A 72,089-nucleotide genomic window follows, 5' to 3' on the forward strand; every position below is an offset into this window, starting at 1 on the left:
GCAGTACACACCTTTAGTCCCTGCACACAGGAGGCAGAGGCAGTCAGATCTCCAAATTCGAGACCACAGAGCGAGTTCCTGGGCTACACAGAGAAACCCTGTCTCAACAAAAAAGGGGAAAAAAAGGTAAAGAAAGGAAGTCATTTGCCGAAATGTCAAAAAGGAAATAAAGTCACATGCTTTCCTAAGAATTAAGCTTTTTGTTTGTAATTAAAAATTACTTTTCAGTGCTGGGGATCTAACAGGGCTCTGCGCAAGCTAGGAAAGCACCTTGTCCCTGAGCTCCACCCTCCTCCAACACCCCACCCCTCCATCCGGGCCCTCAACCAGGTTTAAACAGGACAGTTACAAAGAGAGCTGGGCAGAAGTCGGCACCCAAATCAAACCAACCTGCAAATGCTAGTCCAACGACGATGCCAACTTTGCATCAAATGCAAGTTACCTGGCTGCCTGGACTTACTGCTGGGCACCGAAACTATACATCCCTTACCACTGGTGACACCTATCTCTGGAGCAGGTTCTCTGTAACCCTGGGTCCTTGGTATCAGCGGCTCATTGTCCATAACCCAAGGTAAAATGTACCCATTACCAGAGTCCGAGTATAACGAATGCTTGCTCGCTTGCAACAAGTACTTCTGTTCCCCAGTCAGCTCTAGTGCTGTGGGTTCGATGACTGAGTACTTCCGTTTAGATCGTCCTTGAAGGCAGCTTCACCATGTACTTTGCTTCTTGGGAGGGTCATTATTCACAGTTTTTGCGGCTCTGGAGTCACTCTTCTCATTGATGCCTTGTCACTGAGCTAATGCCACCAAAGTTCATGTGTGCAGCACTGTTTTACTTCCTGTGTAAAATGGCTGATGGTTCAATGTATGATAGCCCCATGAGAAAGGAGAAAGGCTTCCTCTGTTTGGCTTGGCGGCAGCCACTGGGTGGATCAAGATGGTTCCGTACAAGTATATCGAGGAGGAAGAACTAGTCCAAAATGGTAGCTTTCTTCTGAGATCCACCACTGGCGGTGTCCCAAGGTCTCTATACCATATAGGGATGTACCCAGCTCTGAAGGGTGCAGCTTATCTAAGTCTGTCCATCATGGTGGTGACATCTTAAAAATTTACCCAAAGCCTTCATTCTGTTGCTGAGGAGAAAGTTGGATTCCCCTCTGTGGCTCTGAGAATGACTTGGTTCTTCCTAGGTCTGTATTCACACGTAAAGTCTTTGGGATTATCCTCACTGATCCAGTCCATGAGGCTACCAGAAGAAACCAGTGCTTTGCTCAACCATTCCACAAATACAGGGAGAAGCCGCGAGTCATCTGCACACTGAGCAGACAGTGGAAGCCCCATCCTCTCCAGCTTTGCTGTTCCCATAATGGAAGTAATGCCTGTATAATTCATACCCAGTAAACAACTCTTATGTTCCTGATCAGATAAACTTTACGTCATTTTATTTCAAGGTTATGGCTGCAGCATTTGAAACAGTCTGTATAAGATAAATTCTCTAAAAGAGGATTGCAGAAGCCAGTCCCGTGAATATGACTGGTACATGTGATGGGACCTATAGATTTTTGGGATGACAGAACATTGGGACTCACTTAATGTGACTATTTGCTTGGAAATTTGATGAGTACAAACTCAGAACTAGAATGTGCTTAGTAAAGTGTAGAAAGAGGGACTTGGCTAACCTCTGACATGGTCTGATGTAGGAAGTGAGATAGATCCCTTACAACTCACATTTTAAAAATCAAACCCAGGGCTCAGAGGTTTGCACAGACCCTGAGTTCGGTTCCCAGCCCCTATTTTGGAGACCTCTCAACATTCTGTAACTGATGTTCAGGGCTCTCTAATGCCTCCAGCTTTCCCAGGCACCCAAATACATGTGCTCAATATCCCCCCCCATGTAACTAAAAACAAAAATGATAAAGATGAGTCCAGTGTTCCATTTGTCCCATTGTGGCTCTTCATGGAAAATAGCTTCCTACAGTCCACCATTTTCAGAACGGAGTGAACTTGCTGGAAGAGGTTTCTCTCTTACAAAACAAATTTAAATACAATTAACCAAGTCATCAGAGTACTACTGAAGTTCACAAGGCTATGTGCTCCAGGTTCTTTGGAATGTAAACTCTGGGTGGCGAGTAAACTTTGTACCAAATCTGGTGCACTCAGGGCAATAGGCTGCAAACAAGATTGAACATTGGGCAAATTATTTTCCTTGAGATTTGTAACCTAGGGATGAGCACCAGAGTGAGATTCAATGAGTACCAAGCAAGTGAGCTTACAAAAAGTTTTGTTTAAGGAATTGACTTGTGGCTGGTTAAGGTGGCTCATTCCTTTAATCTCAGCACTTGGGAAACAGACAGGTAGGTCTTAGTGAATTCTGGTCTACATCATGAGTGCTAAGACCACCAGGGCTACACACCCACACCCACACACACACACACACACACACACACACACACACACACACACACAATTAATTTGTGACTATTAAGAAGCCTGTATGGTTGACTCAAGCTGGTCAGTTCATCTTCTGTCAGCTTGTGAGGCTCTCACAAGGTTGGCAGGAAAAAGCCAGTTGGTAGCACTCGGGTTTCAGATTGGACTGTTTCAAATCCCACCTTACGTGCGGGTCTGCAGTTACTTTTCTCATCTCTGGCCAAGTTACCTTGAATGTTCTTTCCATTTTGCAAAGGCTGCCAGTAACTATGCCACCACACAGTTTTCTTTCTGTTTGGGTCATGCCCTGGTAGCGTACACTATTTCCTAGAATGACTGTGAGTGTGTGTGTGGGGGGGAATGCAAAAGAAATTGCCTTTATTAAAGATCTGGGTTTGCCGCATTATAAAAACATGGCTTGATTTAAAAATCTAATTGAATTTTTCCTTAAACTGATTTTTCTCTTTGGATTAAAAAAAAAGTGACTACTAATACCTAGAAATGACTCGTAGCCAACCTAAAATCTGGATACTTAAATTTCTTTTCATTCTTTAAAGTCTTTGAGATGTGTTTATTTGGTTTTATGTGTATGAGTGTTTTGCTTGAATAAGTCTGAGTACCACATGTGTGACTGATACCTGGAGAGGTCTGAAGAGGGCATCAGAGCTCTTGGAATTAGAATTATGGATGGTTATGAAATGCCACATGGGTGCCAGGAATCAAACCTGTGTCCTCTGCAAGGATAAGCTCTCTTTACTATTGAGCTACTTCAGCCCTAACCCTTTTTCTCTGTTGAGCAAAACAAATCAAATTGTATGTTGCTTGTTTAACTAAACATGTGTGGGGTGGGAAGATACATTATTGGTATTTTTGCCCAACTGGTGATTGTTTCCCTTAAAAAATGTTTCAGAATCAAGACTCGTTCCAGCTTCTCGCTCAGCTTCACCCAAGGTTTTCAAAGTCACGAAGCTCTGAGCCAGGTTGGCAGATAGAGAAAAGGCATAAAAGCACAACTCTGAGAAACTTGAATGGGCCAGGTCTGGCAGGGAAGAACATTCTATTAGCTAAACATATCATATTAGATGAAACTCAGTCACATAATTGCATCAAATTGCCAAGGAGGACAGGATGTGTGGTCTGACTCTGTGTCTGGGTGAGAAGAGAAGAGAAAGGAGAAGGCTGCTAGTTCTTTTTGTTTTGCTTTGTTTTCTGAAAAGCCAGTAGTAAGTCTCTTACTTAGAAAAGTCCAAATTTTACTCAGTTGTCTGACATAGTTTTGTGCAAAATACAAGGGTACGAAACCAGATATCAGAGTGCATTGGGCTTTGAGAGGTAATTTCTCTCTGTATTTGACTATGTATGGGATTGATATCCTTATATATATGCTTCTTAATCAAATATGTATGTTACTAGATCTTGTTAGTGCTGGGTCCAGGAACTGGTCAGTTTTTCCATCCATGTCTTTATAAAACCATTTATAGGTAGCCCAAAGGGTCTCATCTTTCCATCTCTGGAATGAAATACGTGTTATTTCAGCAAACATATTGGTTTGCAGATTAAATGTCACCCAGTGTAAGACATAATAAAGTAAGTGATCAGTCAGTATAGACTCAGATAGTGTCTGAGTCACTTCCTGTCATTTTCAAAGGACTGTTTCGTGCCTATGTCATCTGCTATGTGTGTTGGCAGTTAATCAGCACGAAAGGGATATTTTTCAGGAAATGAAAAAAGAGACAGTGCTGCGAATTAAGGAGTGGACAACACAAAAGAAACACCACACCAACGTTGCTTATCTTTAAGCCAGTTTTTGAAAAATTGCTTTCAACCTGTAATTGTCGAGAATTTTTTGCAGAGACTTTAAAATTGAAGAACATGGCAAAACCTGTCAACAGGCTCACCAAATCGATTATGCCTGTCTTTTTTTTTTTTTTTTTTTTTTTTAAGGCTCTTAAGAACTAATTATAAGAGAAGCTAGAAATCTTCTTTGCTGAGCCTCCCCATTGCTCTTAGATCTGGATCCTGTCCTCTGAAGCATTAAAACGCTGGGCAAGAGGAGTCACCAGACTCTATTACCAGAAAGAATATTAATTTCTGGAAGACATCAAGATTCCAGAGGTTGCCTTGAAATCATCAGCTAGTCACGTGACCCCACTGCAACAATTGAGGGCAAGCAGGATGGAGCTATCCCATGCCACTAAAAGGCTTAGCATACTAATGGCCCTTTGACACTACCAGCCATTCAGAAATCAGACTTTGTCATGCTGAAGAATAGGCCACTCACCCCCAACAGGAAGCATTGGGGAGGCAAACGTGACAGTAATTCCCTGTCAGATAAAACTGAGGTATTGTTTTGGAGTCCCGTCATATGAGAAAAGAATTATCTAGTCATAAATTTAAAATAATCTTTACTTATGAGGCGCTTCATGTTCAAGGGAAGGATTGGGGTTCAAATTGTGGTTAACAATTTTTAGAGTCGAGGCGTCTTTGAGCAGGTTGTGGGAACTGGAGCTGAGGCAACCTGGACATTTTGGTATTCTAAGTGTTGCTAAAGGTTATGAATACAGTTTGGGGAAAGAAAAAAAAAATTAACCAAGAGCCCAGTGCTCTGCTGTTAATTAGCTAGAAGGTAAAACGCAGTGTGGGAAAATAAAACACCAGAAGTACTCTGTCTCAAGGTTACTTTTCTGAGTCTTTCCTCAGTTCCAAAGTGATTTGTATTAATGCACAACAAAGCAAGAGAGACAATCCAGCCCGCCTGGAAACCAGGAACTGTCCTTGGGAACGTTGGGAGGTGAGCCGGACTCTCACATTAACACATCAAAACTAATTTGAAGAGGATTTAATTGATCTGTGGGCTGTCAAAGGAAGACTTCAGCTTGTAAATTACAAGTGGTTGTCTGCTCATTACCTCTCTCTTTTGAGGAAAAAAAAGAGCGGAGGGAAATAATCTTGGTATTTTGTCTGCTTGAGTTTTCTACTTAACCACTTTAGCCCTGTATGGAGTGTCTTATTTTGCCCAACTATGGGATTGTTGGAAACATTTTTTCAAAAGGGGAAATATTTATTTCAGGGTGATTATCTCTCACTCTCTAAAAGAGGAGAAAAGAAGTTCAAATGAGGCAGACTTCAAAAAAGACACTTGCCGTCCCCTGTGTCTGTGTGTTCCTCCCCTCTGTTCAGAGAATGTGATAAATATCTCTTTGAATCAAGCATTGGGACTAAGGTTTCCAGTCCCGGACAACTTAAATGTGACACATAAACAGGATATTCAGATACAGTAATCTGTTTACTGCATTGACTTGCTTTTGAATGTAAAAAAAATAAAATCTACTTGTTCTCTTAAAAAGGGGGCTCTGACTAGAATCGGATTTAACTTCTTTCTTTTGTTTTTTTTTTATTTTAAACTTTATTTTAAAAAACAAAGATAAAAGAAAAAATTTTAAACATTTTTGCATAAATGTATACAAATACATTTTTGTCAGTGCTTGGCTTTTTTCTTCTTTTTTTAAAGGTTTGATACTCTGCATTAAGGTCTTACTAGTTACAATGAGCAAAAAGTACATGTAAAACAGGATGTAACCCAGAATTAGTCAATGTTTTCTTGGTGAACTTCTTTCTATAAATTCTTATCACAGTATGTTTTGGGGGAAGAGAAAGGAAAAATAAAATAAGATCACCCTTTGTGACTCAAAATGAGTAACTGCACAAGGGAAAGAAATGCTTTATAAGTTCTCAGTACCTAAAACCTTTTCAGCTCCAGCATTATTCCCTCTGAAAAGCCTTCAAACAGCACAGGTTTATGATAGGGCTGCATTTTTAACTTCCTGTTTTGCTTGCCACAGTTTGTTTGTTTGTTGTTATTGTTCTGGGGTTTTTTGTTGTTGTTGTTTTGTTTTATTTGCTTTCTAAAAGTTTGCATGACCTACTTGCTTGGTTTTGCATGCTTTTGATTTAATACCCCCTCCCCCTAACTTGGCCCTTTTATTGCCCCAGGCTGCCCCGTTCTTCAGATACCATGTTGTTTGTTTGTTTACTTGCTCGTTTGTTTTTAAATAAGAAGAATTTAAATAAGAAGAATTTACTTATAGGTAAATTTTGAGTTACTTACGTGCTTTGGTAGAAGTTTCTTAGTTTTAAAAATTGTGAACATTGTGAAACTAGCCTATTTTAAAGGAAAGTGCATTTGGCACAGTATGACAGTGTTTCCCTGGGGGCGAGGCACATCACTTTGATTTTGTTGTCTTACCCCAGAAGTAGAGTTAAAAACAACCCATATTAAAATTAAATTTTAAAATGTGAGTAATGTATGAATATAGGGTCTTAATTATTTGCTAGTCTCTGTAAACATTTTACTTTTTACAGAATAAATCTATACTGAAGGTGAAATGTTGATGATGTATCATAAGATTATATCAGTCTTTCACGGGGGCGGGGGGTGGGGGGGAGTCAGCTTTGTCTCTGGGTTTCCCCTTAATGTCCTATCAGAGTACTGAGAGAACTATTTTACCAGCAGCAGTGCCTCCCCCTTCCCCGCCTTTCCCTTCCTTCTTAGACTGCCCTTTCAGTTCTAAGGATGTGGATGTTGGAAAGAACTGAAGAGACAGTGTGTGTTCTGATAAGGGTGAGGAAAGCAAATGTATTCTCAGTGACGTGATCAGCATGGGTTTTTCCTCCCATGTGCTGTAGTTCCCATAAGGTATCTAAGCCCTGGGCCTAGTGGATGCTGACTGAAGAGTCTGCATTTTCCATGCTGCCATGCGTGTGTGTGTGTGTGTGTGTGTGTGTGCGTGTGTGTGTGTGTGTGTGTGCACGAGTGTGTATGTGTGTCTTGTGGGGTGGGTACCCGACCCCTCAACCTATCAAGCACTCAAAACTTCAAGAAACCTGTAGCCAGCTTCTTCCACCTACATTGGTCCGTAATATAAAAACCTCCCTTCGAATTGAAAATTGGGTGACATTTAAGTTCAAAAGAAAACTCTCATAATGGGTTTTAGAGAATCGAAGGTTTGAATGAAAATCTGAGGTGGGAGAAAACTTCAGGCAGCCTTGTAGGTTCTCTCCTGTACTGTTGAGGTACCTGTAGGAAACCCTGAGTTACACACAGGGACCTGAAATCGGGTTTATTGTTTCCGCCCTAACTTGTGTGGCTCGGATGTGCACCCGTCTCTTCAGAGAGTTTTTTTTCTCATCCATTTTCTCCTACGTCTGAAACTTGGGCTTAAGCCCCAGCATAGCCGTACGAACTCCACTAAACTCCAAACTGAGGGATCAGTGGTTTCAGGACCAAGACGCCACTGACTGACTGATGTGGTGCTGATGTGAATCCTTTTGAGTTTGCTGCTGTTGTTTGCTTTTTAACATTCTCCTTACTTCTAGCGAGCCAGTGGTGGTGCATGGCTACACACGGAAACCCTGTTTCAAAAAACAAAAACCAAAAAGAAGCAAACAAAAAAAAAAAAAATTCCCTTCTTAAAAGAGTATTTGTTTACTGGGAGATATTATAACCCCGTAAAATAAAAAGGAAACTTAAAATTTATTCTAGCCATTGTTACATTGGACAAAATATTGATTGCATGTTTATTGTGCAACAGGAAAATTCTTCCACATATATCTACAGAAAAATTTGCGTAGGTAAATATACTCCATACATTTCTTGTAGACATTTCATAAATAAAATGCCATAAATAAAAAGCCCATGTCCCTATCACTTCTCATACTCCCCTAGTGTTCGGTTATAAAGTCATAGACTACTTACGTATGTTTCTCTAAGTCCTTATGCCTACTTACGCACTCCTGAAATGAACATTTCTGCCTTCTTATGACTTTTCAGTTGAAAATGGCAAAAGACTACCTTTGTATGTACTAGGACTTCATATAGCTCTACGCATATATGTTTGCAATATGTATATCATTACTTATTTTTTATGCTATTCACCTTTTTAAATAGTGCTCACCACAAGTAATAGTAAGAGACCCTAGGTGTCTTTACAGCCATCGAACCAGCTTCTTCCCTAAGCATAAGTCTACCACTTTCAGAGTTACTCTCTTCCAAAGATACCTTTCAGCTCTGTAACCCTGGCCATGAGAATACATACACTTAAGTGGATCTTAGTTCCCAGCCTAGCTACACAACCTGTACAGGTCTTCGTTGGTTATTTGCTCCTCCTGTATCCACATTTTCTGCATAATCTCTAGAGGTTAAAGGCCCTGAGGATCTTTGCATCTGATGGACGAGCAGGGCCCTTTTTCCGCATTGTTTTAATCCTTAAGATGTTTTGTATGTCATGAATAGGGAAGCCGACATTTCTTCTAAGGCATCCTGAGACAGGCTTTGCAAGACCTTTGCATCTTAGTGACTTTATTGAGCAATGCATAAAAGAGTTGGACTTAATAACTACTAAATAAGCTCAGGCTAGGCAGACTCTCTGTGACTCTATTTTAAAGAAAGAGATACCCTTCGGTTCCAGCTAACTCTACACATAGCATGAAGAAGAAATTTGTGTCATTGGACAAAGTGATTTTAGTTGGTAACAGTTAAATCCATTACTTCTCACTGACTGTGGGACATTAAAAACCTTCCTTTTCTAAGGAGAATTTCAATTTCTGATCTTTTACATAAAGATAGCCTTTCTAATATTTATTTTGTTGACAATATCTTAAGCCCGAATCTACATAGGAATCTGGTATAAATAGTCATAAAGAAATGTGCTGTTTGTAGCCAGATTCAATGTAGACTTAAAGGAACTTTTCTGCTCACTTTTAAAATTGTTCCCACAAAGAAAATGCACAGGCACACGTATCTCCTCCAGTGCCTCAGTTTGCAGAGGTGTCCAATACAGCGGATGTAATTAAGAATGTGTAAGCCCATACTAGATTTCTCTTTCCTACATTATATTTTAAAAGAGTCTTAGGTACTTTTCCTATGATGACGTCACAAGGTCCCCTCTCATAAGGGATTCCACAGGCCATGCCAGTTTTACTTATTTCTGTTTTATTTTCAGTCTTCTTTAGAAATAGATGAAGCATTTTTGGGGGCTTAACCGCATTTCCTAGAAGTGTGATTTGAAATAAAAAATTTCAAATAAATAATTTGCTTTACCTTAGCTCTGGGATTGTTGCCATTATAGGCTTCTAAACATTTAGGCAATTAATTTTTTTCTGTGGCTACTCATGTATGGCTTTCCTGTGAATCCATCCCCTGTTTCAGCGACTAAACTGCAACACGAACAAGTTATTGTTAAAGCAATACATGCTCATCATAGAACATACAATAACATACTTAAGGAAGGACAACTAGATATGGACATTTTACAAATAAATTGGAGTAATCTTTATGTCTGTGTTGAAATGTATTTTTCTAAGACAGATTTCTCAATAAAGGATTATTAGACAACAGTCTAATTATTTTCACCTGTGGTGCTGGTGCCCAAACAGAACCTGCACACTATTGACAAGTGTTTTATTACTGAGCTACATCCCTGCCATAGTATTTATGTTTTTATGGTCTTGGATCATGTTACCACATTACTTTGAATATATATATATATATATATAATCTTTCTAATTCTGAGGGGGGAAAGGGAGACAGAAACAGAGACAGAGAGGTGGGAAGAGTGCCTCTCCTTATCACACTGACTCTTCAATTTACATCTATTAATTAAATTGGCATAGTGTGCAAAATAGATGCCCCACCCCTCCAGATAAATTCACATCCAAATCCCTAAATCTGTGGTTATCATTTTTTTTATGGCAAAGGGTGAATATTGCCTAATAACAAAAATATCATTAAGTGTCAGAAAGAGAGAGGAGGATTTATCCTGGAACATTCAAGGGAGGCTGAAATAGAATCTCATATATTCTCATAAGACAATAGACAAAGGGAGTTTTGAGGGAGACACACAGAAGAGAAAGTGACATAGAGAAGGAGTCAGAGATTGACTGGAGTGTTGTGGCCACAAGCCAGAGATGTCATGCTGGAAGGTCCCAGAAGACAGAAGAAGTAAGAAAGGAATTTACTTCAGAGTCCCCAGAGAGAATACTGCCCTGACAACATCTTGATTCCAGACTTTTTTGCCTCCAGAAATGCGAGAGAATATAGTTCTGTTGATTCAAGCCACCAGGCTGTTGTGATTTGATATTTGAGTCTCAGGAAGTAAATACAATGGGTTAAAAAAGTGAATTATATGTTAAAACCCATAAAAGCTTTTCCAGTATATATTAAAAATAATAAAATGTATGGTTCACTTTTGCTTTCATCTACATTTCCTTTACCAGAGATAAAGTAATATATATGTATGTGTATATGTGTTTATGTATATATGTATATTATATACAGTTGACTGGGTTGATAATGAGGTTGGAAGGAGATGAGGCACAAAGCAGAAAGGGGAAGGTTTGAACCCATGTGGCAGCCAGTGCAATGTTTTAGAAGAGAAAAAGACATGATTTGGAATAAGACAGTGGTTGAGGATGGACGCAGCAGATGCAGGAGATGCAGTGCCTTCTGGTGAGTGTCGACAGAGACGAGGAGGGAACAATAATGGGTGATGAGGAAGTAACCACACCATTTACTGAGCTACAAAATGGTGGAGGAATAGAAAAGGGCATGGAGAAAAAAATACAGACTTCAACTAGGAATGGAGACCTTGACCAGAATTACACATTAGCCAGTTGTCACCATACTGACATGCACAGGACTTTTAAGGTACTGTTTGGGGTACAGAATAAGCAAAACCCTCATGAGACAGAACCCTAAGTGGCAACATTTGTAGACTGTCTAGAGAAAGTTTGTCTCGCAAAGGTGACAAGGAGCTGACCCAGTACAATCAGTTGATGACTTTTAAGGACAAAGTGACTCGATATTAAAAACCCTAGGATGCTACTTTGTATTATTATTTTGTTTCTTTTCATTTTACAAAGTCCCCAAATATTTAGCAAAACAGAAGATTTGGTGGTTTAGATACTGTTTAGATTTATCTTTCAAATTGAACAGTTCAGTGCATGGGTAGGGACCAGATGCTAACACCTTTGGATGCTGTCTTGACTTGCAGACTTCTTCCTGGGCAATGCCAGGCAATGGTGGAAAGAAACCCCAAGTGAGGTATTTCTTCTCCCTGACCCACAAGTCCTGCTGGACTAGTTAGAAAGTTCTCAGGTCTTGACCACCATATAAAGCCTTTCAGCTTCAAAGCTTGCTTTGTCCTCCTTTTATATTTTTGAGAGAGAGAGCTCTTCTTTTAGTATGTGTGACACGGTGACCTTACAAAAGCACCTTCCACAGAGTTAGGAGAATTGCCAGAGTGTGTGAACAGTAGAGTCCAAGACTTTGGATGAAAAGAAGAGAAGAGAGCCTGAGCAAAGAGGGCCTTCTTTTGGAAGATGGGGCAAGCATAACCTGATTATGTTTGGTATCATAAAAAGAGTAAGAGAAAGGGATCAAGGCAGGGCGTCAGGGTGGCCAAGTAGCTCACAGTCCTGGACTCACAGAAGCGCAATGGCCCTGAATCCTTGAGAAAATTTAGCAGTGGAATCTGAAACAAGAGAGAGGGACAGAGTGGAGGATGGGAGGAGCAGAGGACGGATGTGCAGGTAAGTTTATGAATGCAGTCGCTGGAAGTTTGGGGTGCAATGCCTGAATGACTTTGATGTGACTTCTGAAGTAAATGACCAGATAAAAAGGAGAGAGGAGGGTGTTGGGTGGGTGTGCAAGAGTTATAGAGTTTTCTGGAACTGTAGTATAAGATGGTTAATAGTAGAACTCTACAAGCATTCCAGTTTGAACCAGGGTTGTATAGAATTAGTCATTGTAACTGTGGGTATGTCTTAGGTGTTCCACAAAAAACAGATCACACTCGTATTGGGGTATTGGGAGAAGAATAGTAAAAAATGACTATGAAAGTCTAGGGGACATGTTAGGAAATTGGAAGGTTTGCAGCAATACCTGGGACTGGTAAACCAAGGCACTGTGTAGGTTGATGTCAACGCAATACATGATTAGACAGTAGAGAGTGGGGCAGGGACAAGGTTGGAAAAGCAGAAGAGGAGAAAAAGCAGGAGAATCGAGAGGAGGCAACATGGAGGCAGACGTGGATGTTTCTCTCTAGGTGGGCAGTTTATATCTCTGTCAACTGGTTATAAGCTTATTGTGTAGAGGGATTGTGGATTGAGAATTTAACATATAAAACTGTTTGATAAGTTAATGATTGTGGAATTATGTTTTTACCAGTCCCTTGGAGTAAGATGTGTGGGTACCTGGTTTGGGAACTAACCATGTAGGGGACTGTACTCTGGCTCCACACTGGGGTGGCTACTGGCACAGCTCTATTGGCCCCTGGAGTGGCTCCCACAGTGAGACTGCAGGGGCTGGTAGCAACAGAACCTTTTAATATTTACCACAACAGCACTGTGATTTAACTGTCAAGACTACCTAAAAGGAAAGAACAAAGACATTGAACTGAGTTTAGAAAATTGCTGGGGTGTCTGAATTTTAGGAGCACAGATTTCTCTCTTCCTTTATTCTTTTCTCCCTTCCTTTCTCCATCCTTTAGTTCTTTCTTATTTCCTTTATCAACAGGGTTTCATGTAGTCCAGGTTAGCTTCACACTCACTATATAGCCAACTGTTCTACCTAGTGTGACTATTGCTGTGATGAAACACCATGACCAAAGCAACTTGGGGAGGAAAGGGTTTATTTGACTTTCATTTTCCTATCAGTGTTCATCACTAAAGGATATCAGAACAGGAACTAAAACAAGACAGAAACCTAGAGGGAGGAGCTGATGCAGAGGCCGTGGAATGGTGCTGCTTACTGGCTTGCTCCTCATGATTTGCTCAGCCTGCTCTTATAGAACTATCATGGACTGCTCCCTTACCCCTATCAGTCACTAGTTGAGATTCCCTCCTTTTAGATGACTCTAATTTGTGTCAAGTTGATATAAAACTGTCCACGACACCAATGATGACTGTCAACCTCTAATCCTTCTGCCTCCATTTCCCAAGAGCTGGGATAAGAGCTCTGCACCACCACACCCAGTGTTATGGGAAAGCTAGGGTTGTGTCTAAGTTATTGATGAATGCTGGGCAAGCCCTCTGTCAAGTGCACTGTATTCCAGTCTTCTCTACATGACCCCTCTACAGAGAACTGGAAGGGTATTTGAATCTCACCATTGACCAGACCCACTCAGAAGTTAGGAGGCCAAACAATCTGTGCTGTAGTTCCAAAGAGGTCAGCTTATTGGGGACAGGTCCAGCTTTGGAGCCTTACTCTTTCTCCAGGTGAAAGAGTAAATCTGGAGAGTTATAATATCCACCCACCATATATTAAAATGTACCACAGAGCTAATATTTACAGCAGCATGGATGAACCTGGTGCTATGAAACTATAGCTAAGGCAAGAGAATGTCAAGTTCAAGACCTGCCTGGGCCACAGAGTGCACTTGAGGCCCATATGAAAGATTACGGAGACGCTATCTGAAAAAGAAAAAGAAAAGGAAACAGGGGGAAAAAAGCTTAAAAAGGGCTAAGGACCTATCTATCTATCTATCTATCTATCTATCTATCTATCTATCTATCTATCATCTATCTACCTACCTACCTATCTATCTATCTATCTATCTATCTATCATCTATCTACCTATCTATCTATCTATCTATCTATCTATCTATCTATCATCTATCTATCTATCTATCTATCATCTATCTACCTACCTATCTATCTATCTATCATCTATCTACCTATCTATCTATCTATCTATCTATCTATCTATCTATCTATCATCTATCTACCTATCTATCTATCTATCTATCTATCTATCTATCTATCTATCTATCTTTCTCTCCAGGACATCCAGAGCTACATAGATAAACTCTGTCTTGAAAAAAATAAAACAAAAAACACCCAAAATTACTTTTATGGCAATTAGTTTTGCAAACTAAAACATTTATGAAAATTTTATAACACATGCAGTATTTATAACCATAATGTACAAAATGAGTGAGCCCATAAGAAATCCCCAGACATGTCAGCTTTGGCAGATGAATGATCGATGTAGAAGTAATCTAACAAACCAACATGAGAGTATTCTACCTTATTACTCATCGAATGTCTGTAACTGACATCTGTGACAGATAGCATCCACAAAGCTTTAAAAAGACTTCCATGGCCCATTTGTTGTAGGTGGGAAAACAGACCCTCCCATTCACTGTGGACATGTAAGTCAATAAATTTCTTCCTGGAAGACAATTCAACACGATGCATCAGGATGTAAACTGGGTGTAGCCTTTGACCTGTCACCTCACCTTCAAGAACTATGTACAAAGGGATGACTGTGCAGTGCATAGTAACACACGTCCTAGCACATTTCCCCAGACTTTTTTCATTCTGGCTTACTTCTCCCCATCCATCCCTACAGCACTGGGCATGAGAATCAGGGCCCAATCTTACAGTAGAATACTATATGACTATTAAAAATATCAAATTCTACATTTATTCATATAAAAATATGTACCATTCTAGCAGCTATAAAGAATGTAAGTGGAGAATGATTCCAAATTCATAGATGCAGGGATATGGAATAATAGGACCTAGAAAATATCTGCAAAATTATTTCTATCATGTTCTGGTGTTAGTATTTAAAACTGCTTCTTATTTGGTTTTATTCTATACTGTCTTAATTTTAAAAAGAAAATGGTGTGTAACGGCATGAAAATATATAGCTAATCGATATTTAAGTGGGGCCTATCTTTCTTCCTCTAGAGAAAAAAAATATAATTTGTTGTGTCTGCGCTTGCACGCATGTCTGTGGTGTGTGTGTGTGTGTGTGTGTGTGTGTGTGTGTGTGTGTACGTGGCACACGTGTGGGTATGGGAGGACAACTGTAGGTTTCTTTTGTTTCCTTCCATCATGGGCCTCGGGTTGTCAGGCTTGGTAGCAAGCACCTTCACCCCTGAGCCCACCTTTATTTTTAACACAATAAAGAGAGAGGCTCACAGCTTTATGCACAGACTGGAAGCAGGAAACCCTTGCAGTCTCTGCCAAATCTCAAGTTCTGTGTTTATTCATGGTGGTGTCATATCATATTCTCCTTTAGAGCCCCGCAGCTCTCTTCTACACACCGCAGTCTTTCCTTTGAATATCAAAAACCGGATCTCATGAACTCATAGACTTTCACAATTACTCACGGTATAAAAGCTGTAAATGACTCAATGGATGGAAACTACCCGAAAAGCAAGAAGAAAAAGAAGAAACGGAAGGTGATGGAGAGAAGGGATAAAGGAGTCGGAAGGCTTGCAAACAGAAGACAGTGATTGGTTGGTGAGCTGTCATTTTGGCACCTCGGACAGAACAGGACTATTGGCAAGTGAATAACAAACAGCCCTGTAGTAATTCAGAAGGGAAGAGGAAGACCCCCCGGCCCCCGCCCAGGCTTCTTTTGTGTACGCCTGCTGAGACATCATAGCTCACTAAAAGAGCAGGGAGCGACCTAAGGAAACAGGCCTGGAATACCGTGCACAGCTTAGACAGCAAGGAGAGAAGCTGCAAGGATTGGTGATCAAGGTAGCTTGGGATGGAAAGGAAGCAGGAGCCAGAGAGGAAGTCACCAGCGAAGGCTGTGCTAGGGAAGATGGCTCCCATTGGTGACATTGTAGGTGCCAGTGTGAGCTGCTGAGGGAACAGACTGACCAGTGGCCCTGCATTTGAGACAGAATACCCAGGGTGCTGTCCCGTGGGGATATAGGGCAAGGTGCACATGAAAATTAAAATTGTCTGCTACCCGAATTTGCAAGGTTTAAAAGAAGTAAAATTTTTATTATTCTCTTGGGGGTATTTTTGTTATTGTGACTGTGGCTTTTGTTATTTCAGACAGGGTTTCTCTGTGTAGCCCTGACTGTTCTGGAACTCTCTGTGTATATCAGGCTGACCTGGAACTCACCGAGATCCAACCACCTTTGCCTCCAGAGTGCTGAAATTAAAGGTTCGCCACCACCATCCAGCGTGAAATCGATCTTTAAATATTTAATATTTTATTTAGCCAAATATAATGCACTATTTTAATCCCCGCCAATAATCGGTATAAAACATTAATACGCTGTATATTATATAATGTGATTAATCAAGGCAATATTATATTCTTCCAGGTGAAATTTTTGGAACCTACTGTGCCTTTTCTGTATCTGGAGGGCCGACTTTCAAGTTCTAAATAGCGACATGCAATTAGTGTCTACTATGTAGGACAACACAAAGCCGGAGAATGAACTCAGGCCAAAGGTTCTCTGCATTTCCGCCCTTGTAACTGTATTAAAGCCTTAGTCCCTGCTCAGAAACAGAGGGGAAGCAAAGATAATTCATTTGTAAGAAATGTTTTTATTGAGTTAAAATTACAGCCTGATTAAGAAACCTTTAGATAAAAGGCATAGTCAATTTTAAGTCAACACCATACTTTGCTTCAATTATTATGGGCAATGAGAACTCAAGGACAAAACGGATTATTAAAAATAATGTGCAATTTTGACATATCTAAGTAATAGTGGATACACTGCAACTGATATTGCAAAAGTCTGAATTGTTTTTACTGTGGGAAAGCCTTTCAGTTACTAAGCATATTGCTTAATTAAGTCATTGTGCCGTCCACTGACAGGCAGAAGATTAATTTAAAAATTACTTTTTGCTTTATGAATCAACTGGGTAGCATGTAATAATCCAATTAAAAAATTAAAGTATCCAAATGTAGACACGTTAGTCATGTGTGTTAAGTTGGGGATAGAGATATTAGAAGAATTCTGATCTTCAGCCTAAAGTTTCAAGAACTTTAATCTAAGCATTGGGTCAGCAACTTTGTTTTCATTCTCAAATATCCTGATGCTGAGAAATAATTCCTAAGTTATCTTTCTTCACTTCCAAAAAGCTGGAGGTCATGCATCCTGCAGCCCCAAAAGAAGATCTTTGTGCTTGTGTACCTCAAACTGCTTCATGTCATCGTTTTTAAACTAGTTTCAAGAAGATACTGATTTCCGTAGCACCTTAACTTTAAAAATAATGCTTGTCTTTGATTCTTTTGAAGCATCAGTTCCACAGAGCTTGAAGCACACACACACACACACACACACACACACAGAAACACAGACACAAACAAGCTCACAGATGGGCACACATACAACACACAAACACACACTTGATCACACACACACACACACACACACACACACACAGACACCACACACATACACACATACAGACATGCACACACAGATGCAAACAGCCACAAATAAACACACAGACATAAACATACACAAATCCACCCATAGACACATATAAAACATTCAAACACATACTTAAACACACACATAGACATATACATGCACACACACATACATACACGTACATGACACACACACATACACACGCACAGCGTCCAGGCACTGTATTTGAGAAACTTCAGTACTACTATTCAAAGCAGTGTAGGGAAGTGAGCTCCCAGCATTCTGAGGGTCATTTTGGCCCTTCTGGCACACTGTAAGACAATAAAGATATCTAAATAAAGTGATAGCCTTGGTCCAATTTCGCACGGCTTTAGAGAACCTTGAGTTTATCATGTTTTAATCGTGGCCCTTTAACATTTGCCAAACATATGGCTAGTCCTCCTGCCTTTCAGTCTTGAGAATGTTTATATTTGTCTTCTGCTGTCTGCATGATCTTTTTGGGACTGGAGATGTCTTTGATTGAAACAGCATTTGGTCAGTATGTGTAAGCCTTGAGTTCTATCCCCAGCATGGCAAAGATAAGTGATTTTTCTTTTACATGACCCTAATTCACTTTTATAAATCTTTTATTCAGCTAAAAGAATGTTTTACTTGAAAAGAATGTTTCATTTACTTGGAAAAATAGACCAGTTTAGTGACCATGATTTCATAGATGCACAGACTTAAAACTCATGAGAGTCTTCAAAGAATGATTTATTTTCTGAATTATTTTCATATGTATAGTTCCATTGAAAATTAATATGAATTAGAGGATTAGCCAGGAACATGATAACTCATAGAACTGAAGATTTATATAGCAGAGTTTGTGTAAAGATTATGTGCAAGTTGAGTGTAACTATTCGTTTCACAAATGCCTACTGAGAAGTTGCTATGTGCCATGCCTTGTAGGTGAGCCACAGTGGAAAATGAAGGCTAGTTTTGAGGCTGGGAGTTGAGAATCCAGCGTCTGCTCATCCAGTGGCTGAAGAATTGAAGAGAGGAGCTGGATTGTACCTGAGCTGAACACAGGTGTGCTGGTGCTGGTCTTCTCCGGAGTGCCGCCAAAGACAGCACTGAGAGCTTTTCCCTTTGCCATAACCCACATTAAAGGGAAGCTGGGTCACATTGTACATGTTACTGTTGCTCTTGCAAAGGAACTGGCTTCCAGTCCCAGCACCTACGTGGTGGTTCACAACTATCCATGGCTGCAGCTCTCAGGAACCCACTGTTGTGCCCTCTTCCGACTCCCATGGGTACCAGACATACATGGCGTGCATACATACATACAGGCAAATCACTCATATGCATAAAATAAATCTTAGAAAGCAAGCAAGCAAACAAATACCCCAACCAAAAAACACCCCCCCCCCAATAAAAGACAAGCAACATGCCTACTCTTTTGACTCTGAGAAAACAAATGACAGGAAACATCAACTATGAAGTAGGGGGACATATGATGACCATACAATGAGAAATAACAAGAACCCCATGAGATTGTTCTAACCTTGCAAACCCAGTCACGGTTCTGATAAAATTCTGTGCATGTGGCCTTCAATTTGATCTTGAAGCATGCTGCAACTCAGCATGGAGAAAAGAAACACTTAGAATTTTAAAATAAAATCTCCCTTATTTGTAAAAGGATTGTTATCACTTCGAAGCGGTTATTATAATTATGCATGAGGGTTGATATGAAGGAAATATAACCGAGGATCCAAATGGGTTCTACACTAGGGAGGGAATAAAAGCCAAGAGAAAATGGGTGGTTGGCTCATTGGAAGCTGGGCACCCACGTGGTAGTGACCAGTGACACTGGAAGCCTGTCCTTCCACCTACACCAATGTGCTGTGGCATGGAGTTCCACCCCTGGTCCCCAATAAATGAATATTTAAAAAATGCATTACTTTGAAAAGAGGCAAAGCCAGGAACTTTCACAAGTTTTAAGCAATCAACAGCATCAGCAAGGTGAGTGAAAGGCCGTTAGAAACAGATGAAAATGAAGCACAGCCCGGAAAGGAGGCTCTGCCGGGGCGGGAGTGCCAACGGGACAAATTTAGAGCCACACAGACTTGCGTTCACAATCAGCAGGCTTTCTTCTTTTTCTTTTTAAGTTTGAAAATAACTATATTTGTTCTACGACACTGGTCATAGTCCCCTTCGAACTTCTGAAACTGCTTCTTGGTACCTGTAGCCTTGGTGACCTTGAGCACATTGAATGGAACAGTCTTGCTCAGGGTCCTGCGCTCTTCAACAGTGACAATGTCGCCGGTCTAGACATCCCTGAAACAGGGGGCCAGGTGCACAGCCATGTTCTTGTGATGCTTCTTAAACCGGTTGTATTTTTGGATGTAATGGAGATAGTCCCGGCGGATGACAATGGTCCTTTGCATCTTCATCTTCGTCACGACACCAGGCAGGATCCGACCTCTGATGGAGACATTACCGGTGAAGGGACATTTCTTGTCTATGTAGGTGCCCTCAATGGCCTCCTTGGGCTACATAAAGCCTAGACCGACGTTTTGTAGTACGAGGGAGTTTTTCCTTGCTGGTTTCTCACAGCAAAACTTGCTTCTTGTTTTGAGAGACTGTAGGCGGCCTGTGGCGAGCATGCTCCATCTGAATGTCCACTGTTTTCCCGCAGCTTGAGAAAAGGAGAGGCAGGCACACTCCTTACTCACCATTATCAGCAGGCTTTTAAATCAACAACTTAACTTTGCAAGAGATGAAACTAGAAAAAGAATAAATTAACCTAAAGACCACAGAAGGAAGGAAATAGTCACTACAACGGAGATTAGTAGATTGAATAGAAAATGATATAAAACAAACAAACAAACAATGAAACCAAAAGGTGGTCTTTTGAAAAGATCAAAGTAATTAACAGACTCATAGCTCTAAGGACTAAGAAAAAGAGAGAAGAGTCAAACTCCCAAGATCCCCCCAAAACAACAAAAAACCCCAAAACAAACTAACAAGCAAGCAAGCAAGCAAGCAAGCAAACAAACAAACAAAAAAATCCCAAAACTGAAAGTGACCACAATGCTACCGATTCTAGAGAAACAGAGGATTATGGGAAATCAAGCATAAGACAGAGATGGATAGATTAGATGCTATGAACAACTTCTCCAAAACATAAAATTTACCAGTTCTAAACACAAAGAAAAAAAAAAAAAAAAAAACAACGGACTAGACCTGTAAGTAACCATGTAAATATGTAAATGAGGAAAGCAGAGAAAACTGGATTACTAACCAAAAACATCTCCTAACTTGTCTGGGAGCGCCCAGTTAGTTATAGAGTACTTGCCTGGAATGCATAAGGGTCTGAGGTCAATCTCCCTCCTTCTCACCCCCCAGCGTATACGTGTGTGTGTGTGTGTGTGTGTGTGTGTGTGTGTGTGTCTGTCTGTCTGTCTGTCTCTCCATCACACACACACAAATGAGGTGGGTTGGAGTTGCAGCGGATGTCCAGCTTTTGGGAAGCTGAGGCAGGATTGGAAATGTAAACCCCTTTGGGCTTCATAGTAAGATCCTGCTTGAAAACAAAACAAAAGTACCTCCTGCAAAGATCAACATTGGGTTTGCTTGCTTCACTGGAGATTTCTACTTAACATTTAAACAATTAAAACTAGGCTGGAGAGAGGACTCCCTGGTTAAGAACATTGGCTTCTCTTCTAGAGGAACAAGTCACAAATCCCAGCACCTCCAGGGCAAGTAGCAACCATCTGTAACTCCAGTTCCTGAGATCTTACACTCTCTTCTGGCTTCTACAGGTTCTGTACTGTACTTGGTTCACAGATACATTCAGGAAAAAACATCTGCACACAAAATAAAAATAAGTAAATCTAAAGAATTACCATCAATTCTTATGATTTAAAAAAAAATTGTAGAGCAAGGACAATGTTTTAACTCAACCTACAAAGCTAGCATCATGTTGAACTTAAGCCAAAAACACTGTGAGAAATTTCCAGACTACTATCCTTTCAGAACACTGCTGCAGAGATCACCTAGAAAATATTAACAAACTAGATTGACCATCAAATTACATGAGATAAGACTCAAGTCTCAAACCTATGAAAATCAATCAATTAATGTAATATAACACAGTAACAGAATTAAAGTGTTCAGGATTATTCTATTGTTGCAGAGCAAAACAAAACAGGAGACAGTATTCAATACCCTTACTTGGTGTAAACTCTCAATAAAGAGTAGAAAGACGCTCCTTCCATACAATAGGAGTCATACAGGAAACCCCACAGCAAGTATCACACTTGAAATAGTGAACTGCTTTCCTGTCTACTCAACATAAGATAAGGACACCTGGTTTGTCATTTCTCTTTATTACAGCACTGGAAACATTCAAGAGAACACGCTGGGGAGAAAGCCCAGTGGGTACCTGGAAAGCGTGAGACCAGAGTTCACATCCACAGCACCCACGCAGATGCCAGACAGTTGTGGTGGCCTGCCCACGTGCTTGGGACAGATGGAAACTCTCTGGGGGCAGACTGGCCAGCTGTCCTTCAATTGAGAAGTCTGACCTCAGCATTCAAGGTGGAGAGCAACCAAGAAAGAAAGCAGAAGCTGTTTATGAGACAATGGGAACAGGTTCATTCATGGCCCAGAAAAGCTTTTAGTTTTAAGAGATCCATACTGTCCAAAGTTTTCTACAAATTTGAAACAGTCTCTCTACCAAAACTCCCGTGTTGTTTTCTTGTAATAACAGAGCAAGGACTTTCAAAATTCATATGAGATAAGTACAATTTCAATAAAAGGATGGCCACAGACATACTTCTGAATGTGCTGATTACGTTTCTGGAAAAGTCTGACTGATGGTCGGGGCTGTTCCGAAGCAGTGTTCTGGACAGAATGAGAACGGAGGGCAGCCATTCATGTCTCTACTTCCTCACTGTAGATGCCACGTGACCAGCTCCTTGAGGTCCCACTGCCATGCCTTTGGTGATCTTCCTGTCAAAAAACTGTGGGCTGGAATCAACCTTTTTTCCCCCACATTTTTTTTTTTTTTTACATTTTTTATTGGTTATTTTATTTATTTACATTTCAAATGTTATCTCCCTTCCCAGTTTTCCCTCTGAAAATCCCCTAGCCTACCCTCTCCTCCCTGCTTCTGTGAAGATGCTCCCCCACTTACTCAATCACTTCTGTCTCACCGCCCTAACATTTCCCTATGCTGGGGCATCAAACTTTCACAGGGCCAAGGGCCTCTCCTCCCACTGATGCCTGGCAAAGCCATCCTCTGCTATATATGCAGTTGGAGCCATGGGTCTCCCATGTGTACTCTTTGGTTGGTGGTTTAGTCCCTGGGAGCTTGGGGGGTGGGGGTCTGGTTAGTTGGTATAGTTGATCTTCCTATGGGGTTGAAAACCCCTTCACTTCCTTTAGTCCTTCCCCTAACTCTTCCACTGGGGTGCCTGTGCTCAGTCCCTGGAAACCCTTCTTTCTTAAGTTGTGTTTGTGTGTGTGTGTGTGTGAGTGTGTGTGTGTGTGAGTGTGTATGTGTGTGAGTATGTATGTGTGTGAGTGTGTATGTGTGTGTATGTGTGTATGTGTGTGAGTGTGTATGTGTGTGAGTTTGTATGTGTGTTAGCGTGTATGTGTGTGAGTGTGTATGTGTGTGTGTGTGTGTGTGTGTGTATGTGTGTTAGATGTTCTGTTCAAGGACAAGCACCTATTCCCAGGTTTTTGATCAATTGTGAGTCTTTCTTTGCATGCTTATTGCCCACTGCAGGGCAGGGGGTGGGGGAGGATGCTTGCTGGTGAAAATGGAGAACAGCATTAATCTATGAATTTAAATGTTTGTATTTAAAGGGCAGTTTGACAACATGTGCATTTAACAAAACGGCAATAGTCTGTTCTTCCTCTGTGTCTATGGCTTCCCCAGCCACATGCCTGCTGAGATTTACAGTATCAGGCATAAATAAATAAATGTTGTAGAGTCTGATTAGGAAGCTGTTGGTTGTTTCATAACAGTCTTGCCACTATTGTTCCCGTAGGCCTATCTTACAAGGCAGGTCATTATTGTAGCTTGTGGTGTGTGCAGCTTCATAGGAACTCTGATGACTTTTCTCACCCAGCCACCTGCACAACAACTTCAGCACCATGAAAACTAGACAGCAGGGAGGATTTCCTCAGTTTAGTTCCAGCTTGATTTCTCCATGTTCTGCAACCAAAGTGTAAGTTTTATTTTGTTTGTATTTTGTGTTTTGAGACAAAGTCTCACTATGTAGCCTGGTCTGTCTTATGTAGACCAAGCTGGCCTTGAACTCACAGAGATTCACTTGCTTTTGCTGCCCAAGTACTGTGATTAAAAGCATGAACCATTACACCCAATTTACACCTTATTTTTTGAGACAGGGTCTCTAATTGAACCTGATTTGGCTAGACCAGCTAGCTGGCAATTTCCAAGAATACTCCACTCTGCTTCCCAAGATCGGGGCGTTCTGGAATGTGTCACTTGTACAGTTCTTTTTATATGGGTTCTGGGGATGAACTAACTTGGGTTCTCATGCTTGCCCAGCAAGCAGGACTTAATTATAAAGTCATTTCCCAGCCACACTAGACAAAATTTTAGTAAATTTAAATTGCATGGTAGTTTTTTTCCTGATGGAAGTCTTCATTGCTTCTAATTTCTACTGTAGATAAGTCGGGTCCTAACTCTTTTTGCATGATCTATCCTCCTCTTCTGACTCCCTAGTGCTCTTTCCCTTTGTTTTCTCCATCACCTGCCTTCAAATCCAAAGGCCTGATTCTTTAGTTTAGATGTTTTTCTTTGTTTAGGATATATTCCTACTTTGTACCTAGCTATCTCAGTTTACTTAGCCTGCTCCTCTCTGTGTCTTTGTCTTTGTGTTTCTGTCTCTCTGCCTCTGTCTCTGTCCCTCTGTCTCTGTCTCTCCCCCTCTCTCTGTCTCTCTGTCTCTGTCTCTGTCTCTCTCTCTCTCTCTCTCTGTGTGTGTGTGTGTATGTGTGTCTGTTTCTGTGTCTGTGTTTGTGTACCCATGTACAGGCATGCAATAATACTTATGTGGAACTCAGAGGACTACTTTTTGGAGTTGCTTCTCTCCTGCCACTACGTAGGATCTGGGCATCAAACTGGGGTCATTAAGTCTGTGCAAATGACGGCTACCTACTAAATCATCTAGCCAGTGCCCTGCCGCAATCTATTCTTACAAGTTTCTCTCTTTTTTTCTTTAGGCAGAATTAATCTATCTCTTAAGACAGAGTCATAGTATTTCACATACTTTTCAAAACAAAACTGATGGCAAAATTGTTATAATTAAGCCTGTCTCTCATAGGACTGAAGATGACATGTTATTCTTTACAAAACCAAGCACATTATCATTTTTTAATCTTCATTTATTCATGTATGCTGTGGATGCAAATGTTCCATGATACATATGCAGAGGTCAAAGGACAAATTGTGGGGATCAGTTTTTTTTCTTCTACCATGTGGATTAAAAATTGTAAACATTTCTCTAGGAAATAGACCCTTTTACAAGTTTTGTGGGTGGTTAATGAAAAAGTAAAATTGAACCACAAAAAAAAAAAAAAAAAAAAAAAAAAAAAAGATACAGTCTCTTTCAAAATACTCTGTACACTTCCTTCCTTTTGTTCTCTCTCTCTCTCTCTCTCTCTCTCTCTCTCTCTCTCTCTCTCTCTCTCTCTCTCTTTCTGTGTCTCTGTATCTGTCTCTCTTTCTTTCTAGTATCTGTTAGCATTCCTTCTAGGCTCTGCCCCACCTGCTTACTATAAAAGGGACTGTTTGGCTCTTCCTCATTTTCTTACTCTCTGCCCCTTTTCTCCCTCTCCCTCCCCCTTTTTCCTTCCCCTCCCTCCTCCACTTGTTCCTGGCCAGCCTCTCCTCTTTCCTCTCCTCTCTCCTGACTGCCCCCGCCCCCATCTGTCTTTCTCTGTCTCTACTCCCTTCTCAACTCCCCTTCTCATGCCCTTAATAAACTCTATTCTATTCTACTTTATATCCTTCGTGTGGCTGGCACCTCAGGGGGAGGGATGCCTTGGCATGGGCCCTCAGAGGCACCCCCTCCCACTTCACCATACCTTGTTCTATCAAACATTTCCTTGGCTCTCTCTCTTTTTTATAAAGTACAACAACATCTGTTATGCACTAAGCAACATATTCTGGGTGTCAGAGACACAAGAGAGACCAGTCACTGCTTCATGGAGCCCACACTGTGAAGGAGGCGATGAACAGAACCATAGATACTAATGATAAAGAAACAAATAGGTTTTTATTTTCCCCAAAAGGGAGCATGGATCTAATACAGTTGGAGACAAGCTTTCATGTGGCCTCTTGCTGGCCCTGAGTCTCTGAGGATGACTTTAAGCTTCTGATCCTCTGACTTCTATCTCCTGAGTGCTGGGATTATAGGTGTATGTTACCACACCTGGCTTTATATGTTTCTAGGGATCTGACTCAGCCGTCCAGACTGCAGAGATGCCAAATACTACAGTTCTGAGAGAGAGTCTTCTTCTGAGAGATTTTCCAGGAATCTTATGAACTAATAGTTACAAATTAATAACGTGCTATTCAAAATTAAGCTGTGCAAATACACAGTTAAATTCTATTTCTACTAAAGTGATTACAATGTTATAGTCCACTTTCTAATGTTTTCTCTCTCGACTGTGAGGATGAAGTTAAGCCTTTCACACTTCTCCTCCTCCCCACTTTGCACTCTGACGTCACCATAAGAGTGTGAAGCCAACTGGTTGGACAGTCAACAAATGTTACAGATAGATCATTTCATCCCCGGAGAAATGATTGTTGGATGCCACAAATTCTCAGCAAAAGCCAATTGTCTCTTCCGTCTTCCATATCCTCATAGCTTAACAATAATCGTGGGAAGAGTGGTCAAGATGGCTGTCAGACAAAGGTACTGGCCACCGTGTCTGATGACCTGAGTTTGAGTCTTAGATTTCACATAATGGGGAGAGATAACTGCTTCCTGAAAGTTGCCCTCTGACCTTCACGAACTCAGCACGCTGTGGCCTGCCAGTATGTGCACATGTACCTGTGTGCGTAAACACTCACAATAAATACATGGAAAAGTTTTTAAACATGTTTTTATGTGAATGGAAACACATAAAACAAACAAACAAAAAAATAAGAAAGAGAGATAACAGGCAGATGGGGAGACAGGCAGACAGGGAACAGGCACAGGCACCCAAAGCAACCGAGAGAGCTTTGGTTACTCTTTTGTTGTTGTTTGTTTGTTTTTCTAAACAGATTTTTTTTTTTCTCTTTCTAACAGCCCTGGCTGTCCTGGAACTTGCTCTGTAGACCAGGCTGTCTTGGAACTCATAGTGATCCACCTGCCTCTGCCTCCTGATTGCTGGATCAAAGGTGAGTGCCACCACACCTCCCATTTTGGTTTCACTCATAATTGTTCCCTGAGTGTAACACAACGAATTTGTAGAACGTTTTATCACCGGGTTTGTAATAAGCTTGCAACCTTAAAAGCTTGTGAAGATCTAGGACATTTCCAATCTTAATACATTATGCAATGTGTGTTCTGGATTGGCCCGGTAGCACTAACTGTGTGTATCTCAGGTTAGACTAGGATGTAAATACATTTCAAGCAACAGAATCCTGCTTGTCAGAAGTGTCCATGAAATTGGTCTTCTCAGCTGTCTGTCTGTGCTATAGATTTATATTTTTACTTACTGCGTTTTTTAATTGTCAGACAATAGCGTATACTTTGGATTTCTAGATAATACAGATTTATCACTTACTCTTAACCATCAGTAACTTTTTTTGGCAAGCAGATATTTTCAAATGTTGTTGGTTTAGTTTTTTTCCTTTGTCCATTTCTTGGTCCTCCTCTGTGTTGGCTGAACACAGACCTCTTTCTTATGTTGGCTCCCAGGTCTCAGTCTCTTTTGGTATCTTATTTCTAATCTGTCTGGCATTTTCTTGTTCTCTTCCTTATTTTATCAAGTCCTTCCAGAATGTTTCTCCTCGAGTTTGTAGTGTCTTTTTCCTTCTGTGCTTCGACCCCATGAGAGTTTCCAGTCTGTGATTAGAAATGGACTTGTGTACTTTCCTGTGTAACTTTATATGGACTGTGTCCTTCCTCCCCTAGCCACTATCCCACCCTACTTCTGCAATATGAAGCAGTCTGTTTTTATTCTTACTGATTTGTACGGCCTCGCCTCCCTCTGCAGCATCTCCCTCTGTGAGTATGCTTTTGCTAAATTACACAGTATTTTTATTCTGGTCAAGAGAACAGTCTGGCCCTGCTTTAAAGATGATAATTATGGCTCTGTGAAGATCTTCCTGGAGAATTTGTATCGAATCTTCTCTTTTGTGTGCAGGAATCCTTCTTCTGGCTTTGTGTTCTCATCCTTTCTGCCTGGAAGAGCCCAAAGAACAAGTGGCATTAGACTTGGGTCCATGAGAAAATACTTCTTACAGCTGCACACAATGAACTTGGGTTCTTCTTCTCTCTTGGCCTAGCTTTCAAAATTATAAATTCAAAACTTGACAAAATAACTGGTGACCTTGCAAAGAAGATGTTTTTAAAAGGTTTGCTTTACATATTAACATATTTTTTGTTGTAATATTCTATATTATTTGGGTATTTGAATTATATATTTTATTACAGTATTTCTATTAATTTATCATCCTTGTCTCTCAAATACATAACCACTAGAAAGAAGTGCTTATGTTTAAAAAATGGGAAAAAGAACACTTCTGTTTGTTTCATTTTAAAATTGGCTTAATTAGAATCTCTCTCTCTTTCTCTGAAACAATGTCTTGCTCTATAGCCTTGGCTGACCTCCTACTTGCTATGTGCCCAAGTTGGCCTTAAATTCTTGGCAGAGTGGGCCTTAAATTCTTGGCAATCCTCCTGCCTCACTCAGCCCACTGAATATTAGGATTACAGGTGTCTGCTACCATGCCCCACTGACATTTTTGCTTTTTAATTAATATGTTTATGTTTAATTATTGGGCACACTATTACAGTCCAATACATATTATGGTGCCTAATAATAAAATCAGAGCAATTAGCATCTCCATCTCCTGAAATACTACTTCTACAAATCAGCTACCCTCAAGCTCTCTTCCATTTATATTAAATGCATAATTAATTGTTGTAGAACATAATACCTTGTGTGCTATAGGCCATTCAAACCATCTCTCTTTGCACAAGTATATTTTGGATCTCTTTATTTAGGCAATCACCATTTAAATATAATTATACTCTAAGTAGCTTTATTTCTCATCATACTGTAAATATTACACTTGTATAAGCGTCTGAAGAAAGAGAATCCAATGTGCTTTGTTTGTGAAATGATATGTCTGCGAGCCTAATCCCCCAATTAAGCATCGTAAGATGACAAGTAGAATGCTCTGTGAGAGTGAGCCAGCGAGCACAGTCTCCAAGAATTCCTTCTTGATTTTGTAACTTAAGAGAACTCAATGAGTTTAGGAAGCAATTAAATAACAGCAAGCAACACTCTGTTTCCTTGAATTTGGTTGTCTGCTGGGAGACATTTCAAGATGGTGCATTTGTGTCTGTTTGGGTAACTGGGTTACGGACTTACTGGCTTGCATAAACACTTATTAGTATTTTGTTATCTGGAAGTCCAAGCTCAGGGGGTCAACCTGATGGAGTTCTGCTGTGGACTGCTAACTTTTCAGGGAACTCTCCGTAGAGTGAAAGGAGAATACTCCTGGCTCTCTAGGATAAGGACTCGAATCCCTTCCTCAGAACTCTAAACTGGAGGTGTGGCAGTGGTAAAGAGCACGTACTGTTCTACCAGAAGACCAGAGGACACCCTCCCCTGCCCTGCCCCCCCCCACACACACTTAAAAACAGATCTTTAAAAACCAGAACCAAAAGAACTCTAAGATCATGACTGGATCGCTTCCCAAAGCCCCACCTCTTCAACGTTAATTGGGACAAAGGAGAATAGCCATTTAACCTATTGCTAGTGCTCACATGCCCTGGCCCTTCGTAGCAGTCTTTGCCAATGTCTTCAGGCACACACCAACCCAGTACTGCTGAGAAGGGTGTTGTACACATCACTTCCAATTATTATTAGGGAAATTAGCAAGGCAGGTATGACCTAGTGACAGAGCTGTTTACATCTGGTCTAGGTGTCAGAGACAAGAAGAGCTTGAGTTCTACAGTGTGGGTCAGCCCCAGAGAGAATCTTGCCAATGAGAATCTAGAAGGAGCTCTATTGCAAGGGAGCAAGAGAATGGATCCCCGTATCCAGATCCTCAAAGTAATGCATTCATTCGTTGTTAGTGTTTTATGAGTCAGGTTTTCTCTAGGTAGCCCTAACTGGAACTCTCTCTATAGACTAGGCTGGTCTTGAACTCAGGGATCTGCCTCTGTCTTCTGAGTGCTGGGGTTAAAGACATGCACTACCAAGCCCAGCTTCTATCTGAATACAACTGGTTATACGTTTATCTCTATAAAAATCTGTAATCTTAAAGACAAATGTTTTTGCTGCTGCTTTTATTTATTGTTACTGTTTATTTAGGTTTTGAATTCCAATTGGATTTTCCTACTTTAAATATATGCTTTACCATTGATCAAATCTCTGATGCATAGTTTCACTATCAAAATGTAGGAAATGTATCAAAATATATCAAAATGACTCAAATATCAAGCTTTTAGGAATTAACCCTCGTATGTGCATATACAGATAAGTGCATATATTAAAACATTTTTTACATGTCTGGGCATTATTGTACATAACACTAAAATATAAGAACAATCTAAATGTCTACAAAATTATAATATATCTGGGTAATTTCTTTCTATGTCTTTCTGTTTCTTTGTTTCTTTCTTCTTTTATCTTTCTTTCTTTCTTTTTTTCTTTCTTTCTTTCTTTCTTCCTTCCTTCCTTCCTTCCTTTCATCCTTTTTCTTCTCTTTTGGGGGCAGGGTTTTACTGTTTAGTCCTGGCTGCCCTGGAACTAGCTCTGTAGAACAGGCTGACCTTGAACTCAGAGATCTACCTGCCTCTGCCTCCTGAGTGTTGGGACTAATGGCATATTCTACTGCTGCCTAGCAACTATGTATCTTTTAAAAACTAAAACCACCTAATGCTATACTGATGTGAAGTAGCCTATGAGCTATGAGTGGATAAGGGATGGCTGGAGGGCCCAGCTGGTACAGATGTCTATTGTGCAAACATCCCGATCAGATTTTTAACTAAAATCTGTGTAACGGTAAAAGGAGAAATCTAACTTCTTGTAGTTGTCCTTGGTTGTCAAGTGTACTGTGATAGGTATGCTTACACACACAAACACACACACACACACACACACACACACAGACAGACAGACAGACAGACACACACACACCATACTACCCATGCACATACATGCACACACAATTAAAGGAGTAGATGAAGCAAACTATAAGACAGAATTGCAAGTGTGCTATCATATGTAAAACTAAATGTAAATACAGCTGTCTGCTTGCTGTATGTACCATGTATATTTCTTTAAAACATAGAAGAAGCTAGTAATCAGAGTTGTTTCTGAGGTGGGAGGCTTGATAAGTGGGCACAGGAAAAGCATTCTTATCCATAGGTACTATTTAAAAATCTTGGGTTTGATGGTGTTAAGATCATGTCTAGAGGACCCAAAGCTTAAAGCCCAGCTTCTTGAAGGTTGTCACCCATATAGGCCAGGTAACCTACTGTGAGTATCTTGAATGCCCACAGTGTGCAGTAACTAAGAGAGTAACTGAACATCTGCACAGGAAGGAGAGCTGCTTCTGGCATTGCTCACCTGTGTTGCGTCAGGCAACTTCCCTGCAGCCTTGGTTCTGAACAAAGAGCCTGCTCACTTGGCACTGGGTCTTCACTTCCCAAACTGCCAACCAACCCAGCCCGACACACCTCAGCTCCCATTCGTGGCGACTGTGAGTTGTTTGCTGCAACGTTTTACTGAACGTGCAAAACGTTCTGCTCTCGGGAAAACACCATGTTTTAATCATGAAAGACAAAGACTTTTTGATATTTCCCTGTGACCGCTCTGCAGCATCTAAGTATAATTCTGAAGACAAAAACTTTGCAGTCTCTCTAAAAAAAGATGATGTTTCCAGTAAGTTGTCAGAAAGCCCTTAAACCAAAACAGTAGGAAATCCTGGACCAAAGAACTCACGATTCAGTGTCTTGTTGCTTCATGTGTCTTATGATACAAATGTTGACTTTGAAGAAAGAACTCACTTAAGGATTAAGAGGAGGCTGTAGATTTTAGTATAAGTTTGCGTTGTATTGTGTTAAAATGTTTGACTTTAAAAACTGATGTGCTGATTGGATTTTCGTGAACACACACACACACACATCACTAAACACACTTTTGATTTAGGAGTAGAATTTTCACGTTTGAAATGGCCTCAAAAGTAGTTTTTACCATCTTATACTTCATATTTATGAAAGCAACACCCCTACACTGGTGATTATAAATAAAAATATCCAGCCTACATTTAACTATTAATGTAAACATCACTTCAGTGTGCAAATTTATTTTCCTTTTTAATAAATGGTGAAATTATACGTATTTTGCAAAGTCATTTGAAAATATAATGCTATTGTTTATTATCAGTAAATTCTTGTATTTTCCCCCATGATCTGATCATTTGTTATACTTAAAGATTTATTGTTGGCTGGAATCAGACTTAGAAATATAAGCTGTCAGTGCAAATGGCCTACATCTCCTGGTGACCCATTCCTGGCATTTTTCTTTGACTTTCTTCTTTCTCTTCACCAAAATTTTAGCATTTTCAACAGCCCCCTCTGTTAAAGTTTTGTCTTTTATTGTCTATTGTAATGTTAAGTGAGGCCCCCAAGACTTGTAGTCTGCACTTAGCCCCTGGGACTCTGCCCACAAGTTAATTTTGATTGGTGAATAAAAATGTTGACAGCCAATAGCTGGTCACAAGAGACATTGTGGGGTTTAAGCTCCACAGACTTGAAAGGAGAGGAGGACCAAGAGGAAGAAGATGGTTCAGGAAAAGAGGAAGAAGAAGCTGCCATGGATCAAGCATCAAGAAAGTGTGACCCTGAGGCCTGCCCAATTGGAGCCAAGAGCAGCCCAGATGGAACATAGTAAATAATGACTCAGGGTTATTGATAGGAAAGTAGATTCTAACATCCTGGCGGGTATTAGTGAAAATATGAAGGTTGTGTGTCTTTCATCTGGGAACTCAATAACCAAAGTCATAGTACAAACCCTGGGACAGAATTAAAATGTTTACTTCATCTCTCTTTATCATTCTCAGCGTGTTCTTTCTTCAAAATAATGTGTCAACACTTATATCACAGGACACATAAAGCAACAAGACACTGAATTTTGGTGGTTATAGATTTCTTACTTTTTTGGTTCAAGAGCTTTAGAGAGATTAAAAAGTTTTTGTGTTCTGCTGGCTCTTTTAAGTCCCAGCCATCAAGACACAGCACCACCTGTCAGCTCAGGGATATCTTTACTTCCTACCCCACCCCCACCCCACAGCAAACTGGAGAGCATTCGGATTGGCATCCACAATGCATCTATGACAGACTTTTATTGCCTCTCTCCAGTTTTCCTTGGTCCATAACAAGAAGGACTCTTACTCAGCAGCAGGACCACACTGCCACAGGTGAAGATGCCTTTCTTTATGAGATAACTTCGTTTGTCATTCCTACTATGGATTTGGACCAAACAACCATCACTCTTCATCCAGAGTGTCTGCAGCTACGTTTGTGGTTGTGCACTCTTCATAGAAAGTACAAAGCTCGCATTCACTGTCCACTTTAACGAATTTCTATTAGCCAGTATCTAGGAGGGAGCTTTTCAGCTTCACCTCCATACAGCCAACCTCTTAGGAGACATCACGAAAAAGGAGTGTTTGGTTTTCACTTGTCTTTATGTTTGGTTTTTATTCTCACCTTTATGTACTATCTTTGCCTTTTGGCTTCTGTTATTTTGTTTCTTGTGAACTGAAGCGTGGCAACCAGCAAGTGGTTTTGTGTGTAAAAGACATAGGGCTGTAAGGCTGTAAGGAGCTGAGTGATTTGGGCAAGTTCCCTATGCAGCTGCTGAGAATGTCCTGTTGGTCTGTGGTCCAAAGATCAAACTTAGGTTATCAGTCTAGGTAGCAACTACCCTTACCTGGTCATTTTGCTAGAAGCCTCATTGATTGATTGATTTATTGATTGATTGATTGATTGATTTGTGTTTTTTGAGAGACTAGGTCTCATTATATTCATTATATAGCTCTAGCTGGTCTGGAACTTGCTTTTTACATCAGGCTGGCCTTGAACTCAGTTATAGGCCTGCCTCTGCCTCCCTGTCTTCCTTACGATTCGATTAAAGGCATATGTCTCTAGGGGCCTGGCTAATTTTGTAGCTAAGTAGTATTCTCATATATATATATATACATATATATGTATGTGTGTATGGGTATATGTATATATGTATATGTATATAATGTATATATGTATATGTATATGTATATAATGTATATGTATGTGTGTATATGTATATGTATATGCACATGTATATAATGTATATGTGTATGTGTATATGCATATGGATATGTATATAATGTGTATGTGTATTTGTATATATGTATCCCACACTTTATCCATTTATCTGTCTATTGGGCATCTAAACTGATTCTACAGCTTGGCCATTATCAGTACAGTATCAGTGAACCTGGGAGTTTCAAAAGTGTCCTAGGCATTGACTTGCTTCCTTTGGATACATAGCAGAATTGTGACCAAGCGGTATCTTCGATCTCCAGGTCTCCTAAGGAAACTCCATACTTAGTTTCCAAATAGCTGCACCCATTTGTCTTCCTGTTCATAGTACATAAAAGTTCCCTCTTTCCTTGCATTTTTATAACATTTGTATTTTTCAGTTCACATGGGGATGAAAATAGGTGTCATTTTTTTCACTTATATTTTACTTATAGTTCCTTGACAGTTAGTGATATCGAGCCTTTTAAATATACCTGTTGACCATTTGTGTATCTTCCTCTGAGAAATGTCATTTAGATTATTAATCCACTTTAGTTGAATTATTATTCTTAGTGGTTTTGGTTCTCTTTTTCAGAGCAAAGACTTCTTAATGAATATATTTTTTGAATACATGGAGAATCATGCAATGCTGCCTGCACTGGATGCAATCCTGGACCACAAGTCTGCACACTCCTTAGCAACTGGACTTGTGATAGCAGAACTTTTCATTTCGCCTTTATTGTTTACTACGAACCCTGCCTTACCTTCAAAATGAAGAAAGACACCATCTTTTCTTCGATAGGACTTCCGTTGTTGAGTTACCACTGCCGGGTGGATCATGACGCCCACACTGGCAACAGGAAGTCTATTCAGCTGTCCCTCCATTCCCCTCACAGAGATGATACACACGTTTTTGGCTCCTGTGTTGTCAGCCCAGTTGGTCACAGCTCTTACCGGGAGACCCAGGGAAATCCTGAATTTTGCTCGGGAGGACCTACCACGTCGCTACAACATCTTGAGCGCCCAGAGAGAGTCAGAAGGTGTTGCTGTGTTCCTATGTGTGCAGTATTGTTTCTCTGCCGAGCAAGTGGCTTGTATACATTTCTCGTGCTCTTGCGCTTCTCCTTTGACTGTTTTCCTTTGTGATGAAGAAGCATTTCAGTTTGATATGATTTCATTTAGGCTGTTTTTTGTTTTTTTTTTTTTTTTTTTTGCCCAGACAGCATTAGCAGCACTTTACCTGATACTCTCCTCAAATTATTTCTGGGCGTATTTACAATTAAGTTTTTCATCTAGTTTGCAGAGTTCTGTCTGCTTTGTTCTGAGATGAGGTCTTCCTACATGCCCTCAGCTGGCCTGGAACTTGCTATGGAGAGGCTGATGACTATCACTATCTCCTGAAGAAATTGTTCTTCCGACAATGAGTGTTCTTGTTGCCTTTGATGAAAATTGCTTGGCTGCTGTGCACTTATTTCTGGCTTCTTCATTCTATCCTATTGATCTATATGTCTGTTCCCACGCCAGTATGACGCTGTTCTGTTTACTCTAACTAGGACGGTTATTTGAAGTCAAGCATGATGATGTCATCAGCAGAGTCATCAGCATAACTTTCTTCTCGTAAGACTTGGACTCTTCTGAATCCTTTATGGCTTACACGCAGCTTTTTCCATGATAAATTCCATTTTATTTTCAAATATAATAGTGTTGAGTGGATAGATCATTTTCAGTGGTACACATATTTTAACAATGTTAATTCCCCTAATTCATAAACCCATGATATCACTGTTACAATATAAAGTTTTCAGCACATAATTCAAAAAAATAACCTGGGTTAAATTTACTCTTAAGCTCTTAAAAATAAGCATCATTTTTGTAGGCATCAGAATGAGACTGCATTTTTCTTTCTTTTCCAGGTAGTTTATTTTTGGTGTATACTTGCATTCTGATCTATCCTGCAAAAGCTGGGTTTTTTTTTTTTTTTTTGGTTTTGTTTTGTTTTGTTTTGTTTTTAGCAAGATCTAACATACCACAGGCTGGCCTTAAAGTCAGTATGTCATTGGAGATCACTTTAAACTTGGATCATCATGAATGCTAAGGTTACAGGTGTGCCCCACTACATCTGGCTTATGAGGTGCTGGGGTTAAACCCCAGCCCTTCAGCAGAAGAGACTAACACTCCATCCATGGGCGCATATCCCTAGGCACACACAGATCAGTGGTTTCAATGACATGAATTTGATAGATCAAACTGAGAACTGTTATGTGAAGTTGTGGCAGACAAACCCTTCTTTCTTAAAGACTCTTCTCTTCCCTTTCAGTGTGGACGCTGAGGCTCACTGCAAAGCTTCCAGTATGCAAGTCAGCGAAGAAACAGAAGCAGGGAGCCTCTCTGCTTCTGCTAGGCGGTCGTGAAGGAAAGCGAGTCTGGGCAGTACTGACACAAAATAGAAGAGACGGCACAGAGTATCTGTCCTCTCCTTTACTCTATTCTCAAAGGCCTGACTCAATTTGGACAAAAACCAGTATTAGTGGCTTCATGGGAATTGCCATCTTCTGGGTTCAGCCGTCGAGAGCACAGGGAAGAAGAGAGATGGCTAGAGTACCAGTGGAGACTGGGAATGTAAAACAGAATACCCAGCATGTCAGCGCCATGTCTACTTCCTAGAGACAATGTCAAGGTAAAGCGACATGCATTGCTCTACATCAGGTAAGTTACTGGTGAACTTAGCTTGTCTCAACTCCGAGTGGTTTGGGATGATTCTCAAAGCCCATGATAAGTCAGGTGGTTTTAAGGAAATGTGTTTCCTTACTGTTCCTTTCGTTACTGTGTTCCGTGTGATATCTTGATGCATGTAATTAATATTCCAGATAAACAGCATAGTGTTTGCATAAATTCACAAGTCTCCCCTCCCCCTGAGGAAGTTAAATTTACAAATTAAAACCCGAAGGAGAAACACACACACACACACACACACACACACACACACAAAACGACAACCCACTACCAATTTTAATGTACATAAAATGGACAGCTACTGGGACTGATCTGATTAAAGAGAAAAGACACTTAACCCTTTCTTCAGGCAGTCTAAGGTGCAAGACGCAATTTGAAAAGAACTTTGTGACAATAATTTAAATTAGTTAAAGAAAATTAGTATTCAGATGGGTTCTAAGTGGAAAGTAACACATATTTATTTTAGGTGTGAAAGTAGTTCTTAAAGAAGAAATAATTTGCTGTTACCAGAAAGAATGAGAATGTATAAATACAGTTTCCAAAAAAAAAGTTGCAAACTTTTTTATTTTGAGATAAAATTTAAGAAGTAAAATGAAACTATTACTACAGATTGAGAACTTTATGGGAGTGACTCTCCTTTGTAACATCATTTTGTATCTAAAATGGACATTGATTTTTTTTAACTTAAAGGATTGTACATATATATGCAAACACAAAATATATACTATATATAATAAAATATTTTATAATTAGGTGTGCGCATACACGTGTGTGTGTGTGTGTGTGTGTGTGTGTGTGTGTATACACACTTGATTGTAGTACCCTCTGAGACCAGAAGAGGGCATTCGATCCTCTGGAGCAGAAGTTAAGGGCAGGCATGAAAGGCCTGACAGTGTTGCTACTGAGCTCAGCTCTTCTGAAAGAGCCCTGCATGGTGCATGGTCTTAGCCATCAAGGCATTTTGCCAACCCTGACATTAACTTCTCCTGATGGCGGAAATTGTCAGCCCACAAATAAAAGCATTCAGTAACGTAACTGCTTTAAGACAGCCAATAGGAGCCAGGCTTAGTGGTGAAACAGAAGGAGGCAGATCTTTGTGAGTTTGAGGCTAGCCTGTTCTATATAGTGAATTCCAGGACAGCCAGGGGTTAAAAAACAAAACAAAACAAAATGAAATGAAACGAAACGAGACGTAAGACTGCTTGTAGATGGATATGATCAAATTTATTCTTTCATCTTAGATGAAATTTTTATAGGAGTTTGATGATGGTTGTTTTAATTTAGTGATAAAAACCCATTACAGAAGAGCTGTGTGATGAATATAGGAAATTTGTTATTTTTCTGGCTTGTTACTTTCTTAGTGCCATTAATACAGATGTACACTGAGAAAATTCATTAAAAAACATTTTCTACAATCATGACTCTTTTTTTATCATCTAGGTCAAAATACAACTGTGCTATTAATAATTACTATTTTAGTAAATAAAACCAGGATTAAGTATTTTTTTATCCACAAAATAATTTTAGCCCCCTCCCCCATTTTTAATACTTACATTAAAATCAAAACTACTACCTCAGGGTTTAGAAATCTAAGGTAAGGGCTGAAGAGATGGCTCAGTGGTTAAGAGCACTGACTGCTCTTCCAAAGGTCCTGAGTTCAATTCCCAGCAACCACATGGTGGCTCACAACCATTTATAATGGGATCTGATGCCCTCTTCTGGTGTGTCTGAAGACAGCTACAGTGTACTTATATATAATAAATAAACAAATCTTAAAAAAAAAACCTTAGGTAAATGTGGACATGCAATTAGAACATGTTTAAATGACTACAGTATATTCCCTTTATAAATTAGTTCTTGTAATAACAAAGGAAACTTTAAGAATTAAGTAAAACAGCACAATTCTTTAACTTAAATGGTCTGAAGAAAAATGAAAATTTTCCATATTGACATATAATTCATAACATATACATTGTATCCACTTAAAGAGTGAAACTCAGTGCTTTTTATAAAGTGGAGAACTGCTCATTACTTACATTACATCTGCATTTCTTCTGACCCTCTCTATTTGATCAAAGTTTTAAAAGTGCAGTTGACCTTTGACAGCTTCTCATTTTTCATATGGAGAGAAATGTGTCCATATGTGCCTAAAATGCATACAGAAGAGTTTTGAAAACAACTATAACTGACTTGCAGATTTCTAATGTCCAATGTGAAGTGACACAAATGGATTCTTGTTTAGGCCCTTTGAGAACTAAAACACTTGGGAACAATTTTGAAAAACAACAACAACACAATCAAACAGCATAGCCATTACAATGTTGTATTAATCTGTATTTATTTCTTTTATTCCTGTGTATTGGTGAAGAGAAATATTTATTCAGTTGCTTTCTCCTTTACTTTTCTCTTTTCTCCACCCCCTTTTTGAGACAAGATTTCACTTTATTATTTAGCCTGTTCTTTAACTAGCAGCAAACCTCCTGCCTCAGCTCTTAAGTGCTAGGATAACAGAAGTGACCTCCATTCCTGGCCTAGTCTCTTTTCTTTGATCACCTAGAACATCTGGCCCACATCACAAACATGGATCTGACCTGTCCATGTTAGTTCTTCTATTGTCAGAGAACTCGTGTTTGCCTACAAGCCCCACCCCCCCTTGTTTTTGAGGTTAGGTGAAGACTTGGGACACATATTTGGAAATGTTCCCTTCTGCGTGGATCCGCTGAAGGCTACAGCTTTGCTTATCGCTCTTGCTGATCAACTAGGACATTGCTTTGTGTGTGTGTGTGTGTGTGTGTGTGTGTGTGTGTTTTGTTGCTTTTCCTTTGCTGTGTTTCTCAACCACCCTCCATACATCTGCCAATTCTGTTGAAATATAGCCGTGCGTGGCGGCTGCCATTTTACAAGATAGTGGCTTTCCTGAAATGGGTCCTGAACAGCTCCCAGACGCTCGGTGAACCTCAGAAGGCTCTCTCAGACCTTGTAGACAGTATCTATGCTCTCTCTTTGGTTGCAGCCAGTTACAGCTCTGCTTCAGACAACTCTGTAGTTATTATTATTATTATTATTTCTTAAGAATGCAGAAGGACTATGGATGCATGCACACTGTGGAAGCCAAAGAAAAGACGCGGCAACTTGCTTCAACACTCTCCTCTTATTTCTTTGACACCGAACCTACAATTAGGTTGGTGGCCCACAAGCTGCAGCCATCCTCCAGTTGCTACCCAGCACAATGCCTGTGTTACAGGCCTAAGAAGTGCCTAGCTTTTTTTACCCGGGGGCGGGGCTTCTGAACTCTGAGCCTTAAGCTTGCTCTACAAGTGTCTTACCCAGGGAGCCATCTCCTCAGCCCTTTATTATTTTTGGTTATCTAATTGCATCTATCTGTCCTAGTGGCTAAGATCTTTGGAAATAGCCTTGCTATCATCGTTTACTTCTCTGTGAAGAACTCCATTTTTCCAAGTTAGAATCTAAGCAACCCTTAGGGAGACTTAGTTTCCCTAATCGAATGTTTCCTGCTTTAATTTGAAAGGCTGGGGAAGCGAGCAGGACATGTTATCCCTTGCAGAGGGGCAGCACGTTCTAGAGTGGATCTTAGGGGCCAGTGTATTGTCTGTTTGGATGAAGTGTGGTCTGAAGCTCCAGCTTTGGGCTCAGCCACAGAGATGCGCATTTGCGAGGGGGAGGGTAGGGGAGGTGGGGAGGTGGGGGTTGGGGGTGCAGAGCGTGCTTGTCCTGGCCCAGGAACAAGGAGTCGCCCAGAAGACAGTGTGGATGGAGTGAAGCAGCTTCAGGACAATATGGCGAGGTAAGCAGATTGGGGGGGGTGGGGGGGAAGGGCGTCTTCCCTCTAAAGGACAACGTTGTTGCCTGCTTTGCTCCCAGAAAAGGCGCTCTCGTTATCACAGTGATGTCTAACAAAGAAATGTAGAACTCTAGATTGGTGTGTGTAAAACTTTCTAAGTTTTACATATAATAAGCTAAGGTAAAGGTTTGTGCTTCTGTGCTTTCAAATAAAATTCAAGTCAGATAGGGCCTGCGGGTTTCCTTCTTGCTTTGCAAGGGAGAGGCACCGAGTTCCTTAAAGAAGATAAAGAGGTTAGGAGATAAGAGAGGGTGGGCACTAAGAACTGACAGGTTAGCGGGGGCAGATGCAAAGAAAGGTCCTGTCAGATAAGGGCTGAATGGTATCTATTGTGCTCATTGTATTGGGAATCTTGGGAGTCCCTGGGGATCATTGAAAACCTCTTCAGAAGTGTACAGGAGAAAAGTTCAAATAACAGCCTTCAGAAGAAGGCTCAGTGTGAGACTGTGGTGACAGAAAGTGACAACTCTGCCTGTGGTCTCATCTATAGGGAGAAACAAGAAGGATCCAACCACGCACACAAACACAAACACACACACACACACACAGAAAGAGAGAGGCTGAATGATGTAAACTTTACTATTTATCACTTTTATTGTTGTTTATATACAACTACGTATTATTTCAATTTAATACCATTTAAAAATATGAAGTACATGCATAGGTTAAGGAGAGGAGTAAAACCACTGCATAAGTCAGTGTGTGAAATGACAGAGAAGAGAGATGTGGTAGAAAGAAGGTTCTCCAGGACAGAAGGAAGGAGCTCACTGTAGTATGGTACTGAGTGGGCTTGGTTACTGAGTCAGTAGAGGGAAACCCTTCCAGGTTCGGAAGATTAGTAAGGGACACTGACAACAAGGAAAGAGGGGGACATAAGGTCAACGTGGTTGGAAATGGGGAAGTGAACACGTGCTGTCCATAAAACACACTGAGGTTAGCCTTCCTGGGGTTCTAGTAAAGCAGTCCAGGAGAACTCTGGTTTCTCTGGAACCCCAGGTAGTTGGGGATCACTCAAGAGAGTTTAAAGTCATCCCAAGGAAGTTCTTAATTTTGCTTCGTATTCAAACTACCCAAACGGTTTATTTAAACTCGAAATCTTGGATCCTGCTGTCTGTGAATTTAGTTCAGTGATACAGAGAGAAAGAGAAAGTCCAGCCACAGTTTTTTTTCCCCCTCTGACTTCTTGCTGGGGCCCAAAGTTCTTGAGGAAAGCTTATCCACTGTAGCCAGAACTCTGAGTCCTTGAGCAATGAATGCAAGAGATATTTAGTGGGAATAAATCTAGCCACAATCCTTGCTTGTATTTGAGGATTTCAGTTACCATGTCTTGTTTATGTCAGTGGCAGGGGGTGCTAAAGATACAGGTAGCTCCACACAGCTATTTCGAACATTCTGGAATTATCTTTACAGTCTTGTACTCTGTGAAGCTTGGGTTCTTGACTATGTCGACCAGTAGTTTTCAGCACGGGGGTCATGAGCCCCACAGAAGTGACATAACAGATATCCTTCATATCCAATATTTACACTACCATTTATAACAGTGGCAAAACTACAGTTATGAAGCAGCAATGAAGTAATTTTAAGGGTGGGGGTTACCACAACATGAGAAACAGTATTAAAGGGTTGCAGCATCAGGAAAGTCGAAAACCATTGATGAAGATGATAGAAAAGAATTTCAAGACCAGTCAGTACAAAGCGGACATGGAGTTTACAAGGAAGAGGTTTTAACATAGATTTTAACGGCCTTTAATAGAGAGTTACTTTAAGAAAGGACAGAGAGTTAGATGTGTGTGTGTGTGTGTGTGTGAGCAACAGTGTAGTGGGGATGGGGGAGGGGTGTGCTTACGTGTCCTACCAGTAGCCATATCCACAATTTTGGTGTCTTCTGAAGTTGGTTTGTTTAAAAGTTTTAAGGAGTGTTCTTCCCCTTTTTTTTTGGTGGGATGGCAATGTGGTTTCTGAGGTGTAGTGAAGAGGATGACAGTTGCTAAGGTAAAACTGCAGGTCACATTAGTAATCCAAAAGAATGAGGACAACTTTTAAAATATTATTATTATTATTATTATTATTTTACCTGTAAACGGTGTTTAGACTTATTTGTGGGGTTCCCAGAAAACTGCAGTTTTATACATGGGAACAGAGTGAAGCTATACCAGCTCACGCACACTTGACCGTCCAGCGTGTTTCCGTGTTTTCTTAGCGTTCTTACTTGAAATATCTCTATATAGGTGGAATGCTATTTATATGCAGACAACCTTCACAGCAAAGTTTGTTAAAGGTGTTGGACTTGTTGACTTTTATCTAGTCTCTGATGTCAGACCTCCTATTCTGTCCACGTGGGCTTTATTTTTACTGTGTTTCTATGCTGCGTTTGGTGCCGCTTGCTGGATACATAAACTGTCCAAAGCCCATTTTGATGATGTCTCCTTGGGCACTGATCCCACAGGAACATCTATGTTAGGAGTCCCTGTTCTCACTGCCTTTTCTATCATTCAATTCCGGTTACTTGTAGACATCGACTCAAGCCCACAACATTGTCAGGAGACTCTGTGGAATGGTTTTTATATTCTCACACCTTCATCATTACCGTTAGCTATCCACTAAGACCATGGAACCATCCAACTGACTTTTTTTTTTGTTGTTTTTGTTAATGCTGGAAGAGATAAAGATTTAGACTTTTTTTTTCTTTTCTTTTTTTTCTCTCTTTCTTTTCTTTTTTTAAATTGGACTCAATTTAGAGGCGCAGTTTTGGCTTTAAAAATGTTGTTTGTGGGTAAGTGATTTTTTTTCCCCCTCAGGTTTCCATTGGGAAACAGTATATCTCAACCTCTCCCTCACCCGGATTTTAACTTTTTCCTCTGACTTCTTGCTGGGCCCCAACGTTCTTGAGAAAAAAGCTTACTCTCTGTAGCCAGAGACCTGAGTCCTTGGGAAATAAATACAAGAGATATTTGGTGGGAATATATCTAGCCGCTATCCTTGCCAGTTGGTTCCTTGGCCATATTCTTAAAATAGAAGAATGACAGGGCATAACTTTGCCAGGACGGCATTTGTTCTGATCCAGAGACTATGTTTTTAAGGGTTTGAAGGACTCTGCCGCAGGAATCTTGATGGCACCGGCCAAGATATCTGAGTCTCAAGGATGGCAAACCCCAGTGACCATCCAGTACTCGTGGGGGGATTCCAGCAAAATAGAAGCTGGGATTTGGACATGTCTGGGCAGGTCTGCTGACTACACGGGGCAAGCATGCCTGGAGTCTATTTACATAACTGCTTTTGGCTGAGGTAGCTTTGTGTTGTGCTGCAACTGGAAACTGGGATAGGACCAGCAGAAATGTGTCAATCTTGGGAGGCAGGCCTTGAGAAAAATCTCCCTTAATAAGTGAGTTTCATTAGGTAACAGGATTCTTTCTCACCCGACAATCACATCGTTTTATTAGCAGATTGGACAGCACGTAAGCAGTCTGCTCTAGGGAATCTATAGATCTAATCTATAGATACGCTTTAGATTTTGCTTATTTTACTAGCAGGAATTAAGTTGACGGAATAAAAAGATAGAAGGTACATTTTGAGTTTTGGACAAGTCTAATAGGTGACTTTTTAAAAAAAATAAAATTCAATAAGGAATAATATCTCTAAGTCTATTTTTTTTTTTAACAGTACACTTTTTCTATGGTGCTCAGAACTATTTAGTTTTGTTGAATACCAACATGGGTAAAATAGTTTAAATTATATTTACCCTCCCTTCAAAAATTATTTATTCTTCTACATCAGGTCTCAGTTGGTATCATTCCCCACTTATTATTATTATTGGGTGATAAATCACAATAGCAATTGTTATACTAGGGGAGGGAACTTATTTACTATCCGTTTGGGGTGCCAGCCGCTGAGAACAAACACTTTGTACACAGACATCTGGAATTACTGTGAGGTGAGTTCTTTATCCTGACTTTAGAGATAAAGAAACAGACCCAGCAAGGCTAAGTGAGTTGGTCCTTTGTATGGAAAACATCGGGTAGAACATCAACGTTGAGTATTTGGAGTGTTTTACATTCATCTTTAAGAAAATGCTGATTCTCCATTTGGATAATTTATTTTTTAGAAATTCCCTTACTCGCAGCATTATTTAAGTTAAATTCCTGACTCCACCCCCCTTTTATCATATCAAATAATGCTTTTAAGGTTTATTGTTAATGATTTCTTTATTTAAATTTTATTTGTATTATGTTTTGCCTGTTGTGTGAGGGTGTTGGATCCTGGAGTCACTGACAGTTGTGAGCTGCCATGTAGTTGCTGGGAATTGAACTTGGGTCCTCTGGAAGAGCAGTCAGTGCTCTTAAGGTTTGAGCAGACTCTAGTCCTGACTTTTAGGTTTGTTTGTTTTGTTTTGTTTCTGGTTACATTTATGCATTCATCTTGTTTCTGTGTTTCTGTGTGTGGGTACTTTCTCTCCACAGGATGCAGTGAGTGAGGTATAAGGGGACAACTTTTTGGGTTCTGTTCTCTTCTTCCACTAAGCTGGTTCTAGGGGATCAGACTCTGGTCATTAAGATGGCTCTAAGCATTACCCACAGGGCCATGTCACTGTTGGTGCCCTGAGCTCTTTAGAAGTGACTTTGCACTACTCTTGCTTCCCTGGGGATGAGTAGAAGTTCCCTGTGTATCTTTCAAATGTTTGTCACTTGAAGTGAGATGAAATGGTTTTCAAAGAGTTTTAAGTTTTCATTGGGGTATATTTTCAAGCATTACAGGAAATTTGCCAAAAATGATAGCAGTAAATATTCCTCCGGGTCTTTTACTGAGACTTATTTGTTGGCACCATGCTGCCTTTATCTTTTTGTGCTGTCTTTCAATATACTGGCTACGAAGACCATGATAAAACATAGAGCACTTTGAAAGCCATTTGAAGATTACAAGTACATTTTACTCTTCCCTCAAAATACTTCTGTATTTCCTGACTGTAAGCCTGTTCTTTTACATAATTACAGTGCAGTCATCGGTTTAGCATATTTAACATGGGTACAGGTCTTCTCATTGGACAGTTTTATGAGTCTGTGAATGAACTCTGTAGGTCTTATAACATTTCTGTGTTAGGCACATTCTTTCAGGTACCTTGTAGTTGTCTTGTTTGAGGGTGACTTTTTTTTTTTTTTTTTTTTTTTTTAGTATACAAAAATCTACATTTGAGTGACATTGCAGAAATTGGGCTTTTGACTGACTTTTTCTATTATCATTTCATATTTTTTTTCAATTCCAAAGGACTGAGATGTAATCATACTAACATTAGAATAAGTTACTAGCAACTGTTTCTCTTAATAAAATTATCGTTAGATAATTTTTAAGCAAATCTTATATGAATGAGCATTCTTATTTATTTATTTACTTGTTGTTTGTTTATTTATTTTGTGTATATGAGTACTTTACTTATGTATTTTGAGTCATAGTTGGAATTCCAGTTATAATAATTGAGGGATAACCATTAATTTGAAAAGGAATTTCTAGGTTTGCAAATGTAACTCAGTGGTAGAATGCTTACCTAGAGATTTCTTTTTCTTCTCTTTGTTGTGGGGAGAGAGGTGTGCTAATTAAACTGGTGTAAGATTAGTCAGTGTAAAGTATGAAACTCTGAGAAGGAACTTGAGATACAGGTATTTTTTACGAGGCATGATTGATGCTGATAAATGTAGAATACAATTTTAAATAAATAACCTGGATCTTGTTTAATAGGCAAGCTGTTGGATTTATCACTCCTGCTTGCCAAGAGGTGCACCAGACCTTGTTACGTCTGAGCTTTTCACTCTGATTGTCAATGGCATCCCAGGATGTGGGCAGCGTGACAGTGTCCCGGGACGAAGCCACAAGCCCATTTCAGGAAGGGCCTTGAAACTGTATCTGGCCAGTCCTCCTTTCCTTCAGAGAGGGCCTCCCTAGCAGAAGCCAGAAGTGTGTCTGCCCTGGAGAAGTTATGACCACCCCCTCTTCGCAGTCAATGGTGACAGATTAGAATTCTGCACCTCCTCTTCCCCCTTCTGTGGGAATCCGGGGAACGACATTCTCTAGGCTCCTGCTCTATGCCTGCTCTTGCTTCTACTCAATTTCTCTCTTGGTGACTAGTTGAGTGCCCATAGTCTCCGATAGTAATTTTTAGTAGTCATTCATAAGAAAAAGGGACAAGCCCGCCAACCAGGACCTTGGTTGTTGAAAGACCATGTTTAGCACTGGTGAGGTTGATTGCTTTTGGCTCTCTCCCTCCTGGTTCTCTTCACTTCCTTCCAGCTTGCAATTCATTGACATTTTAAATATGCTGTTTAGACTGAATATGAAGCCCGCAAAGAATTAAAAACCCGTGCTGATGATTTATCCCATGTATCACAGGGGCCGCTGTTTCTGTCCCCAATACCATTCCCAGTGTATCACAAAACATCAACATTTTGAGTCTTTCTCCTACCTTGAATGTCATCATGCAGGGTGAATCACAAACACCATGGTGGAGGTCACGCCTGCTCTCCCACACCTTTCTGGTGTTGTCACACTCATGCCCAGTGCAGGACTTAGTGCAGGAGTTACTTCAGGAGTATTGACAGCACCTGTCAGCCTATTTCTATTTTTCTCCGCCACGCATGTGATTGCCTTTTTAACTTTCAAAACAATCTTATTTTCATCTGTGTGCATGTGTGTGTGTCTCCGAGTGCACATATGCATGCAGGTGTTCATTCAGGCCGGAAGAGAGCATCAGATCCCTTGGGCATCTGATCACAGAGCAATAGGCAGCCGTGAACTGCCTGCTGTGGGTGCCGGGAACTGCACTCTGGTCCTCTGGAACAGCATTGGGTGCTTTTAACCACTGGGTCAGCTCTCTAGCATGTGTTAGCTTTTAAGCAATGGAAAACATGCTTTATTTAGATGAGCTGAGTAGGCGATAGCAGGCCCATGACGGCGACAAGACAAGCAAGACTAGGAATAACATGTCACAGGGACACTAATAGATGTCTTTCAGGAAGGAAGTCACATCTTTACCGTTTGCTCCGTGGTTATATCACTGCAAGAATTACTGGCCCTCTGGTCCCCTCAGTTTTCACTGATTGGTCTAAATACTGGGGTTTGGTTCCCAGCACTCACATGGCCACTTACAACTATCTGTAACCCAAGGCATAGTCACTCATGGAAATAATTTTAGAATTTTGTGTTTCCCTGCATGTGTGTATGTGTGCCACGTGCATGCCTGGTGATGGGTCCTACAGAACTGAAGTAGCAGATGGTTATGAGACTCCGTGTGGGTACTGGTGAGCAACTCTGTAAGAGCAGTGAGTACTGTTGGCTGCAGGGTCAGCTCTCTAGCCAGCCCCTTTACAGAGACCTGATTGTTTTAAATCGTGGTTATGTGTGTGCCTGGGAGTGCAGGCACTCTCAGAGGCCAGAAGAGGGCCACCTTTCCATCCCTGGGGTAAATTTTTTTTTTTTAAAGATGTATTTCTTTTTTGTATGAGTACACTGTCACTGTCTTCAGAACACCAGAAAAGGGCATCAGATCTCATTAGAGGTGGTTTTTGTGTCACCATGTGGTTGCTGGGAATTGAACTCAGGACCTCTGGAAGAGCAGTCGGTCCTCTTAACTGCTGAGCCATCTCTCCAGCCCCACAGGATGATTTTTATCCTACCTCACTTTGGCCCCTCACCACTTAACATCAGTGGTTAACATACCCTTCAACACATGTATCACAAATGTTTTTACTAACAAACCAAAATAAGTCCCCCCCCATCACCAGAAACTGAGACCACTGGCTTTTACATTTTTTTTTTTTATTTTTTCACTCATCATTTATCTACAAATACACATTATAACTTTTATATACATTGCACATTTACATGGTAGAAAAAGTACAAAACTATATATTTAAATGAATTTATATTTAACTTGCCATGTTTGAAAATATAAAATTGCATCAGAAAAAAGTATTATGAAAAGCAAGAAACTTGAACTGATAAAGCTTTGATGGAACTTTTAGTGACACGTTGATTGAAAAAAAAAAAGAACTAATTGAAAAGGTACAGCCGACTAGCTCAAAGGAAACACCGAATGACAGGCTGAAAGCCCGACTTTCACCTCCCTTCAGTCTCCTGACACCCACATCACATGTCTTTGGATCTGTAACATCATAAAAGCACATCTCTAGAATTTTAATGCCTCTCTCATCCTCTCTCCCAGCGTTCACCAGAACAAGGGAAGCAGACGTGTCCTCCAAGATGCCTATCCTTCGTACCTTGTATCTGAGGCAGAGTTACAATGCCTTTTGGTCAGTCAAGATTCCTTGTAAACAAAACCCGAAGGATCAGGTATGTACAGATCGGGCAGCTGAGAATCCAATAAATAAACATGACAGAAACTGACATGCAAATTTGTTAAGAGGTGGGAAAGAGTCTAACAGTGAGGTGGGGGAGACAGGTGGGTGTGCACACTGAGGAATGGACTTAAAATGGTTTTACAAGGGGGAAAAAAAAAACAGTTTTACTTTACAAGCAAGAGACCTCACAATAAATAACAACTGCTCTTCCTTTCACGAATAAAGTTCTTCAAAAACAAGGTGTACAGTCAACCAGACATTTTTATGTATAAATTATAAAACATGACACGGTATAAATAAATGTCTACAAGTCTCAACTACAGGCCTCATCCAGTAGACCACAAACTGACCATCTCTCCACGCCCAGTGAGAAACAAAGTGGCCTGGGAGAGCGTTAGGACAAAGGTCCTTTAATGTATAGTTTTCCCCCCAAATAAATAAGCATACACTTATTTACATTATGAACAATATATTTTTTCTTTTTCTTATTTTCTTTTCTATCTTTTTTCTTTGCTTTTTTTTTTTTGATTTTTTTTTTAAATTTTGTTGTGTTTTTGTTTTTGCCCAAAGGCAGTGTCAACACTGAACACTGTTGGAGAGTTTACCACTCTAGAATGGAGGAGATAGGAAAGCTGTAGTCCTGGTCTTCGTCTTCCTCCTCTTCCTCCGTTTCTTCCGAGATGGCTAGATGGGGAATACAGGGGGAGCTGTTGTTTAAATACGGATAACAACAGCGCAGAAGCAGCTCAGTGTATGTTTTCAAAGCCCTCTGATACAGCCACATTACAGCGTTGCATTTTTTTTTACATGACTTGCAGTGTGATGCTTTGTTTTTTTTTTGGGGGGGGGGGCTCTGAAGTTATGTAATAAGTTTACTTAAAAAAAAAACAACAAACCACCATAATCTATGAAGTCAAAATTGCAGAAAGTTCTGAAGAATCAATGGCTCAGGTTTTACAGGCAGATTCCTGAAATCAGATAAAAAGCGCTCTTGTGTTCTAGGTACAACTACTTTGGCTCCTTAATTCAGAGTTAGTCGTGGCAACTGCGATAAGCCGCAGCCCAGGTGTGATAATATGAAGCTGTCTGGGGGGGGGGGGACCAAAACCGACTTTTGAAGCAGTTAGTTTAGATTCCGGTGTTAATGAGGCAACAGCGAAGCAAAGTACCAGGAGGAAGGAAGGAGCGTCAAACTGGACAGAGACTTTTTCATAGGCAACCCAGTGACAGGCCACCAGGTAGATCCTAAAAGCCAGGAAACACTGCAGAGCATTTGGCCGAGGATCAGTGAATTGCTGGTGAAATTTAGTAGCTATCTAGCACGAACAGAACCAGGTTTACACAGAGAGGTCTGCGTGCTTTTCTTTTTAAACTGTCCATCCCCCCAGGGCTTGCCTGGGGGGATGCCTTAGACTGCAGCAAGGTTAAAAATCACACTTACAGTTGCAAGAGCCCGAGTGCTTCACTTCAAGTAGCACACCAGAGGAGCAGGCAGCTTCCTTCATGGCACACTCGCTGGCGTACGTGGTGTTGTCGCTGGCGCAGACTGGCTCATCCGACTTACTGTCAGGGCACAGCTCATCACAGAGAGAGCAGCGACCTCTGCCAACCTTGAAATCCCATAGGCATTTCTTTCCGCCACCACACTGGATGTCTTCACAGGACTTTGCTTCTAGGATATAATACACCTGTGATGAGCAAACTGAGTGTCTCATTTTTTTCTTTTCTTCCACTCCCTATTCATGTACACATTATATATACACACACACATATATATATATTTATATATACATATATGCATATGTGTGTATATATATACACACATATATGTATATATGTATATATATACACACATATATGTATATATGTATATATATACATATATGCATATGTGTGTATATATATACACACACATATATGTATATATGTGTATATATATATATATATATACATATATATATATATATATATATATATGAATGAGTACTAATGGGTTAGTGACAGTGTCATACCAAACTGCCTTACAATCTCTCTCACACACACCCACACAGACACACACTGTGCTTTTCTTGCATCTTTTAGAACTGCACTAAAAAAATAATATTCTTTGGGTCAGAATCTCACAATCTCCTTGAGTTAACTGTGCATCTGATTATTTTCTACAAGTGGGAATTAAAAAAAAAATCAAATTCCATCAATTACCGGACTCCTGTAACAGGTTTTAGGAACTGTTAAGTAATTATTTTTCGCCTCCAGCAAGTCTGGCACTTTAAAAAATGTGTAAAATTGTGTGAGTTCTAAGTTTTCTGAGATGGAAAATTGTTTTTTGCTTCTTGCTGGCATGTCAATGCAACTTCTAGAAGACAGTGGCTTTTCAGGAGGAATGTTTAATGGATTTATTCATTGGTTAGTCCCGACACTTAGTAAAACACTTTTTTTTAAAAATTCTCCCATTTCTTTTTCTTTCCTCTATCCAGAATACCTACTGATACACTTTCCCTCATAGGCTAATCCAATGGATCTGCCCAGCAAGCAGGTGGCCTTTCTCAGGTGGCAGGCACTGGAGTACGTCACTCCATCATTTCCACAAAGGTACTGTTCGGAAGACGAGGGTTCTGGGCAAATCCGATTACAAGTCACACAGTAGGCATTATTGGTCTGGTCCACCACACAAGTGGAGCTGCCCGGACAGAAAACATCTCTGCAAGTCTCTGGAGAGAGAGAGAGAGAGAGAGAGAGAGAGAGAGAGAGAGAGAGAGAGAGAGAGAGAGAGAGAGAGAGAGAGAGAGGGAGAGAAATTTCAGTAGGCATCTTCTGGTCCTCGGGGATTAAGCAGCAATGCAAAATACCAGATCTTAGCAGTCATCTGGGGGAGCCTGGCTGTTTCCCAGAGGATCTGTGACTCTAGGCACATTACCCCTTAGGAGTTAGGTAAGACATTACCCCTTAGGAGTTAGGTAAGAGCCCCTTTACTTGGTATCACTATTGGATTCCCGAGCCCCTTATGCAGACTGTACTATCGATCCCCCATGGGTCTTTAGGGGTCTATGACTGGATGGAGATGGGCAAGGGCAGGACCTACTTTTACATTTGCCCTGGTACTGGACTTCCAGTTCCGGCTGTTCTTTACATCTGGCCTTGAGGAGTGCACATTCGTTGCGGTACGTCTTCCCATCCAGCCCACACACTGGACCCTTCCAGGTGATGTTGGAACAGTCTGGGGCACAGACGCAGCGGGGTTTATTCTTCTTGTTCATTCGGCACTTTTTCCCAGGTCCACAGTCCACGTTCTCGCAGGTTTCTAGGAGTTGGGAAGAGGCACGCATTCAAACCAAAGCCAGGCAGTTGGAGGGTCAGCCCGGGGGATGGGGTGGGGTGGGGCGGACTGGTGGTCTCAGATGTCTTGAGCAATCATACATCCGAGATGGAAGGGCCCCAGACAGTCTCCTGGAGGGGATATGGGGGGTTGGAGACCTCAGGCCAAGTCCTGTTTCCAAATTCTCTCAGAGACCACACATTACCATTCTCAGCTAAGAAGCCTAGGGACTGACCTCTTCCAACCTTGTTTTGCCTCCAGCGCAAACCGAGACGGATTCCACCTAGCTAACTCCACCCGGGGTAAAATTTAAAAGAAAAAAAAAATGGAGAAACTGAACAAAACTCTGCCAGTCCTAAGCCTCAGCCAGACAGTAGGAACGCTGAGGGCAAGACGCCCTCTACTGAGGGCCTGCCGCCTAGGGGAGAGGAGGCCCACCTTTACAAGGGATGCAGTTCGGGGCGCCCCCGTTGAAAATCATCCACTTGAAGAGAGTATTGTCATTCACGTCCTCCTCGGTCCACGAGGTGCTCAGCCGGCCGGTGCTGCAACACTCTTCCTTGCTAAGTTCCGTCTTATAGAGGACCTGGCAGCGGCCGTTCTTTGCTTGGCGGAGCCAGCAATTGCCAGCTGTGAAAGAGACAGGGATCGGGATGTGAATGAGTGAGCCCCGGGGGTAGTGGGAAGGAAGGTGGCTTAGAGCCGGGCAAAGAGGTCTGGTGGGGCTTGGGGGCAAGCGATGGGGGGGGGGGGCAGAAGGCAAGAGGGAGAGGGAGGGGAGGGGAGGGGGAGAGATAGATAGATAGATAGATAGATAGATAGATAGATAGATAGATAGATAGATAGATAGAGAGATCTTCAAAGGGGGGAGTGGGGAAAGACCGTCCGAGGTGGGAGGTGGGCTAGGGCAGCCGCCGCCGCGCATAGACATATCAGTGTCAGTTACCAATGACCCAGACACAACACGTGCAGCTTGCATTGACTTTTACTAGACTGTTTACTTTTACTCGTCCCATTTCATAACCTGCAGCGACTAGAAGAACCGATTAAAGAACCTGACCAAAACAGGATGCGACGGATGTTTTTACATGTCGGTTTCATGTAGGCGGTAAAAGAATTATTTGTGACAGGGGTTAAGAAAGTAAGAGAGGGGAGACGTGGAAGGGAGGGAAGGAGGGAGCGAAGGAGAGGAGGGGGGGAGGGAGAAGGAATATGAGCCTGCAGGATCAGATCTGAAAAGACATTTGTGAAAAATGAAAGCAAAAAAAAAAAAAAAAAAAAAAAAGCAGTCGGGCCCAGCCTGGATCTGCCCTGAGCGGCCTCGAGGCGCAGCTCGCCCGACGGGCCCGTTTTGCAATCCGCCAGCTCGGAGCACGCCCGCAGCCACCACGGTCTTTCGAAATCTGAGGGCTGCTTTCCCTGGCGCCCACGTCCGGGCACCCAGGGCAGCGCCCCTATCAGAAAGGCGGGTTGCCCAGTCTAGTGTCGGGCAGACGGCAAGGGCCGGTGCCCGAGAGGGCAGCCGTACGACACACAAAACCTTACCCCTCCAACAGGCAACGCAGAAGTGTTAGGGCTGGGTCACATATACCTACCTCCTGTCTACCAAGAACCTCTTTATAAATAGTTTCTTCTCCTGTCCCTTTTTTATGTGTTCGGACTTTAGGCAAGCAGACTTCTCATGAATCACCAAAGTGACTCGAGCCATTGGAGCGCAAACTGCGCGGTTACATTAAAAAAAAAAAAATCCCGCCTGGAGACTAATTGTAATAAAATAAAGCCATTTTTAATTTTAGAGGATAAACTTTAGAAATTTGCTCCTTAATCCACGTAGGGGTCTAAATAGCTTGCGGGCTGCTTGTTTCTCAGAAGTTTAACAGGAATGAGGCAAAGTGGAGAAAACTGTAAAGTACTTAAAACACTTCGGGCTAATAATTTGGTTTGTCTTCCTTTTCGCGGGGCTTGGGGCAGAGGGGTAGAAGGAGCATCCGCTAAGCGTAAAACTACCTCCCTCTAAAAATTTCAGTACCCACCATTTCCAAGTTTGGGCAAAGTTTCTGAAACCACGTCCCACCCAAGAAAATTCGGTATCTCCCATCCCCCACCCCGTCATATTTTTTTTTTTTTAAAGTCACCAAAAGATATGGAAGAAAGATGGGTAGACTGCTAGTAGGTCGACTGCAATCTCCAAGCTATGGATGCTCGCTCGCCCTTTTCTCGAGCCAGCCAGGAATAACATCTAAAGTCATTAGGACCAGAACTTGGAGCATCTACCCCTAACTACTGAGGCTCCAGCTCCCCCATTCGAGCCCTTTCTCTCTCTCTCTCTCTCTCTCTCTCTCTCTCTCTCTCTCTCTCTCTCTCTCTCTCTCTCTCTCTCTCTCTCTTTCTCTCTCAGATAACCTGGCTCTAAACTCCGCTCTTTATTCCGAAGTGTCACTGCCTTCAGTCTTTTCCTTCCTTCCTTTCCTCTCTACAGGAGTAGCCCGGTAGTCACAACATCTTCCCAGAGCAGCGTCGGTCACAACCGACCAAGTGGAGACGACAGAAAAGTAGAACCCCTGGTCCAGCCGAGCCTCCGGACGCATCCCCCTCCACTCACCCTGGGCGCTACGGTCCTCCATGAACTGGCAGAGCAGAAGCAGCAGGAGGCAGAGCCCGCCGGGCTGGTGCCTGGCGCAGACCATCCTGGGGCAGGCGCGGGGCGAGGAGCGCGGCGGCGGGTGGCTCGGGCGAGCGGCGCGCGTCGCAGAGGCGAGCGGCGGAGGGCGCAGCGATCCCGGCGCAGCCCCGCGCTCGCCACCGGCCGCCCGCGCGATTCAATGGACGTCAGAAGCCGGGCGCAGCCGCGCTTTAAATCTAGACGGGGGTCTCGGAGGTTTGCGGTGGGCGGTCTCCCAGTGTGTGGGGCTGTGGGAGGGCGGCCGCGACCGAGGGTGTGCCGGCTCTTTGGGGGTGGGGAGCTTTTAAAAGTTCAGTGTGAATCAGGTGACATTTCCCACCTTCTGGAAACCCTTCCCAATTATCTGTCGGAGGTGCCCGAAATCAAAGCGGCAGGAGGGGAATCGCCGAGTTCTTATTTGCGTAGGAGCGGGAGGGGAGGGGGAAGGAGGCAGGGGCGGGGGCTGGGGGCGACGCGTCGGGGGTGGGGAGGAACATCCACTTCAGTCCTGCACGCCGCCGCTCGGAGCCGGCGCGCCCGGGGTGGCGTGCGAGTGCGAGTGTGTGTGTGTGTGTGTGTGTGTGTGTGTGTGTGTGTGTGTGTGTGTGAGTGTGTGCGCGCGCGTGTGCTCGTGTGCGCGTGTGAGTGAGGGTGCTGGAGGAGGCGGGCGGCGGAGCGCGGGGACCCCGGGAGTTGGTCCCCAGCACCTCTGCTCCAGGGCTCCGGAGAGACTTCGGCAACACGGAGCTGCTGAAATGCCCGGGGGAGCAGTTTCAGGATCCTTCCCGCAGAGCCTCTGGCGCGGGGTCCCGGAGACGTTTTGTGTCCCGAGGTCTCTTGCGTGTCTTACTTTGCGGCCACCCGGCCCGCTCCCCCCGCCTCCCACTCCCCCAGCCTGGAGAAGGTTGCTAAGAACCCCGACCCCCGGGCACCTTCCCCCGGGGTCGAGCGCTGCGGAGACCCGGCCCTGGGTCTCCACAAGTCAGAGGCAAACAAAAATGTTTAACACCTCGGAGCCGGCCGCCCCCGGCAGTCTCGCCCTCTCCCTTTCTTTTCTCCCCTTTCACTTCGTCGCGTCTGGAGTCGCAGCCCCGAGCGGGGGCGCCGACGTAGGCGGTCTGCCCCCCTTCTCCCCCGCTCCGAGACGCCCCAGTTTCTGTCCCGAGTCTCTCTCTCTCTCTCTCTCTCTCTCTCTCTCTCTCTCTCTCTCTCTCTCTCTCTCTCTCTCTCTCTCTCTCTCTCATATTAAAAAAAAAAAAAAAGATTGCTCCATGATAATGAACTTCTGCAGTCTCAGTTTATTGAGTGCAATGCCTTGCATTCTTCGCCGAAAGTTGGCGGGTCTTCTCATTTATAACATTTTCTGGCACGCCTGAATGAAACTGAGGAGGCGATATTTCCTTTTATATAAAACGATTACTTCACGGAAAATGCTATATTGTTTGTTTCAAAGCTGCCTTTTAAATTTCTATTCTTTTCGCTTCTGAAGCCCGAACGGCAACAAACAGCGAACTATGCAGACAAAATTCTTGGACATTCCCAGGTCATTGGGATTTGCTCTACGGATTTCAAATTCGCCCTTCTTCTCTACCCCCCCCCCAGCTCCCCCCCCCCTCGGTCCTCCTCTCATCCTCCCACCCCCATCTTCCATCAACCTCCTCCCACCCCCTCCACAACTGCAAATAACTCAGTGATAACAGATTTTTTTCCACCAACTGCAGGAGATAGTGCTAATCTTTTAATAAAAGGTCCCATTACAATGGGATCTGTCTGGACAGACTATAATAGATCCCGAAATACAGCCGTGCTAATATTAGAAGACAGTTGTTTGGGTGCCTCTCAGACGGGCCCAAGCCCCCCTTTGAAAGTGGGCATGAATCACAAAGCCCCGCGGCCGCCGCACCTGCACCGCGCGCATTCGGTGCAGCAGGCTGGTAAAAACGGGTGACCTCGCCGCCGCTTTTCGCTTTATAATTACAGTCATGAGGACCGGAGCGGCGGGGAGGGGAGCGGGTGACCCGGGAGAGCCGGCTTTTTGCTCACTTTAGACGGCTCTGGAGCGCCACATCCTTCCTAATCTTTCCAGATTCATTTTGTCTGTTTCTGTCTGTCTGCCTGTTTGTCTGTCTGCCTCCTCCTCAGGCTTTTTCCTCCCTCCTCCCTCCTCCCTCCTCCCACTCCCCTCATCTCTCTTTCCCAGCCCTTCCCGGCTTCGCTCTCCCCTCCCTCTCCCCGGACTCTGCCCATACTCTCCCTCCCCTTTCCTTGCTTCCTTTCCTCTTCCCTCCAACGCATTAATGTGGAGTTGTTTAGTGCCCTCTAATGGTAGGCGACATTAACAATTAATAGCAAACTGTCCCCCTAGCAGGAGCTGCCACTTAAGGACAGAATTTCAAAGTTGAACCGTTTCTTCTTTACTCAGAGATACTTAGACTGTGATGCGCTGCGGGGAAAGTTTGTTTTTTCCCTTTCGTGTGTCCCCACCCCAATTCCAGGGGGGATATTTTCTTAAAGGAGAACTAACAATTACTGTTACTTGGCCCCTCCCTACCCCATACGTTTTTTTCTCCCTGCCAGCAAAACACCCAGCTTCTGTGTTAGCTAGATTTTTTTTTTTTTAAATCAAACTGTTTATCTGCAGCTGGAAAATAAGCATTTTAAGTGCACACAAGATCTTAGGTGGTAAATGACTGAGTCCTATGGCTACCAATGGCCATTAGAGTGCGTTTAGGATAAAAGCGTAATTACAGAAATTTATATTTCTTTCCATTTTAAATATCTTTTGGTTTCAAGTCATCAGGTAGCTGTTGGAAGTTGAAGGGATTTTCTTAACCATTTCAAAACTGGAACCAGATAAGAGGTTCAGATTATACTTATGCCCATGTGTAGATGAAGTCATTTTTATAAATAAAGGTTATTTATTCTTTTAAATTATGTATGTATATGTGAGTGGAGATTTACAAGAAGTCCAGATGATGGACCATGGGGTGGGTTCTGGGAACTGAACTCAGGTCCTCTGCAAGAGCAATACGTGTTCTGAACCCTTTTAACCCCTTAGGCATATCTGAATGAGGTCAGTTTGCCTAGACTAGCATTGGACTGTTGTGTAACAGTGAGGACAAAACACTTTCTCCTACAGGAAGTTCCTTATGCAGGAAGGCAAATAATTCAAAATAGCTTCAGGAAGTCCCCGAAACTGACCAGATTCACCAGGCTCCTTCCTATGGAGTTAACAATAAAAGCTGAGAGCCTAAAGGAAGGTGAGTTAAATAGAAGATTGCACGGAAGACCAGCTGCCTGAGAGGAGGAGAAACCAGCCAAGCTTCCTGGAAGAGGTTTCCACCGGAGTCACTTTGAGAAGACACTCTGGAACCCGTTGAGAAGCCTGCAGGTTGTGAAGTGTGCTACAGGTTTCCCAGATCTTGTGAACTGTCACCCGTGCTGGGGTGGGCCACGGTGATGCAGCTGTTTTTTGAGTCATTTCTGTTCCTGTAAGTAACCCCAATAAAGCACACTGATTCACCAGTCTAGACTTTGATGGCATCTGCACTTTCTTCTGTCATGAGATCTCTCTGGATTGAGTAGATGTGTGTGTGGCATCTCCCTATGGAGACTTTTGCCACAAAATAAGGCCCCCCCTTTTTTTGAAACATTGTTTAAAGGACTACAATTCCCCTTTTAAAATAACACTAAACAGTAAAAACACTGATATATCTTGTATGAGCTTATTAGATTTAAATATTCATTTACTAAGCAAGATAATCCAGTGTAAAGGAATCATACAAGCATATACTAATGCTACTTTTTTTTGGGGGGGGGAGTGCAGTTTTCCAGGCTAAATGACAACTAGGAAACAATTAATCTGAGTTAAAAGCATATTTATCCAAATAAAAGTATTTAGTCTACCCACACAAATTACATGTCATGTGCATGTGTGTGTATCTGTGTGTGTGTGCCATAAAATTATGTAAATTAATTTAATCCAAGACTTACCCACCCACACAATCCCAAAACAACTGGGAAAATAAAGTAATTTTTCTGCGTTTGCCTTTTGAGACAGGGCCTCATGTAGCCCGAGTGAACCTCAGGCTGGCTGTTTGGCTGAGGATGCCTTTGAACTCTGGCTTCCACATTCTAAGCTCTGGGATGACAGGTGTGTACCACCATAGCTGGTGCTCATTTCTGTTTTCCTTTTTGTCATACCAAACACTCAGAGTACCCACTCTCCTAACTGCATTGATGAGTGTTTGGCATCATGCAATCTTCTGGTGAGGTTAACACAGGTCAAGTTAAAACACCCACCATTCCATAGGTTCCCCTGTGGCCAGAAGACCCAATACAAGATTACTTCCAGTTCCAGAGAGGGTGACTGTGTAGGTCAGGGTTGAGGTCACTGGCAAACACAGTGTGGAAAACACGAGTTCCCGTTGCTTTTGGCCTTCTGAATAAGCAGCTTCGGTGTTTGCTTAGTGGTACAAACCCATCCTGTTTTTCAGCTGCACCTTGGATAGTATTGATCTGTTTGGGAGAATGTCTGCTCCGAATTTGCTCAGATCGGTCACCAGGACTCTTGTCATCCTGGGTGGCTTTCTGGTCACATCTGAGGAAACCAGTCCCATGTCAATGCCTGCTCCATACTGGTTTCCTGTGGGCCTCCCCAAGAGATCCATCTGGTTTCTATGGTGTCATACGGTACCACACACCTGTTCAGTGACATCACAGCGAAACAGCTGCAGCCTCTTTTACTGTTTTGTCTTTTATAATGTTGAATATTGGCTTGGTTGATATCTGAATGTCAAAGGCACATTTTTAAAATTAAAGAAAAAAAAAAAGAAGAAAAAATGCCATTTTTCATTTTTGTTCTATGCCTTCAAGTTTGACTGATTTTTTTCCTTTCTGCTTTGCCAAAAAGTAAATGTAAATTATGAGAAACACAATAGAACCACTTTGTAACCGAATTTCTGGGCACCACACAAAAAAGACTACTGTTCTCTGATTTTTTTCCAGCTTCAAAAGCTATCTTTCTTCTGAAGTTTATAAATTTAAAATATTAGCCTTTAACAAACAATTTAAGCCAGCTTCTACAACAGCAATTACGCTCATACTTGAACAACCTGGTTTAATGTCAGTCTCTAAAACAGGCCATAGAAGAGATGAGAATGGGTGTAGAGAATGTGGAAGCCATAACCTGGCGGATTTCATCTTGTGTTTTAGAAGTTAAACTTGTCTTGAATCAGATTTTGTCCTTCTAAATATAAGAACAGTTGGTGCATGGGGAGTGTTTGAAATGGTACAGTTTCATAGGCTAGAATGAGCATTTGAGGAAGTGGGGTGGAGCAGTAGTTCTGCATTGGCTGAGTTGTTGTGAGCCTAAAATGTGAAGAAATGTGATCCCAGTCAAACAGTGTTCGTACAGGAGATAAAAACCACTAAAGTTTAGAAAAAATGTCTTTAAAGAAAGCATTAAGGTAATAATTGGTTGTTTTATTTTATATAGTGTGTCAGTCAGACACAGTCCCCTCTTTCTTCTTAGGAGTACTTTCTTTTCTGTCTAACTCTGTGTGTGTGTGTGTGTGTGTGTGTGTGTGTAGTTTTATTTCCCCATTAATTTTAGAACTACTTTGATTTTTCAGAAATCAGCTAAGATTTGGGACACAAACACACTCTAGTCACTATCAGCATATTCAACTCAGCATAGTTAAGTCATTAAGGCAAGTCATTCAACTACTGCCCCAGGATAGAAACATTATGTGAGATTAATGGAAAGTTCTATATGTTTCAGGCCACTCAGATGAGATAAAGGACTCAGATATTTGAGTGTGACTGAAAGCATCAGTGTGGAAACTTCAGTACTTTCTGTCCCAATTCCATTTAGACAGTCTACATCATGAAAAACCCGAAGAGAACAAGCCCAGTATTTGCTGTTTTGTTTCCCGTATTAGCTTCAAAACAATGTATTGATCAAAGCGAGAGACTCCTTCCTGGATGATTCATTGGCTAAAAGTGAGTTGGCCTATTATAGTCATGTTACTACAGTTTGATTTCTGATATCTCATTTTGGCTTTCCATTAAGCAGTAAGCAATGGATTGTGTAATGACATAATTAGTTCTTTTCTAAGGGAGTTAGTGGTACTTGCAATTATTGTTTGGACATCTGTGATGTTGTCATTTTCATTAAGAAAAAACAAAAACAAAAACAAGCCTCCTGGCATGAGTCTTACCTTTGCTGTAGCGTCTACTTCCTTCAAAAAGGTCGTATTGTTTAGGATAGAGTCAGAGTTCAGTTTGTAGGCAGTTAGACTAGCTCTGGACATCAACTGTATTATGCTGATAACTTTTGCACAGCCATTGCTATAGTTTAAGGTAACATATTTAGGAACTTAACTCCAAAAGTAATGGGAGGGAAGGCACTTGGGAGGTATGGCCAGAGGACTATACTCTTATGGGCTGGATTACAGTTTTTCTCAAGGGGCTTAAGGGAAGGAATCTGTCCCCCTCACCCCTCTGTACTCCGTTCCATGTGAAGCTGCAGCAACAAGGACTTGTTCTGGAAGCAGGGAGAAGCCTTGACTGATACCAAATCTGCTGATGCCTTGCTTTTAGGACAATAAAAACAAAACAAAACTTCAGGACAGTGTTTTTGCATAAAAATGACCAGATGCAAGGTGTGTTCTTATAGTAGCAGAATGATACAGGACAGCCATCTTTCCATGTAGGGAACATTTGTTTTGCTTTTGCATCTTGTGAAAAAAAAAATCCCATGGTCTCATCACTGAGCTCTATATCTGGTCTGTGATCTGGCCTATTGATCTATTTATTGATCCTAAGCCAGTGCCAAACTGTTGTAATTACCAGCTTTAGCAGAAGCAATGAAGTCAGAGAGTATAGTTCTACTGTTTTGTTCCTCCTTTTCGTGATAGCATTAGGTAATATACCTGTCTTTATATAAAACTTATAGACTCTGCTTGTTTGTTTCTATGAGATCTTGATGGCGTTAGGGTTGTGTTAGGGCAAGAGTGGAGAGTTAGCATTTTACCAAAAAGAAATCTTTGAAAACTATGAACACAGTATATCCTTCCATTCACATAAAACAACAACAACAACATAACATTTCTCTCAACTATCTATGCTTTAGGGGATCCACACTGTGTTTGTTTGTCCATGAACCATGAAGAGCATATGTCGAAATAGGCTTTTTATTTTTTTTTGGAGTGTGAGCAGTTTTTACTTCTGTATCGCAGAGAACAAGTTATGGACATTTCCTTGTGCCGGCTGACACTTGTCTTCGTCCTTCTGAAGGCTGATTATCTGTGGCCATCAAAAGAGTGTACTAGGCACACTTCCCAGGAGAGCCAGGCTAATCGAGCAGAGTCTATTATGATCTTACTGGTGTTTCCTTTACACCCTGCTCAGGCTTTTCAAGGGAGAAAAATATCATTCACTCTGTAATTTACACTCAGCGAATGTTGAGAGAGATCCCTTATTGGCTAGTAGTTTGTGGAATAGTTTTCTATCATTTTTATGGAAGTAGACTCTTATTCGGAACAATCCATCATTACATTTTGGAGAGGCAGAAACATACAGTTTCCATTTGGACAACACTCTGGTGGCAGTTACTGTCTGCCTTCACTCCCTCTTGGGGAGTTATGGCATCTTTTCGGTAGTGGTTGGTGCCCGATTCATTGACCATCCCTGGCCTTCCCCTTGTATTTCGTTTTCCACCCATCGGAAGTGCAACATACCTTGTGCCTTTTGGAGCATGTATTGGTTTATTTATTTCTTTTCATGTAAATGTCACATTCAAAAGTAAACAATACTTTGTATTGTTTATTCAACAGTACTATTAAATATTTAACAATGGGTTGAGGTCAAACGGTGACACAACATGTGGAAATACAGGACCGATGATGCATTAAGTGTTGAAATAAATTATTTCAACACATGGTGAGCCTTGCTAGTTTTTAAACTAGAATGGGACTATATATACATATATGTGTACAAAAAAAACTGGTAGACAAGTTAGTTAGATGCAGTACTAGTTAATGTTTGCTTAATCTCATAGTCACTGTGTAGCAATATAAAATAGCATACATTAGAGGAATGTTTATTTGGTTCTCCAATACATTAGCTAAATAATGTACTCGTCTCAGTGTGATTTTCTTGCAAACAGGGTATGAAAATCAACAGGAAGCATGTGTTAATGGCTCACATGTGGGACAGATGGAAACATATCGTAGAAGAACCATTTAGTTGAGATCATTTTGGCCTCAAGACTTCTAATCTTTGCTTTAACAGAAAACATTGTTTTGGCCAGCCAGATGACACAACCGTCACATTGTCAACATTTCCATTTTTGCCAAGGCACCAGATTTCCTGAAGAAACTGTTAGGCAGTGATTCTTAACTTTTTTATGTTTGTGGTCCCTTTGAACAGCTTTGCAATATATGGACCATCTTCTCAGAATAGTACAGAGAATAGAACACTTACACATGCAAACAAAATTTGCATTTGTTCTGAAAGAGTTGTAGACATAGAAATCTATGCGTGGATATTGTATGGTTTCAAGGATCCTGGATTAAGACCCAGACTTTTGAAGGCTTGAGCTTCTAATGCAGGCTGTTGATTCTGCCAGTACACTTTGTCGACTTGCCTTCCAAGAACCCTTCATATTTTAGAAGTTAGAACGTTCTTTCTAGTGTGTAACTTCATGTATTTTGCAGTCTTAGAAAATTAGTGCTTGCTGCCATTGTGGTTGGAGTGCTGTCTTGAGTGACTCTCTCCCTGCTTCCTAATTACTGCCCATATACCAATCTGTTGCTTTGATCTTCAATAATAATTGTCTCATGCTGAGTACACATTGCATGCCTGGAACACGAACTTTGTGTGCCATTACAATTTCCCTTAACTGTATCTTGCAGAACATGTCTATGTTATCATCACCATTTTTGGGGTTGTTCCAGACAACATAGCAAAGTTGGGGTAATTTTAGGAGACACTCCAATTTTCATTATATTTATTTATTGTGAGTGCACATGTGTGTGCAGGTCTGAGAATAGCTTGCAGGAGTCAGTTTGTCCTTTTACCACATTCATCCCAAGAACTGAACTCAAGTTTAATGTTAAGCTTGGTGGTAGGTGGTCTAAGCCTTACCCCAGCTTTTAAATAAATCAAGTAATCAATTAACCTTCTCTCTCTATATATATATATATAACAATTTTATATTCAGCATCCATTCTGTTTTGTTTTGATTGTTTGTTTTTGGTAGCAGCGGCTGTCCAGGAACTTTTTCTGTAGCCCAGGCTGGCCTCTTACTCACAGAAATCCACCTGCCTCTGCTTCCTGAGTGCTGGAATTAAAGACATGTTCCACCACCAGGCAGTGCCCCCCACTCCACTTAAAAGTATTTTTAATTTGGTTTGCCAAGGTGTAATAGACATACCGCTATGTGCTAAACAAAGTAAGGTTTTTTAAAAAGGTATTTTAATATTCTATTTTTCTGCTGTCTTTGTAGTTGAGGTACATTATGAGGAAGAAGAAAAAAAGAAAAATTCCAGTTGACCCATTTATAGAGATTTCAATATGAAAGAGAGAACAGTTGTTTAATAAGGACAGTGAATAGTGTTGGAGAGAGCCAGGAGGGGTCTTCTGTAGGTAGCATTTAGCACTCCTGTGTGCATGGAAGGTGGGGGCTATCAGTTATGAGAAGTGTCAGAAGGTGGTGCTTTGGAAGAGATGGTAGAAGCAGACTTGTCATGCCTAGAAGGTAAGGAAGGACTCACTCAATAACCCAAAGAAGTTTTAAAGACTAAAAAGCAGCAAGTTTGAGAAACACAGAAATGGAGGTAAAAGGAGAAGCTGGTGGTTGCCATTATCTGAGCTCTTGTAAACATGATGGACGCTTTGGGTTTTCCAGAGGAAATCCTGTGAGGTCAAAGTGGTGTGAAGTCCCTTTGCATTTTGAAATGCTTTCTTCCCAGCTCAGTGGAGAGGGATGCTGACACAGAGGACAGGGCAGCTTTCAAGAGTCAGAGAATAGGCAGAACCCACAGGAAACAAGGTTGGTTCTTGTGTTTCCAGTGTCATGGGTTGAGTGGGTGGCAGCATCATTTCACAATGTAAGCAATAATGGGAAAGGGGACAGGTTTTGTTTAGGACTTGGATTTAAGGAGCTTTCAGAAGGTAAACATTTTTTTTAATGTCCTAAATTTCCAAGGTCATCTTTATAGACGAGTCCTGTAGGTACCAAAAGTTAGTTTTCCTGTATGATCTTGGAGACAGCCGGTTGCAGACACAACCATTTACCACCAAAGCCACAGAGCAGTTTCACATGAGGTAGCCAACAAATGAATGTGGATGTTTCATAAACTGACATTTAGAAAGATGCATTCTTCCTTTGTATTTTGGAAGCATTAGTTTTAAGGAAAAGTCACGGCTCAAGATTCACCACTTACCTATTAACAGGATGAAAGGGGGCTAAACACTCTCAGGTTGTAGAACTGTGGGGAGACTTTTATCTTATGCAGATTAATCTCAGTCTCTTGAAGACCACCCAAATTCCAAAACCTGGAGTGGGATTAAAGACAGTGGAGATGAGAAATAAGTCCCCACCCACTCTGACATACATTTACACACTGAACAATATCATTGAGTGTAAGACTTACTGGAAACGACCAAATGAGCTTTGATCTGAGAGCCATTGGGGGATGGGTAAGTGTTGGGTGATAAAATGCTCCCTGGGAAACTCAACATACATACAATGGGGAACCTGAAAGACCAAAGTAAAGATATCATCAAAGTCCGACTTGATGAACCAGTGAGTTTTATTTGGGTTACTTATGGGAATATGGGTGAAGGGTTAGAGGAGCAGAAATGACTCAAAGACAGCTAGCTGCACCACCAAAGCTCACCCCAGCATGAGTAGCAGCTCACAAAGTAAGTTCAACATATTGGAGAGTGCTCTTTCCAGATGCCTCAGTTGGCTCAAACCTCCCCCAGGTAGTTCAGCTGGTGTTTGATTGGTCTCAGAGGCTCCTTGGATATGTTTCTTCTCTGAGAGTCTTCATTGCAGCTTATCTTCCTAAAGTCTGAGAAGGACTCTTAGCCTTTATTGCTTACTCTGGCATGGGGACACTTGTTGAGTCTGGTTGGTTTCAGGGACTTCTTGAAGCTACTTTGAGTTGTCTACCTTCCTATAACAATGTATGCATAGCAATGAAAAATGGCTTGAGGGCTGGCCAGATGGCTCATCAGGGAAAGGTGCTTGCTACTGGCTTTAATGATGGAGTTCAACCCCTGGGAACCACACAGTGCACCGAGAGAATTGGCTCCCACAGGTTGTCCTCTGACCTCCACACGTATGCACATACACTCTTACCCATAGAATAAATGTGAAAGATTTTAAGGGAAAGCTCTCTGCCTTGTTACATACTTTGTAAGTCTCCGGATGAAGGATGGAATGCTTCAGTCTCAGAAAAGGTGTTGGTGCACTAGTAATTTATATAGACATTTATGTAGTTCCAGAGTAATCATATGTCTCTCTTGTTTCACAAACAAAAGTAGAAAGGTGTTATGGAGGGAGCAGGCTACTACTGGAAACCAGCGGTCAGCTATTACATCTATAGGTTAGTTCAAAGTGTGGCCTGATAGGACTGAATACCAAAAAGTGATTTTACTCATGATGAACTCTAGACAAAAATGAGTATGTTGAATCTAATCAAGATGTTAACTTTAACTTTCCATTTATAGGATAATCAGGAGATGGAAGAAGCTCACCACAGAGGAGCATTGTAAACTGGCAGAAGGGTCATTGCACAGAAGGCTCACCTGACATAATCAATATGGGAGCCTGGAGGCTTATAGTTTTCAGAATCTACTTAATAAGTGTACTTAAGTGCTTTAACCTTTCTAGCCCACCGTCCACAACAGGTAGTGGAAAGGAAAGGTTCATAGAGCAAACAAGGATGTGGACCTGTTTAGAAATTTTTTTGGGGGGGGGGCAAATTCAATCTGTATTGTCAGAATATTAGCAGTTCAGTGCACACAAATCATCAGCAGCAGCTCAATAATCCACCTGGGAATGGCATTCATGAATCAGCGATGGCATTCTGATCCAGAAGAAACCACAAGGTTCTGCCAATCAGCCCAAGTTTGTGGAAGTGGCAAGAAGCTGCAGGAATATGATACATTATTTGGTGCATTTCTCTCTATGATGCTAACGAAGAAGACAAGGTGAACCAATGCCACAGTGTTGTCGGTGAAGACCAGTGTCAGCAAAGTCCAAGGAAGACCAGCAAAAGCAGCAAGGTGAATGAACGCCACACAGCATCACCCACTGTATTAATGTGTGAAATGCGAAATTTCAGGTTGCTTTTTCCAGCTGAGCATCCAATCACAGTGAAGGAGGCTCTTTCAATAGCATGTTAGAGTGCCTCTTTTTTCCTTCTTTATTCTGTATTCCTCACTACTGGTCCATGATTTCCATACTCCAACAAGAAGTTTAAGATTCATGTATGCCTTCTTATATATTTTATTTTCTGATCAAGGCACACCTAGAGGAAGTAAACCGTCAATAGGTAAATTGGACCTAGTGGGAGTAGAGCAGAATTCTGAAGCTATAGTCAGTTCGACATATTTTATTGAACACTGTGTGGATGTGTTTTATGAAACCTTGTTTGTCTTCATTAGACTGAAGGATTAACACAATAGGATGGAGGAGATGAAGTAATTACAGACAGAAAGAAATGTATGCAGATCACTTTTGTGAGCCGTGGACAGTCCTCATGGGTAGCTTCATTTCAGCTTTCTCTAATCTTGTTAATCACAGAGAGCTTGATCGCTTTCTGTTTCATGCTGTCCTAGGTAAGCCTTTTTATCAAGAAGCCCCAGTTTGTTTCGTAATTGAAGAATGATGTCAGGGTTGAAACTTAGTGTGAAGGCTACTCCTAGCAACTGGAGTAACAAATCATGTGTGTATATCGTGGTTTATATGTGGAGGCCAGATGACAACCTCCTCTTACTGTATGTATCCCAGGGACTAAATTTAATTTATCTGACTTGACAGTAAATGCCTTTATCCACTGGACCATTTTACCAACCTTCTTTACTTACCTGTATCTTTTACTGCTGAACAATAAATACATCATTGTATGGATTTACAGTATTATTGATGGACATTTGGGTTATTTCTACTTTTTAGCTATTATGAGTAAAGCTACCATAAACATTTAACTAGATGCCTCCGCATATTTTTTATTCTCTTAGGTTTGTACAAAGGAATGGAATATGAATCATTTGGAAATTCTATGTGGAAGATTTTGAGAAATTATTGAGACAATTTTGGAACAGTATTTTGGAAACTACTGTTTTTCTATATTGACAGGCACACACTGGCAATGTAGGAGTGTACATTTCCCTAACACTTGTTATTAACTACCATTTTTTAGTGTAGCTGTGTTAATGTGTGAAATGGTAGCTAACCGTAGGCTTTTTTAAAAATGTTTTTATTTTTGCAAGTAAACTCTAGTTATTTAGTTCACATGTAGGGATTTTTATAATGAGGAAATCAGTGACAGAGACCTGTAGATTTCTGACTAAAGAAACCCAAATCTTCAACAGTAGATTTTGATACTTCTAGACACAGAAGAGAGAAGTGGCTTACAAACTCTTTGACACAAAAAAAGCATAGAGTACATTTTGGAAGCACTGATCCATCACAGGTTGAGTGAGACCAATATGGCAGGTATACCACAACAACACAAAAGGACCCATGTCCTGCAACCAGAGCATAGCATGGGTAGTGTGGGAAAACTTATCCATAGCTGATGGACATCTGGCTTTTCCTTTAGGACACAATTCTTCCTTCCCAGGGCTGGCTTATTTATGGTTGTGAGTTACATTTTCTCAGCTCAGTTGTAACTTTGTATAATTCAAATTTAATGACCAAAAAAACCCCACATTTAACTTAAATGTTAGTTCCACAATTCTTATAGTACCAGAATACAGATATATTACATCATCAATAAATGACCTACTTTCTTTTTCCTACGTTATAAAGCACATGGTGGCAAAAACTGACGGCTTATGTTAGAGAATGTTTAAAAAAAAACTTCAACATGTATTTTCTCTTAAAATTTCATCTTTAGAATTTAGCCTTCTTTGGAGAGAGAAAGTGCCTTCTCATCAGGGTGTGGAAAAGAGAAGAAATAATACACTGAAGAAAGAGCACAGGACAAGTAAACAGTATGTCTTGGTATAGTGTTAAGCCAAATGTAAATAAAAAACCAAACCAAACCTACCTTTCTTTTTGAGGATGGAACTAATCCATCACTGCAGAACATTTGCAGAATACAGTATGTAAAGATGGCAGGTCAAATCTCCTCAGCTGAGATCTAGATATTTCAGAAAATGTAGGAATGTTCACCTTTCAATATTTCTGCCAACATGTACGGTCTACAAAGAGGAAAAAAAAAGGTTTGGAAGCAGTTGACACAATTTCACAATTTCTTCGCTTGCACACTAAGTTTCCAACTGGGTGCCAGATCAGTTTTCTAATGAGGAAGATGAAGAAGGCAGGTCAGAAGGTGCCCGAGTGTGGGAATATTGAACACCAGAAGAATGGTAGATTATGACTCTGCGCTTTTATTCCTGTTAGAGCCATCTCAGTAAAGGGAGTGGGCCTGTCCTTCACTGATGGAGTTCATCAAAGGTGCCAAACTTTGGTTGTAGAAGGACAAGCATTAACACTGTACAGATGGAAAACAAATCTGTTTGGAGCTGGAGGTGGCTCAGTGGTTAAGAGCACTGGTTGCTCTTCCAGAGGTCCTGAGTTCAATTCCCAGCACCCACATGGTGGCTCACAACCATCTTAACTTCGATTCAGGAGAATCCGATTCCCTCTCGTGGTCTCTGCAGGCATTAGGCACGTGCATCTTGCACACATGTGAAATTCCCATACACATGAGATAAAGTGAAAATAAAAAAAAATGAATCACATTAGTTCCAGTTATTTTGTTCATTTTTCTGGGAAAAGAATCTTCAAGTATGTTTTAACATGGTAACTATTGTTTTTGCAGCCCAAGCTACTGGGTAGTCAAATGTTTCAAGTATGATAGTAGACAAGTATTCGTAGATTCTATTGTGTTTATTAGTATTCTAATGGCAGGGGCCGGACATTGCATGGTGTTATGGAAAGCAACTACAGATATTTGAAAAATGTGTATCTTTGTTGCCCTTACAATGCCTAAACAATCTCTAGGTTTTAGCCAATGTGATTTTTCTTTCCTTCTAAAAAGTTTCAACATGTTGCAAGCTACACTCGGTAGAGTGCCTAGTCTATCTAGTTCTGGGTGTTGGATAAATATTCAACACCACCAACGTTTGTTAAGGTTTCCTGTGTCTGCTCCTGAAAGGGTTTTTTCAGTAATGTTATGGGTTAAGAGTAGCCTCCGGGCCATAAGAAAGAGACACATAGAAACGTTGCCCACAGCTCAGTCCCACACAGTATGTCAGAACAAAAGGATCAGTATATGGTGGTAGCTCCTGCAGTCAGTCTACCCTGCATACTTAGCTGCCCTTTCTTGTTGCTGGCCTTTTATGAATAAGGACTTGAATCAGCCCCTGATAAGGCAACTGCAAAGTGCTGGCATTTGAGAAAGGCTAACCTGTGAACATGGCCCTGAGTTTTGCTTCCATGTTTACATCTCCCCAGGACTGGCTGACATTTGAGAAGAATTTGGAAATAAGGAGATAAGTATTCTTGCACTCAAGTGAAGGGCAGAAGTCAGTCTGCCCTGTGATCTGCAGTCTGGATCTCCTATCGGCAGGTTGAATCTCCCTTGCATGCAGGCTGAGTGCAGATTGTACAACAGAGGCTCCTGTGTGCATCTTACAGGAGAAGTTGGTTCCGGCTGTCATAGTGTTGTTCCCATCTGGATAGACTAGCACTCTCGGTTGGAATGGGGTGGGGGTAGGTGGGTGTTGGGGAGCGGGGAGTGCTCAGGGGGGTGAACAATGAAAGCTTACATTCTGTGTGCCGGGTGAAGCACTGGATAGGTGAGCCGAGGCAATCGGGAGAGAGCGAACTGGGGGGGGGGGGGCAGAAAGAATAGCATCCTCGAAGTCTAAAAAGGACCAAGGAGATCTGCAACAGGTACTGGAAAAGTTGATGGGAAACTCAGCCATGCCCACTAACCTGTAGCATCAGTACCATCCACCACTCCTAGACTGTGATGAAAATTCAAAGCTCAGGAGAGAGTGGGGGCTGGTGAGATGGCTCAGTGGTTAAGAGCACTGGCTGTTCTTCCAGAGGACCTAGGTTCAATTCCGAGCACCCAACATGGCAGCTCACGACTCTCTGTAACTCCAATTCCTGGGGATCGGACGTTCTCACCCAGATCTACACACTACCCATGCACATAAAATAAAAATGCAAATTATTAAAGAGAGAGAGAGAGAGAGAGAGAGAGAGAGAGAGAGAGAGAGAGACAGAGAGACAGAGAGAGCATCCCATCTTACTTTGTGTCATTTCATGTTGATGTATTTATTTTTAATCTTGCTGTCTGAAAAATACTGCTTCTGATGGCATGGCTACTCATATATGTGAGCAGAACACGCCTGTGTAAATACATAGGTGGCCGGCCTAGCCTGCCTGCCACATTGACGGCATCACCTCTACCTCCGAGGCTGTGGGAAATCTCAGTTAACTTTAGACGCGCCAGCTCTGAAGTCAGCAGCATTGATGTGCTGAATGATCTTCCAAGGACTGGCATGCGTGCCATATTGCTAACAGCATCTACATATTCTTCCCATCTTCCGTTGCTGGCCTCGCTTCTGATCAAGCCTTCTGGCTAGTGGCACGTGCAACTGCTGGGATTTAGTATACGTGCCCAGGGTCAGAGAGTTGACGAACAGAGCGTGAATGCCGTGACATTCTGGGTTTCTGGCAGTCTGTATTTCCCTTCCTGTCAATTTGGCCAGGGGATGATGTGGAGACCGCTAAGAGAAGCAGATGG

General features: G+C 41.5%; 2 protein-coding genes across 4 annotated transcripts; both read right to left on the reverse strand.

Annotated features, from left to right (window-relative positions):
• Positions 1 to 34,804: 34,804 nt before the first annotated feature.
• On the reverse strand, positions 34,805 to 36,816 carry LOC308433659 (large ribosomal subunit protein uL14-like; the record flags this gene model as incomplete). The annotated part of the gene is made up of 2 exons (XM_080933738.1): positions 34,805 to 35,170; positions 36,799 to 36,816. The coding sequence occupies 2 exons, from the start codon at positions 36,814 to 36,816 to the stop codon at positions 34,805 to 34,807; spliced, it is 384 nt and encodes a 127-aa protein (XP_080789864.1).
• Positions 36,817 to 48,631: 11,815 nt separating this feature from the next.
• Positions 48,632 to 55,412, reverse strand: FST (follistatin). 3 transcript variants are annotated; one of them, XM_080933600.1, is made up of 6 exons: positions 55,021 to 55,412; positions 52,857 to 53,048; positions 52,185 to 52,403; positions 51,589 to 51,813; positions 50,544 to 50,771; positions 48,632 to 49,786 (listed from the first exon to the last, which is right to left on the reverse strand). In XM_080933600.1, exons 1-6 carry the CDS (start codon positions 55,103 to 55,105, stop codon positions 49,704 to 49,706), a joined length of 1,032 nt encoding a protein of 343 aa, XP_080789726.1. In that variant the 5' UTR covers positions 55,106 to 55,412; the 3' UTR covers positions 48,632 to 49,703. The 3 variants fall into 3 exon arrangements, with proteins under 3 accessions (XP_080789726.1, XP_080789725.1, XP_080789727.1); XM_080933599.1 differs by having other exon boundaries at positions 50,544 to 50,774; XM_080933601.1 differs by having other exon boundaries at positions 48,632 to 50,070; positions 50,544 to 50,774.
• Positions 55,413 to 72,089: the final 16,677 nt, after the last annotated feature.

Source organism: Micromys minutus, assembly GCF_963924665.1.
Source record: "Micromys minutus genome assembly, chromosome: 20".
NCBI lineage: Eukaryota > Metazoa > Chordata > Mammalia > Rodentia > Muridae > Micromys > Micromys minutus.

Coding starts and splice junctions, on each gene's coding strand:
- FST (XM_080933599.1), bottom strand. CDS start 55,105: ATGGTCTGCGCCAGGCACCAGCCCGGCGGGCTCTGCCTCCTGCTGCTT. Junction 51,814..52,184: donor GTACCAGGGCAAATGTAAAA/GTAGGTCCTGCC, acceptor CTCTCTCTCCAG/AGACTTGCAGAGATGTTTTC. Junction 50,775..51,588: donor CTATGAGGGAAAGTGTATCA/GTAGGTATTCTG, acceptor ATTATATCCTAG/AAGCAAAGTCCTGTGAAGAC.